Source organism: Quercus lobata, chromosome 1 (genome assembly GCF_001633185.2).
Source record: "Quercus lobata isolate SW786 chromosome 1, ValleyOak3.0 Primary Assembly, whole genome shotgun sequence".
Lineage (NCBI taxonomy): Eukaryota > Viridiplantae > Streptophyta > Magnoliopsida > Fagales > Fagaceae > Quercus > Quercus lobata.
Genome location: NC_044904.1, coordinates 40,270,691 through 40,336,655, shown reverse-complemented (window position 1 = coordinate 40,336,655; position 65,965 = coordinate 40,270,691). Strand labels below are relative to the sequence as shown.

Below are 65,965 nucleotides of genomic sequence, written 5' to 3'. Positions count from 1 at the left end.
ATTTGCCAAAGCGATGATTGGAGAAGTGTATTGTGAGATGTGCGGTAAATATTTTAGCATTTTTTATTAAAACTTTCTCTCTCTTCTATGATAATTGGGAACTGGGAACTATGCAAACTTTCTCTCTCTTTTGTTACTATTGTTTATCCAAAAAAAAAAAAGTAAGAATAAAATAAAAATTAGAATGAATAAAGTAATATTTAAATAAAACAGTAAAAGAATAAAATATATGATACAGATAAAATAGATTTTTGACGTGTCAAAATAGTTTTTTTTTATTTTTTTTATTTTTTTTTACACATGATACTTATAAAATGCTCTTTGCTGCTTTCACCTTTCAGTCCACAGAATTTCTGAGCAACTACGGCTAGAGAAAGAACCTTTTAAAACACTGCTACATTTCAGAGGTGCCAGTCAGTTTTTAGTAATTATATAGTATTGGAAAAGTATAACAGCGAGTCTCAAATCTCATTAAATTCATGGTAAAATTTATTATTTCGTGATCAGAGGAGGATACATGGAGAGTATCGTGCGTCTTAATATTCTCTCTCAGAGGCAGCCAAATACTAGTATTAACTAACATCCTTCTTGCAGATACAAATAATAGTAATACTGCTACATTGTTGCTACAAAAAATTAGTTCCCTTACCTATACGATAATATATAAACAATTCCACATATTAAATGCCATTGATTTAGTGGGAACTTTTTTTATATATAAGACAACTGCTAAATGAGTGGCATAGCGTAAAAATACTTTATGCATGAGAAATGTCAATATATGTGGAAGCAGCTCTTTCTGTGGCTGCTATCATAGTAGGAGATTGGCAAATTGAAGAAGGCATTGCAGGTATCATTAATTCGCACTTAGGCAGATACACAATTAATTGCAGATAGGGAAGTTTTAGTTGGGAGGAATTGCAGTTGGCTTGTAACTTTAAGCATCTTTTGACACTTCTCCAAATACCATGAGCCATGAGGTATGGCAGCTAAAGTTTGTGTTGTTGCATTGCATCATGCAACAGTGCTATGAAGTATTCCATCACTTGATTTATTATCCTTTTTCAATGAATCCACCAATTTATACTTCTTCTTTTTTTTATAAAAGTTTATTCTTTGTCTGTTGCCCAAACATGTGGTTCATATATCATGTACTTGTCCAGCGTCCTGCCATTATTCACATTTTATTTATTTGCAGAGAAGTGTATAATTCGCAATACACAACCGGATTTGAGACTTCATAAACATTGTCATTTCCTTCCTAACATCAAATAATTTAATAAAAATACAGACATTTTTCACTCTCCTTTATTGAAGTTTGGAATAATGACACTCCTCAAATTTGAAGAAAAAAAATCAATCCCAATGACTTTTGTTTGACCAAATTAACTAGTTATTATAAATTAGGTTATGTTAAAGGGAAATGCTAACGAGTGCCTAAGGGCACTAGTTAAGGGGAAATTATTATGTACTCCCGGAGTGTCATAAATGCGTACTCTTTCCTCTCACATGAATGGCGGGTCCCACTAATTAAATTCATGGTGGGACCCACTATTCATATGAGAGGGGGGAGTACGCATTTATGGTACTCCGGGAGTACCTAATAATTTTTCCTAGTTAAGAATCCAATTAAAGAAAGTTTTTATGGGAAAAAAAAAACAATTAATGTTTTGATAGTTTTTTTCATTTCCCATAAAAATAATGTTAAAACTTTCTTAAAATGAATTGTTAATGAGTGCCCTTAGAAAGCCATCAAAAAAATTAATTGTTTTTTTTCTCCTATTATAAAAAATTTCATAAAATATATCATAAATTAATGTCTTTAGAATATTTGTTAACTTTTCCCTTATAAATTTTGTGAACTAACCTGACTTTTTTAGTTAAGGTCCATCACAGTTTTTAGGAAGTGCCTACATCTTTTTCTTTTTTCTTTTTTTAATGTTTCCTATATCACAGCCCAAACATCTTTCAATAACTTTTTTTATTAACTTAATTACAAACTTTTTAAATAACTCTTTGAAATTGTTAACTAAAAGCTGAAGACTAAAATTTGGAAAAACAATAACTGTGCGTGCCTTCAACACTTGAAACCTACAATTAATTGATAACTGAAGAAGGATCATAAAAATAAATATATATATATATATATATATATATAAATATATATTTATATAAAGAAGGCAAAATTACAATATTGATTCCTCAAGTTTACCTTATGTGCATAATTGGTCCCTTAAGTTTCAAGTGAACACAATTGATTTCTTAAGTTCTAAAAATGAGTAGTATTAGTCATTTTACTAATTATCATTAGTGGTGTTACTTAAGTAGCTAACGGAACAATAATTTGACTCTTTTTAAAATAATGTGGCATTTTTAATTAAATAATTACAATAATTAATTTCCACGTTAAATCAAATCTAAAGCAAACTAACTTGGTTTAAATCAAATCTAAAACCACATATCCAAAAAATAACACATACGATTGTGATTTCGGATTCACTGTGAGGATACCAAAAAAAAAAAAAAAAATCCACTAATTTTTTAAATAATTTTTTATATTTCCTATCAAAACTTTTTTTATATAATCATATAATAAATGTTTTAATGACCATGGTCAAGTCAAGCAATCCACGTACACAAACAGAGGAAATTGAAAATGGCGACACACACTCTTCAAGTATCCAGTTCCATGTCTTTACATCTACAGTTACGCACTCTCTCCAAAACACTATCCCTTTCCTCTAGTCACCCTCACCAACTCAGATCCCTCTCTTCCAAATGCAAAATGTCAATTCGCTGAACCGTCCATATTGACTTGGCATTTATTTTTAATCAATCCAAAAGACTTCTATTCCAATCTCTCTCTCTCTCTCTCGCCGTCAGTTTGTGAATCCAAAATCACGAACGAATGTGATTTTAGATTTGATTTAAACCAATCAGTTTGCTTTAGATTTGATCAGAAATTGATTATTGTAATTTTTTAATTAAAAATGTCACATTATTAAAAGAAATTTCAAGTCATTGTTCCATTAGCCACCTAAGTAACACCATTAATAGTTTATTAAAAAAAAAAGGTAACACCACTAATGATAGTTAGTAAAATGACTAATACTATTCATTTTTAAAGTTTCAGGAATCAATTGTACTCACTTGAAACTTGAGAGAACAATTATACATGTAGGATAAATTTGAAAGACCAATATTGTAGTTTCACATGAAAAAAAAAAAAAAAAATATAAAGGTCAAATATGGAAGAAGTATGCCTCCTTTGTCCCCACTTACACAAAAATCATTGCAAGTCTTTGGGTGTAGATGAAACTTAGTTTTTTATTTTATTTTATTATTATTTATTTCTCCTAAATTCTATCAGTTTTGTTTTCACTAATCATAATTAAAGTTTTGCAAATAGAATAGTTTTTAAGTTTTAAATATTTTCATTACTGATACAAACAGAAGAAGAGGAGTGTTATTTCCTCCAAACTTTAAGGGAGGAGTGTGTTTTTTTCCCTTCGGATTTAGGATTGAGTGTCATTTCTTTAAATTTCAAGGGAGATGAACGTTGTGCGGCCCGGCTCAAATATGATGGACTATTCCAGATTCAGGCCCGTCCGAGGAGCGTCCTATCTGAAGAAAAACCACGTGTGAAGCGCTGCTCAATCCCAATGACGTCACGGAAACCTGTCCGAGGAGTAACTCATCCTCGGACATCACGAAGCCCAAACAGAAAACTCTCTCCACTTACTCCCGTTCATCCTCCCCACATATAAAATGAATAAAAATCCTAAAATATCTGACAAAGGCTACCACCACATTAATTGCGCCCCAACCACCCTCTTGGCCGCATTAATGAGGAAAAGACCCCTGAACAGTACCGCCTTGGCCTCTGCAATTCACAAAGGGAGGGATGGGGGCGGCTGATGGGACAGATGCTCAAGTAGATGCTTGGATGATCAACAAGTGTAAGGTGGAGATGATAGGAGAAGAACTATATAATGTAAAAAAGTCCCTCAGAGAAAAGGGGGGGAAAAAATTGTAGTGAGAGCAAAAAGGAATAGAATCAGGGAGGAGGGTTCATTTCTGGTGCTTCCATTCTCAGTGTCAATATTATCCATGCATTAGACCGAATAGGTTCACTGAGGCCAAGTTCTTAGACCCATTCTCTACAAATACATATTGTGGGTTGTGCTTTGGGCCAAGGCCTAACCAATAGAGTTTGGGCTAGGAAAATTGTGCAACCACAAACGTAATTACCCCTTTTTTATTTATAGAATATTATAAAGAGTTCGGCTAAAAGGTGCATATGGGGGAGTGGACCTAAATCTACCCCAAGGACCTTAGCTCGAAGAGGAAAACCCGAGAAACCCTATCTGTAGAATGGGCCCATCCTAGGGACTGATGAGGGATGAAATGGCCTCCTATTGAGAAGAGACCATTTAAGCCCAATTTCGAGGTAATCTATGAAGCCCATCTCCTCGAGGAAATGTGGCCCAACCGAGGAGCGCCCACTTGCATTGTCGAAGAGGCCTTTCTTCACCTGCTCCCCCTAGGAACAAGTTGATAAAAACGCAGAGTCCAATGTAATAGTCACCTCCACATTTAAGACTTTCCTCACCTAATGTCAACCACATTAAATGCTAAATGACTGGCCTGAATAGTGAAGACACCCCCAAAGTTTGCCTTCATGATTATGAAATGGCAGGAGAATGTGCTGGTGGGATAAGAATCTCCCTAAATCTAGCTAAGAGCAAGACAGTTGGAAGAGGAGAAGGATGGCTATAAAAGGTGGGGGAGAGAAATAGGAAGGGTGATCCAGAAAAATTAAGGGAAGAACTAGAGAGAGAAAGTGAGAGGCGCCTTCATAAGAATTCATCCTTAAGACCCTTGTACTCACCTCAGGATTACTTTTTTTCCCACCAATAAAGCTTTGATTAAGATATTTTTGTCTTCGATGATCTTTTTAATTTTCCCATTATGGATTTTTGTCTCCTATACTTTATAAATTAGTTGTGTTGATCAAGAACCCCTAAACTGCTCATTTGTTTTGTGTTTTGACCCCCACAGTGCCTTTAGGCATTTGTTAATGGGTCATTTTAGAAAAGTTTTAATATCAGTTTTATGGAAAATATAAAAAGCTTTTTTTTTTAAAAAAAAATCAATTACTTTTTTCTTTTCTCTTAAAAGGTTTCTAAATTTTTTTTGAAACCAACTCCTTTAGGGCATCTGTTAATTTTTCTTTATAATTATAAAATATAAATGCTATGTCCACAATATTTTTACAGCAAATCTTAAGTGACAGATTGTTATTACCTAATATCGATAGGCAGAAAAAGTAATTTCAATAGTGGATTTAAAATTAGAACCAATAATAATATACCATTTAGGATTTATTATAAAAATGTTGTAAATGTAAACACTTCTCATTATAAAATACTTTAAAAGTACAATAATAATGTACTCCCTCACATGTGGGTTCCACTGTTAATTTATTTAATAAAATCTACACTTATGTGAAAAGATGAAGTATATTATTGTATTTTAAAATATTGTTTAATTACTCTTCAATTACTACTTGTGGAGTTAAGGTACATTTTATTTTCCTCTTTTTATGAAAGAGTCAAGTGTATTTGATTGCCTCTTTTGTTATGAGGTATTGTCTCAACTTTCCTATAAAAAAAATAGTTATAATTTTTTTTTTTAATGAAGTTACAATAACAAAAAATTAGTTTAGAAAAAGTAATGAGCTATGCATAAAAAGTTGAATAATGCTAGAGAAACAAATTATTTTACAAAAAATTTACAAATTGCTGATGTGGTTAGTGGTGCTAGATGAAAACCAGTAAGAAGTTAATCACATCAACAGTTTGTAAAAATGTTGTAAAATAGTTTGTATCTATAACATTATTCTAAAAAGTTAGACAAAAATTAGAAAACAATAATTTTTTTTTTTTAAGAAGAAATAACTTAGGTTGAAATTGTAGTTATATTTAAACATGCCCATAAATATATGCCGGAATTACACATGAGTTGGATAATGATGATCAAATGCAGTCTCTTACCATGTCTAACTTATTATAGAAATATAATTTCTATGGAATTCTATTTTTTCAAAAGAAATAATAATAAAAAAGGCAATCCAAAGATGTCAACTTTTTTAGGAATTGTGGCGGATTAACGAGATGGTTACAAAATTACAACTGCCCATTTCCATGTGATTTTGCGGCTATAGTCATAGAATTGGTTGCTCCCCTTATTATCTTGTTATTGCATAGATTAATTTTTAAGCATTCTTCTTTTTTATTTTTTTAATTTATTTATACAAGATATAATTTCTACTCTGGTCTAATCTAAGTGTATATGCGTGTGAAACTTCCTCCTAGAGACTTGAAACATAATGAATGGTGTTTATTTTTCTCACATTTATTATGGAGTTACTGTGTTTTTGCTTTTTAGAGTACCTAATAAAATTTGAATTAATTTAAATGGTCTTATTGCTGATTGCAACTTGCACGTGTCTTACAAATCCAACAAATAGAGGTTAAAACATTTATTTATTTAGAAAATTAAGCATATATTATATAGGGATGCGAATAAGTGTATTTTAATGTGATGAGATGCACTGAAGATTCAAGAAGAAAACTTCGCCATGATGTGCTCAAGACCTCCTTCTATGTTACGACGTTTAGTTTTTTTTGGGCAGGCTAATAATAGGGATAGATTTATATATTTAGAAACAATCCAAAATTAGCCACACAATTAATAAAAGTTAATGGTCACTGTTCGGTATTTGTTAGGATTGGACTAATATAAGTGTGATTTAATAAAAAAACTGGATAAAAAAAAAAAAAATTAGCCACACAATTAAAGAGTACTTTTAATATTTTTTTCCCTCTATGAAGTTGGTCTCATAACTTAAAAAAAAAAAAAAAAAAAAGAAGGAGGACGTTTCCAAGTTCCAACATATAGGGTACTTTCAAATCTCTCTTTCCCCAGCTACTGAAATATTAAAATTAAAAAAAAAGAAAAAAAAAAGAAAAAGAAATACGGGATGTAAATGTATTTCTTTATTTTTAATTATAAATTATTAAAAAAAATTCTAGTTTTTCTAATGTCTTAGAATTCCATTAGGAAAATAAGTCCAAACCCATTTGTCCACCCAAACCCACCCACTCTAATTGAACTTTAACCCACCCAATTATTAGTTTGGTTAAATAGGCATCAACCCAATTAAACCCAGTGATTATAGGGTTTTAACTAAAAACCCATTAGGGCCAATTTAACCCAAAAACAATATATCTAAATATAACCCAGCCCTTCCCATTAAAAAAAGAAAAGCCCTAAAACATTTTAGTGTTTCAGGGTTTTCATTTTCCTTCATTTTCTCATCAAACAAACAGATCAAACACACAGAGAGAGAGACAGAGAGAGAGAGAGAGAGACACACACACACACACAATGAAAAAATAATAAAGTAAAGAGAAAATTTTTATTTATTTATTTACTTTTTTAATATTCTAGCATCTGAAAGAAAGTTTGAGAGAAAAAAAAAAAGAAAATTTTCCCAGAAAAGTTAAAAAAAAAAAAAATCTCTTAACTGTTTTTGCTATGGTTGTTGAAAGCTAACGAGAATTTTGTAGCTAAGCTAGGGTTTTGCAATGTGTTTGAAATTCAATCATTGAATTGCGAAATTGACGGTAGTTGTGGTGGTGGTTGTGGACGAGGTTAGGGTTTTGGATTGATCGATGAAGCTATGGCGATGAGGTGGTTTGAAGAAAAGGAATGGAGGTTAGATCATTGGAGGCAGCACGTATCAGTGATAAGATAGCGAGTGTTTCTCCTCCCGTGCCTGTGATCGCGAGGACGTGATTGCAGGTCTGGTTCATTTGCGTTTGCTCGAGCATTGTGCTTTGGACTTGTCTGGTTCAGTTCGTCGCGATTTGTGAGTTGTGGCATCCGCATTTGCTCGCTAGAATCACTAGCCGGATTTCGAGCTCCACTGAGCTTAATGTCGACGAAGAATTTCTATTTGTTTCAAGGACAATTGCTTTTGAAATTCCAGGAAAGTTTTGAGCATGAAATGACATTTCTTTGTATTTGTTGCACTGTTTGATTGCCAAGAAAGTGAGAGAAAATAGAAAAGAAAAGAAAATATTTTTTTATTTGGATTTTTAATATAATTGCTGATGTGAATGTGTTTATGTGGAATTTTTTAATCCTAAGAATGGAGACTGGAAAAGGGAATTCAAGAAAGTATGGAGGTTTTTACTTTAATGACATTTTGATAATTTTGATAATTGGGTAATTGTGTGAGTTGGGGTTTATCCATAATAATTGGGTTGGGTTAGATTTGATTTAGAAGCCATTAGTTAAATGGATTTTAATGGATAAATGAATTTTATATACTTAACCCAATTATGCCCACCCCAGACTCACCAAAACCCACCCTTGACACCCCTTAATTTTGTGGAATCCTACTCCTACCACCTGAGATATATGACAATTAACAAGCCTGGTAGTACTGTAGTAGTAGGTGTCTTGGATATTATCATCACAATTGTTTCTTCTGTCATGCTTTGAACTTACACATGGGAGATAGATAGATAGATATCTGAAACAGGCAGAGAGAATGGACCTCTCGACTCTCTAGGGCCTATTTATTTGCCCCACATCCAAGGGGCAACCAACTCTAAACTACTGCTTCCTCCGGGGTCCACCAAGCTTATACCTTTGATGATGCATTTCTGATTTCACTATAATAAGATTTTTTTTTCTCCCCCAGGAATGTCTTAAATCAGATGATTCAGCTTTTTGCACATTGTTTTTTTGTTTTTTTTGTTTTAAGTAAACTAAAGTATACAAATACTAAAAGAAAACGAAATTAAAAAAAAAAAAAAACCTTTATATACAAGCAAAATAAGATAAAAAGGGTTCATTAAAAAAAAAAAAAAAAGATAAAAAGGAAAATGAGAGAAACTAGTGACAAACGGTAATATACTACCACTTTCTTCTCCTGTTGAAGATGGTACATATTAGTAAATAAGTTTTGAATTATATATTATAGTGAGTTCCAATTAGTTCAATTGGTAAAAAATTTTATTGTTGAATAAGAGATTTAGGGTTCAATTTTTGCTTGCACAAAAATCCAATTGGTGTCTTGATTTGATAACAAATAACGAAATTATCAGAAGCAAACATCATAAAAAATTGATGTCATAGTGGGTCCAGATAAGTACCTCTAAGGACTCAATTTGTAACGATTCCAAATTGGTATTGGGTTCGATTGTTAAGGCCCAAACAATAAATTTGTAGAGCGTGGATGTCAAAAAACTAGGTTAACTCCAAAAGAAAAATGATTAAATTTCACGTTTATGGATGGATTAGCACTGATATAACGATCAATTTCTCCTTGAAACAAGTTCAGTTCTTTATTTCATAAGGTTTTCTCCTAAGTCCTCTTTGTTTAGAAGTTCCAATCTTTTCTTTTAATGCATTCTTCCATGTTATATACTGCCCTCTTGGTGTCATATTCACCACACACGTGTAGGTTGGGTTCGGGGGATCCCTTCCTGTCCCATTCAACACCTTCTGGAACCTCCAACCAGCAGCTGTAAGGCTACCTCATCACTGTTCAGATATCACCTCCACATTAATGTGGCCAGAGAGTTGGTTGAGAGACAATTAATGCGGAGACAGCTATTATTAAAGATATTTGTTTACTTTTTCTTTCTTACCCTTGGTTCCATGTTCCACATTTAGTGGTAACGTAGCTCTGAAGTGCGTTTGTAACAACATGGAGTTCAGATCGTCCTCGGACTCATATTGCCAAGAAGGATTTTGTCCTCAGACGAATACTAAACTCACCTCATGTAATATCTACTTTTCCTTTCATTTGGTTACCCTTATAACCTGATATGGGCCTCCTCGGATAGTTTTACATCCTCGGATGGGCCACAGGCCCAATTAATACGATTTTAATAATTTATTGATTAACCGGCCCTCATAGTACCAATAAAATTTTATCAACTCAATTATTATGTTCTCAAAAAAAAAAAGGGAAAAAAAATCAATTATTGTGTATATAATATTGCATGTGATTAAAAATAAAACTCAATATATTTTGATCCCAAAAGAGTACATAAAGATTACAAGAGTAGCTTCCCATAACAGCAAGTCTATCCGTATGGTTGGTTTATTCTTCTTCTTCTTCTTCTTATTATTATTATTATTTAAGTACGATAAAATTTTAATTTATGTCGTCCATTTCATGATTATTATTATTTTTTATCATAAGATCATGATAAAAATTAATTTATGATGTAAGCGGAATTTAGATTCTAAATATTTTAATCTGCAACAAAAGACTTATTACTATTAGTATGGAATATCTGCTTAATAGAAACTTGCTACTGTCTAGCAAGGAATAGGATGGGACAATGAGAAACCACATAAACTATCTACTTGAATGGAATCAATTTCAAGAATTAAGTTTCTAGTTACAAAAAAGAAAAAAGAATTAAGCTTCTAAATCCCAAGTTCCAGGCCCGCAGTTGCCTTCCGTTAGAGCGCATTATTTGGCATTTACATTGGTTGATGTATGGAGAAGCCCATCAACCAATTACCCAGATGACGCAAACAATCTTTTCAGAAGCCTGAATTGGCTTTGGACTTTGGAGTCACCAGATATATTTAGTTTGTCACTGTTTGGAGTCCATAAGATCCAACCAGGGAGGCGGAAATGATCTTCCATTAATCGATAAGCACAATAATAGACTTATGTGGGATGAACAATTTGTGGAATTCGGGAATCCAACAATTCAAAAATAAGTTTATTTGGTAACCAAATATTCCAAATAGAAAAGATTAATATTGAAGAACGCTGAAGACTCTGGGCAATTGTAGTGTTCATGTTCAAGTGACATCCTTTCGAAAATATCTTCAATTAGTCGCTAACCTGCTAATCCGTGCTATGCACGAAAAAGTTAAGGAAATTTATTTTAATATATTATATGTTTTTTTTTCTTTATTAAGCACTAATAAATAAATTTTGTATATTTGAACAAATAAATCAAGGTTTATAGTAATAATTTCTACATTAAAATTGCAATAATATAACATCAAAAAATTACATACAAATAAATACAAAAATAATTTGTTTATGCTTATATGCTTCCACTTCTCATGGTTGGAAATCTTCGTTACTTTATGCAATTGTATCTTTGTATGATGTAATTTCATTTTTAACCTCTAAGGCAAAGTTAAATCATGGTCCCAAAGAGCAACATAAAGTTGTTTTCAAGCCCCTGACAGTGTTCTTTCTTTTCCATGGTACCCTAGATCTCCCAAAAGTGTAGCTTATATGCCTTGAAAAAGAAAATAACTTATTAACTTCCTTGACAATAACAAAGACCACCACATGAAAATGTCCATTTAACAGAATAAAAATCATATTATTTAGGCCTTGTTTGGATTTTTTTTTTCATTACTCATCACTTCTCACTCAATTTTCGTCACTCATCACTTAAAATACCCCAACTCCCTACACGAAGTCTGTTTGGCACCATCACTTAACTTGTCATCACTCAAAATTTTCAACTATTTGTGGGCTCCATACCTGTAACTTGGTGTAGCTTTTTTTTTTTTTTTTTTTTTTTTTTCCTTCAACCCCCAATACCCAAACTCGCCGAATCCAGTGAAAGAAGAAGAAACAAAACCCAGAAACTTGAACCCAGTGAAATAAGAAGAAGAAGAAAAAAAAAAAAAAAACTTAACGAAGAAGACCAAGATGCAGTGTGAGAGGGAAAAGAAAAAAAAGAAGAAGAAGAAGCCACCTAGTGTGAAAAAAAAAAAAAAAGATGAAGACACCGAACCCAGTGAAGAAAAAAAAGAAAAAGAAAAGAAAAGAGAGGGTCAAAAGTTGCGGCTGACTCTAACCGTGGGATCCACTATGTAGTTTTAATTATGGAAATGCCATTGAAAACAAAGTTATGGAAACTAAAAACACCTAAAATGTATTTTCAGTTTCCATAACTCATCACTCAAAAATCAAAGAATTAAGTGATGGAAACAAAAACTGGAAATGAAATCCAAACAAGCCTCTCAGTCATAGGTTCCAGCATTTTTGAGTTATGGGTGATGGAAACAGAGTTATGAGTTATGGAAACATGAAATCCAAACACCCACTTAGTTTCACTAATCCAAAATTGAATTTAGTAACTCACATTAACACCAAAGACTTTAAATTACATACAGTCCATCATTTCTATCATGAAAATCAAAAGATATGAGCATGTGGTTTGAAAATCATAATCTAAAGCATTGCCATGTCAAATAAGAAAAAGAATATATCAAGCATTGAACACATGCTTAACATGAAATGTAAAAACTTGGTCCTTTTTTAACTTGATAAGTGCAGCTCTTTTATCTAACTTCAATATTAAAATTTGCAAAATAGGAATTAAAATTATTATTTTTAAAATTATATCCCTAAATTTATTATTTAATGGGCAGAGAGAAAGCAAAGAGTTAAAAAAATGCTTTCACATCTATCTTAGACATGAATCTTTTCTACCATCCATACAAAGTCAATCACTAAGCTATCATGCATGAAAATGTTTGTGGAGTGGTCTCACACCATTGGCATAAATGATATGCATTTCAAAGTGTTTTGATTATTCAACCTTCCATCAAACCCCATTTGTTCTACAGATCATCATGCACAATTCAAATTCTCATTCTCACTACTTTAAAGTAGCATCACATCAACAATAACAATATTAAAAAGTTAAGTGATATGATTATGAATCTTTAGTACTCTTCTCAGATACTACCAATATGCATGAGTATTCATTCATCTGATAAATAGTTTAATATGCATACGAGTAATCAAGTCAGTATGTGGAAACTTAATATGACATTTTCAAGGTACGTGCAAACATGTAAATATGATATTTCAAGTTTAATTTGCATTCAGCAGTGTGTGATTGCAGAATCCTTAAAAGTGATGTGCACAACTTTTTTTTTGTTTTTTTCTTTTCCAGCTAAATGTGCATTACCATTCTATAATTGTTGCAAAGTATATTAGAAGATACTGTAAAACTAGAGGGAAAAAAAAAACCAAAAAGAAATCGAAAGAAGTTGGAAACATACACCTAAAAAGAACAGTCAATTCGATAAAGCACTCATTATATATTTATAAATTCATGATCAACAGTTTATTAATTGTACATATCAAGAGGCCAACTCTACCTCAAACTGAGAAGTCTGTCTTTGTGAATTTTAGATTAGAGATAGATTTTTTATTCTTAGATAACATATCTACTTGTTATAATTACATAGCTAAAAGGAAAATCTGCTACAAAAATTGCACAAAATAATATAAATGAATCAATAAAAAAAAAATGTGATTGTGCTGCTAAGTTTATTTTTATTAATTTTCTAACTTGTACCTGCCAATTAGATTTTAGATTGTTGTCATGATACCCATTGACAAAGCATTAAACTGTGCCAAGAAAAGCCCTTTCACAAACCTTTTCTTTTAAAGTCATAGATAATAGGTCATATCAAATGGATTTGTGGCAAACTATAATGGAATAAGCTTCAAAACCCCAAGATTTATAAGCTACTTAGGTAAAAAAGTAAATTCCCAAAGCCATTATCTATTTATTCTAAAGATAACAACACACAAATACATCTAAATGCTAACAATTCTATATAAACAAAATTATAACTTAAAGAAATCAATAAAGACCTATAAAGAATATATAAACCAACTTAACTTTGAGAATTATCAATTACCAAAATATCAGTCATCTTAATCACAATATCACATAGAAACGATTATATAAATAAATTCACAGGCTTCAACTTATAGCATAATAACATATTTCTAGTAAATTTTATTTATAATCATAATTTTCCAACCAACCCAAACAATATCCACTTAAGGCTTTTTTCTTCTTTTGGTAGCAAATCTAAGTCATGGATGTTTATTGGGATAGAACAATATACTACCATTATAAAAAGGCTTAGACAAAGATACTTACCCAAGAGAATGAACTTTTGGTAGAATCATTGCTTAGAGAATTTCTACTTTTAAGAAACCCCTTCATCAAAAAGAAGAGTTCTGACATAAATGAACTAATGTCCCATTAGTTCATTTATAAATATTCTCATATAATTAAACAATTTAATTATTTTTGACATGCCGATAAATTGGATTTTAGGGCATAAACCCCAACAAAAATAGAATTAGTCATGTCAAGACAACATTTCCTAAGGAACCAATCCCTTCTCAAATTATAAGATATCTTTCCTCCTTCTACCTTATAAGATGGTACTCTTTCTCATTGGTTCATCCCTTATAAGGTAGAAGGAGGAAAGATATCTTCCCAATGTGGGACAAGCAAAAATTGCGTAGGAGTACATGAGTTTCCTTGAAGCAAAAAATGCTCCCACAGTTGCATTTTTGAAAATACTTCGGAAAATGTTTTATAGTGTTTTGATGTGTTCTTGAAAATGCTATGGAAAATTTTCTACTACTTTATCACATTATTTCCCAAGCATAGGAGACCGAGACGTTAGTGGGTGAGGGAGAAAATGGTTTATGGAAAGTGAAAACATAACCCAATTTCTACCATAAATGCCTTTATTTGACCAACATTTTTGTCGCTCCAAACACCCGTAAATGTGGAAAATATTTTTCGGAAATCAATTTCCCTTGAACCAAACACAGCTGTAATAAGTTCTTGTTCGGATTCTCTCTCTCTCTCTCTCTATCTCTCTCTCTCTCTCTAAACCAGATTTGCAGAAACCCTAGCCTTTGGGTTTGGGTATTTTTTGAATTTTGATTTGGGTTTTAAGAAAAAAAATCATATTCTCACTCTCTCTTTAAACCAGATTTGTAGAAACCAGAGCCTTTGAGTTTTGGGTATCTTTTGCATTTTTGATTTGGGTCTTAAGAAAGAAAAAAAGAGGGAAAAACTGAAAGAACTGGAAGGGAAAAGAGCCGCAGGAACTAGAACTCGTGTTCCACATAGAAATCGAGTTTAATAGACTTGATTTGCTATAATGAACTCAAGTTTTTCAGACTTAAGATGTTAGTTCCTAAATAGTTTAGAAACATTGCTAACTAACGAAATTATTTGAGAAAGGATGTTATTTTGAAAAAAAAAGCCCTTAATATTTCTTCAAACCATAGGATAGTTTATTGTATTTTATCCTTTAAAATTTTATCTACATATAATAGTTTCTCAAAAAAAAAATCTACATATAATAATAGAATGCAATTCAAGGAAAAAGAGAAAATATTAGATACAGTAGTGTAGAACGAGAGCAAGCCTGGAAGTTACACTTTCACCTTATACTTGGGATCCGAATCCCAAAACCCACTGGCACTGCGCAGAAATACTAGAAAAATTAAAGTTTTGATTGAATTCCCGTTCTAATAAGAGTCCCTTACACGTTCCTCTCAACGACTCCAACTCAACCCCTTCAAAGACGATAACTCCAAATTTCTCTGATTCTTCTCTCTTCTCTTTTCTTAATTTTTAGCTTTGGGTTTGGTCAAAATTCAAAATTCAAATGTGAACAAACTAAACTAAACAAAACCATAACTATAAATACATAGATCTAACCATGTTTAATTCCTTAGATTGTATCGAAACGTAGGAACTGTAAAAAGAAATAAAAGGCAGCTGGTTTCTAGAGTTTCAACATGACTAGAACTAGGGATTCTTGTGATGGTCCGACCACCAGCGATGTCATCTGCAACGCTTGTGCTGGTGCCTCTGCTGGTTAGCTTTTCATTTCAATCTCAATCTCAATCTCTTTCTATTAGCTTTAACTCATTTAGGGTTTCAAATTTGGTTCCAATTTTAACATTTTGATTACATTTGGCTGTGTTGTGTTGTGTTGTGTAATAATGAGTGATTGGTGATTTGGGTTTTTGCATTGTAGGTGCTATTGCTGCCACCTTTGTGTGCCCATTGGATGTGATCAAGACAAGGCTACAGGTCCATGGCCTTCCTCCTGTTCATAAAGGTTTGATAATGCTACAATCTCTGCCTCTTTTCACAAAGGGAATTGCTTTTGCTTCCTTTATGTATGATTTATAGTGTGTTAAGTAACACATTTGTGATGTTCTGAGAAACTAGAAATTTGGTTTTGCGAATTTTAATGTTTTTATATTGCTATATTCGAGATGACTCAATGTGATGTCAAGCATCAATTTTGTGCTAGTAACTAATAGACGAAGGGCCTGTTTCGATTGAGGGGAGTAGAGTAGAGTTGGCTAAAAATAGGCTAACTTTGGGTCATTTCTACTCTACTCTACTTCCTCTCCCTCCCCCTCTATTCAAACGGAACTTACGTTAGCTTTAAGCATTAGTGAGAACTTGAAATTATGCAGAGTACTGTACTAACTTCAAATTATAAGTGTAACTCTTATGGACTTGCTACCCTTTGTATATGGTATACTTAGACCGTGTTAATACACGTTTGTGATTTTCTGAAAAACTAGAAATTTGATTCTGCAAGTTTTTATGTTTCTATGTTGCTATGTTAGAGATGATTCAACGCAATGTTGTGTATTTTAGTCCCACCATCAATTTTATGGTACTAACAAGTTGTATAAGCTACATGAACTTGAAGCAATAATGAGAACTTGAAATTATATGGAACACTGTACTAGGTTGAAATTATAAGAGCTACTCTTTTTGATTGATGTTTTGAGTTTTGGACAAGGTTCAAACTAAAATTTGAGCTTGATGAAGATTTACTAATTGGCTATCACTCTGGATAGAGATTTGGAGAATTTGTTTACTCTTAGTTGTAGGGTGAATTCTGTGAGTTGCTATGCTTATTAATTGCTGTTGTTATTTGTGTTTTTCTCTTTGGCGGACACTCAGGTAGCATCATTATTACAAGCCTAAAGGACATATTAAGAACTGAAGGTTTCAAGGGAATGTATCGTGGCCTTTCACCAACAATTGTAGCACTACTTCCAAATTGGGCAGTGAGTACTACTTTCCTTGACTTGTTTCTGAAAATAAATGCTCAGATTCTTTTTTCTTTCTATGAGATACAAGAATGACTTGCCAATTCTCCCCTGTGAAAAATGCTCTTGGGTGCATATGTAGTTATCATTAAAGATAAAAATGAGAGGAATTCTAAAATGTAAGACTCAAGATGTGGTTTCCTAGAATCTATTTTACCCCAAACTTGCCTCTTGCTTTCTCTATCTACTATAAAATGTATCATTTACTAAGTGGCATTTAACAAGTCTCAATCTATTTATCATTCAAAAAGCCCCCACCTTCACCATATGGCTTGTAAGAAGCTTTTATTAAACCCTTCCCCCACCCCCTTCCTTCAACCAATCCCCTTCAATTGTGTTGCTGGCTGTAAAGAGTGGACTTTTCTGCTCTACAAATTTCTTAAGCTGCTAGTAAATGTGGCCCTTTGAATGCAAAATTCTCTACCCAATCTTTTATTGCACTTATCAGGTTAAGAAGGGAATACCATGAAATTAGCGCCACTGCCATATCAGAGGTTGAAAAGGGAATACCGAATACCATGTAATTGGCAATCATGTTTAAAAGACTTTTGAGTGAACAATTTACTTGCCATGTGTCATCCTTGGCAAGTTGAAATCAAACATAGTGAACATTTTTATTTTCCCCTCTTAAATTGATCAGAATGAGATTTCTTATATACTTTTCCATGTAGCTAACACTTGAAGTTTCTTCTTGTGTATTTCTCATAATTTCCGAAGTGACAAAGTGCTCGTTTCATATGTAGGTCTACTTCACAGTTTATGAGCAACTAAAAGGGCTACTTCATTCACATGGTTTGTGTTTTATGGTGTTACATACTTGAAATATATGTGTGTTCTCTTGATTTCTTATGAGGCAAATGGTTCAATCAAGTGGGTTATAAATATTTCCTGAGTAAAGAAAAATATTGAATCTTGCTGGGTTGGTTGGTTTGGTTTCTTTTACAATTCATTGTTGCCACTTTGTAGGGGATAGCGACAATCAACTTACATTTGGTGAAAATATGCTAGCTGCTGCAGGTGCTGGCGCTGCCACTTCCATTGCAACAAATCCATTGTGGGTTGTTAAGACCAGACTCCAAGTAAGTTGGGTGTGCTTATGTTCGTAATGCCTTGTCTCATTTCAATAAAATTATTCATACTTAAAAAAGAAAAAAGATGTTTGTAATGCCTTTAAATATATGAAAATATGGTAGCTGTGTTTGAGTCAATTATTTTTCCTGGTTTCATGCTCAATTCATGAGCAATTCTCTTCAACCTTTTTTTTCCTCTTTAAACAGTCAAACGACATTCGAAGTTACATTTTGTAGCTGTGTTTAGTACCAGGTATTGGTTTTTCTAGTTGCAACAATATCTGCCTCTTTTCAATTTTAAAATTGGGAAAACAAAACATTTTCTCACACATCAGAAAGAGAAGCATTTGCCTACCTGAAGAACTGATAAGTTTGATTATTATGTGAATGTCAGAAGAAAGTTTTGCCTAGTAAGAAAAAAGAATAAACTATTGACTGTCAGAATCCATTATTAGTCAGAATGAGGAAGCTACAATGTAAGGATAAAGTGAGATATTTTTTAAATCAATTAAATTATGCTTTGCTGTGACATAGCATTCAGACATGTGCAGGAATGTCTACAGCATTTTACAACGTGGGAGTGATTTTGTCATTGCAAGTAATATAACCACTGTTGATTGCATTTCACTACTTTTCGAAATTTGTTTCCCTCCTTGTAAACTGTGATTTATTGCTTGAAAATTCACAAATTTTTGTAGAAATTATTAATCCATGACCTTCACAAAAATGTCTAGTGGAGAAAATACCATGCACAATGAAGGAAAATTAGTTACCAATACAGCAACCAAACGGCGAAGCTAAAACTGTCTTCTTTAAGTTCTATACCCGTATTTTAGCAGGAAGGTTTATTTAGAATTGACAAAATGGAGATTCTGTGGAAGACTGCTAGAAATGTTAATTCAATAGCAGCCCCAGGTGGTTGATGCTTAATCACTTTTAAGCTGGCAAGTTATTTCTCTAAGATAATAAGAGATACATCTCTCTAATGCATTTCTTTGAGATGCCAAGGGATGGATATTTTAATGTAGCTGGATTCGTTGCTTTGACTTCTCTCAGGAAACAAGAACTGGAATATCTATTAATTATTGTGGGTGTGTGAGATATTAATTATTGGACTAGGTACATTTAAGCCAATTATCAACTTATAACAGTTAATGCTTTATTTTCACCCTCCTTTCTCAAAGTTTTTCCTCAGTTTTTCACTCAAGATATGCTTGCAATATTTGATCCTTCTGTCACCCTAGTATAGCCATACCTCATTTTTCTGTAGACCATCAGACAACATGATTTGGTCTCTCTCTCTCTCTCTTCCATAAAGATCACATTATCTTCAATCCTTGTAATTTGCAACCTGTCATATGAGATGAAGGGCTGTATAAGCCTGACATGGTAAGATGGTAAACAGATTTTATATATGTTGATTTGTTGATAACATGATATCAATGGACAATTTGATTTTAGGAAGAGTGGTTGACTTTGAAAAGGGTATTAAAGAAAAAAAAAATTAAGGAAAGGTGCCAAATTAAGGAAAGGGTGCTATTAGAAGAATATCATCAAGACATCAACAAATTGACATATATAAACTATGATATATATATATTCACTTGTTTTTAATTATAGTGGATGGCAGTATTGTTTTTATTGGTCAGTAAGATTTCCACCTATGACCTGTCCTGTCCCTCCATTTTTATGGCCTAATCCAAGACTTAGGGATCTCAAAATGGTTAGTAGTGTTGTGGTTTATTGGCTTAAGTAGTCTTAAAATATAAGGCATTAGCTGATGATTCTGTGCTTGAAAGCTGCTCAGAATATGCATTGTCTTTCGTAAAATGATATTGTAATGTAATAACATGATATGGCTGGTAATACCCAAGTTTCCCGACATATCACATTTTGTTTATGTTTCATTGAGGTGTTTCGGATAATCATTTCTTTTTCATCTTCATTCAGACACAGGGAATGAGGCGGGATGTAATTCCTTACAAAGGTATGCTTTCTGCTTTGACAAGGATAGCACATGAGGAAGGCATTCGAGGATTGTATAGGTAAGTTCTTCCTTAGTTTGATGTGTATTATGTGAGTTTGCAAATGACCAGTATCTGGGATCCAATCTTAAATACATTTATGACTAATTGTGGTAATTAATGTAGCTAGCTACTCTTTTACTTAAATTGGTTATAAGTTATATTATAAAAAGATTTGTTAGAATGATTGAGACCCATTCTGCTCAAAGCGATTACTGAAGTGTGCTTTCCATGTCTTTTAATTCAACAAAGAAAATCTCCATGCTGTATTCTTTTTGTCATGATATTTTTTTTGTTTGAAACAGTGGCATTGTTCCTTCATTGGCCGGGATAAGTCATGTTGCCATTCAATTTCCTGCATATGAAAAGATCAAGTCTTATATGGCGAGAAGGGGTACTGCTGATTTGTTTAGTTTTTTATTGGGTTAAATATGCTAGAATTTTCTGTGTTTTCTTACATTTAATTGGTGTTGATCTTAAAAATTTAAATTGTCAGGTAACACAACAGTTGATACGTTGAGTCCAGGAAACGTTGCTGTTGCATCGTCAGTAGCAAAAGTAGTTGCCTCCGTGATGACTTACCCACATGAGGTATGTTTGGCTGCACTCTTATTTTGCCAAACTGAAGTATGGCCTAATGCCTGAGAAACTCTCCCTTTCCAGCTTTCTCATGCTTTGTTTTTGTTGTCCTGATTGAAATTTAAATAACCAGGTAGTGCGTTCCCGGCTGCAAGAGCAAGGGCAGGCCAGAAATACTGAAGTCCAATATGCAGGGGTTATTGATTGTGTTAAGAAGGTGTTCCGAAAGGAAGGCCTTACTGGCTTTTACCGTGGTTGTGCAACTAATCTGTTGAGAACAACTCCATCCGCTGTTATTACATTTACCAGTTACGAGATGATACGTAGATTCTTGGAGCGGGTTGTACCTCCAGATAATAAGCATTGACAGCTCCACCAAGGGTCTCCACGGGGCAACGGATGCACTGGAGGAGATTATGACACTAACTTGCGGCAATCATAAAACCCATTTGACTAGCAGCAGACAGTGATTGACTAATTTTTTGTCCTCTGTACCGTTAGAGAATTTTTGTTTCCAAAGAATAGAAATGCTCAGTTAGCTTAAATTTGTCCAGCTGAAACGAAAAAAAAAAAAGAAAAAAGAAAAAAAAAAGTCCAGCCCCCAAAAAAATAACTTAAATGTGAAGGTGAATAAAAGCAATTGCATTTTTTTGAAAACAATTTAATTTGAGTTCAATATTGTAATTAGTACTTCCCATATCTCCGTTCAATTCGGAATGTGGACTTGGCATTTTATTGAGTTTGTCAAGAAAAAAAAAATGTAATAATTCTGGTTTATAGAAGCAAAAGTTGTAAGTTCGATTGGATGAGCAAGAATCTTCTAAAGTGACTTTAAGTATGAGCCCTACAAATTATTTCTTCTCAGAGCCAATCATTTCTATGCTTTTCTTCAATGTTGTGGTCCAGAATTGAACTCAATACGTCCGCACTGCCATGTATATTGATAAAATTGATAGTTGGAAGATCCCAGTTGGATTAAAGCTAGCAAGTCTATTTGCAGAGATTCTCTTTGATTTACTTTGCTTTGATTCTTATCTGAAATACGTAGGCTTTAAAGGAGTCATGCAAAACAGAGCTTAGCTCAACTTGTCGTCCAAATAGTACATTCCTAAATGTAATTTAATGTGTATAAACTCTAATGGTAAAAATGAAGAAATTTCTCTAGTCTTAAAATTGAAAACGACTGAAGGAGTCTCATTTTAATTTAATTTAATTTATTTAAAATTTTTGATAATTTGATTGTTGATGTGCTATTCTTGGACGTAGTTCAAACTGTGGAGAAACAATAAAGCTCATGCTCTCATCATCTCATGAGACCAAGGCGAGGCCCAATTTTCTCAATCAAATTCTTTCTTGCATAGGCAAAAGGAATTTTACTAATACAAAGGATGAAAATTAGGATAAAAACAGCGCGCTCTTGTTAACTTTAATAAGCTATGTTATTTTAACCAAAAAAAAAAAAAAAAAAAAAAAAGCTATGTTAAGAAATTCACATATTACAAGCTGCATAAAGTAACACCGCTAGCTCGGTACTTTTTCTATTTAAATTTATTTTTTAAGAAAACAACCCACTTCTTTAATCATGGGTGATGGCTTCCCAAAAATAAATAATATATAACAATTTTACTTTTTAGTGTGAAAGTGAAAATATTTAATGTTTAAATCTCAAGTATTTCAACGATTAAATTATAAAAAAGAAGAAGGAAAACACGAAAAAAAAAAAAAAAAAAAAGGGGCAAGGATAAGAATAGTTCTTCTCCCACAAAATTTCTTACACTATTATTATACCGCACGAATAATATATAAAGGGGGGAATTTTCAAAATGTGAAGCCAAGACCACCTTTGACTGAGCGTGGCTTTATCTTTTGCCTTTTCACGGAGTGGATGGTTCTCTTCTAGCCTTAACAAATATTCTCTTGCGTCCATGAGCCACAGTCCTAGTCCTGGTCCAACGCACTTTTACTTTCACTTTCCACTGAATTCTTTATCTTGAAAAGCAGTCCAAGAGGACCACCATCACAAAAAGCAAAAGAAGAAGAAGAAGAAGCAACAGCTTTTCCCTGGTCCTGGATATGAAATGTGACACAACAATCATCGGAATTTATTTTGAAGATTCGGTTTGGCTTTGGCTTGTGCGCTGAACTTTGACGCAAACATGATACATGTCTAAAAATGACCGTTTTATCAATCTTGTATCACGTCCATTATTTTGTTTGATAGATTTTCTTACAATTAAAGTCCCAGAAATGTACCATAAAATAGACTAACATCATGGTGACCTTAACAACCATCTACCAAAGAAAAAAATTTAAAGAAATACACAAAAAAATAAGTAACAGCATCACATATATATAGATTCATAACTTCAACTTCATAGTAACCTTAACGCAATATATAGCAGCACATTTTTTTGAGAAGTAGCATACAAGGCTTCCATTTCTACGAAATTTGGAAATACAGAGAACACTTAATTACCGTTAACACAAGAAATAGAATCTAACCTCTATGACAACGGCAGCAGCAGCGACAACAACAGACGAACAAAAATATATTAATTGTTCCAATGATAAGCTCTATCATGAACACTTCAAAATTATGAACTAACCCACCTAACTATTAAAACATTATTGTTTTCATATTTTTAGTGGGTAAACTTGAAAAGTTATGTCGAAAATTTGGCCTCATTAACTAGTGACTACTCAGGAATAGTAGTCAGCACAGGACGCCAAGCCCTCCTTAACAACGACCTGTAACGGAAACCATTCCAGACCGGTTTCGGCGAACCCGGTCCGGCTCTCCAATTATCAAAACCGCATCCAATTCCTCCGCTCCCAACCAAACCAAGCCTCTCTTCCATTTCTCCACCATGAGTCTCTTCGAGTTCGAGAGGCGGTGAAGACACGAACAGGTCCTTGAGAGTGTGACTCTGCACCGCCATTGAATCCTTTTCTTTCTCCTTCTTCTTGTCCTTCTTTTGCGGTGAAAATATCGAAGGAATTAGTGGCGGAAACGGCGGGTTTGAGCGGCTTCGGCTGAGGAGCATTCGCAGAGTGGTCTTGCGCCGAGGGAGTTGGACCACTGGGCTCGTCCTTGGGCTCCGAGTGGGGCTCGGAGCTACGCCGCATTGCGTAGCTAGTAGCTTGAATTTCTGAAGTGTCGCCATCTCCACTTCAGGTTCTTCAGTTTTCTTTCTCTCTTTGTGATTATGACTCTGTCTCGGTCTTTTATGTGTTGAGAGTTACTTGGATTTCAGTGAATTTGAAATTTGAAAATGGGTTAATGATTTTTAGGGAGGGAGTGATTGAGGGTTTTGATTGAGTCTATAAGGAAGAAAAGTATCTGTCGGGAACTGGTTAATCTTTTTTCTGTTTGATTGGATTTTGTTTCTTTTCTTCTTTTGGCAATTTCAAGGCGTGGAATGAATTGGGGCTTCAATGATTGAACGGAAAAACAAAGGGAAAAATATATTTACTTTTTATATTTTGGTAATAATCAATTTAATTTATATTATTTTTAATTTGTAGTTAATTTAGTTTATATCTGTCTATTGTTAACTCATTAATAGAAAATGTCTATATGTCTAACAGATTGCATTTTTGACATGTCTAATATTAAAAAAATTAAATTAAATTTGATGTTGGTGTGTTTATATTTTGTTGACCACATCAGTGCTTAGATGGCAAAAAGGCCATGTCAGCATTTAAAAAATATAAATAAAAATTCAAATAAAATTTCAAAACTTTATAATAACAATTTAAATAACAAAATTATCAATTTCTTATTTTCTTAGCAGTTGTTTCTAAAAAGAAAAAAAAAAATTTCTTGACATTCAAACACAAAAACAAATACAAAAAAAAAAAATATCAATACAATACCAAAAAAATCAAAAAAATCCACATTCGTGCTAATGTCTCTCTACCCTGCTAATGTCTCTAGGTGAATCCCTTTGCTGTGAATCACAAATCTAAGCCTTCTCGCCAACACTACTCAAGACGCAACTAAAACATCAAACTTCAACCACAAATCCAAGATGCTCCAAGTGACCGTCATTCACCCCTTACAGACTAACTACGACTCAACCGCCTGAAGTTTGGCAACCAACAACTACTCAAATTTCAACCAGCCACAACCCAAGAAATATCTGGTCAACCCGTTTTCAAACCAACCCTTCAAATCAAATCTCAAGACCTTGTACTTGTCGATCTCACCAATAGGATAGTGCTATTGAAATGAGCCACCAACAACTGTAATAACAAAATCAAAGATACCTAGATCGCGATCTAGACCAACGAGAGGTGATCCAAGTGTTGGAATCAACATCTCCAGCTTCGACTTGGAGCAACCACTCTCCTTGTGTAGCAAGACGATGACTCTTGCGGCGGTGCCGCCGTGCATCTTACTGTTAGTGTGGCGAGCTATGCGGATGCCAACCTAGGTGGACTTGAGATGGAGGAACCAAGAGAGAGGAATGAGATAAACTAGAAAGAGAGAGACTGGAGAAGATTTGAGTTCTGGTTATCTATTGAATAGGGGTGGCAAATGGGCGAGTTGGGTCATAAATGGGTTGGGTGCGTAATTACCCATTTATTCATTTATGACCCGTTTATATATAAATTAATTATTCATTATCCGCCTAACCCATTTAATTAGTAACCCGCCTATTTAACGCAATATGACCTAAATAAATAAATAACTTTAGAAACTTTCCCTAGAAACCCATCTTAGAATAAATCCTTTAGAAACTCAAATCCAACATTCTCCACACTTCTATCAAATGCAAAACAATTCGTTCACTTAAAAAACCTTTTTTTTTAATCTTTTAACTAACTTTTATATAGTCAACAAAGCAATATATCAACACCCAAAATCTTTAACGTAGAACACAGAAGAAATCTGTTTGGTTGACTAGAAAAACATAGATATAGAAATTAAAAAAAAGAAGTAAAATTTTGAAAATTATCATCTCAGAATGGATTTGCTAGAAACATGGAATTCAGTTCAACTAAAGCCAATTCAGTAGCACAGCAACAAAGAATTGAGTAAAGGGGATCGCATTATAAGGAATTGGAGTTCACCAGAGGAGCGCCAGTTACAAGGTCCGCTCCTTCGATCTTTGCCACGTGGCTCAATGACTCGAGCGCCTTGAAACCGCCATGGTCAACTCTCCCGTTGAGCTCTCCCAGCTCGCTTCTTCCAATACCATTCACTACAACCCCTTTGATATCGCGTCCTGGGTTGACTCACTCATCTCTGAGTTCAACCACACCCCGTCTCTACCGTTCGATCTTCCAGACATCATCGTGGGCCCAAGGATCAATCCAACGGTAATAAACGAAGCGGATGCCACATGGACGGACCACGATGCTCCTTTGGTGAACTCCGATTCCATCCCCGTTCTCTCTCTAGAATTTCCTTTTGTTTGGTTATTGAGAAAATCTAAGGGAAACTGTTTGGGCTTAGAAATCTTGAGGTTAAATTATTTGGGAAAGTTTTTGGCTACTGAGAAAATCTGAGTGAGAGTGAGACTGAGAGCTTGGGCTTAGAAATCTAGAGGTTATACTGTTTATTTAAGTTTTAGATTTTAGAAGGGTATTAGTGGGTATTAGTGGGTTTATTTAATTTTATATTTTAGATGGGTTTAGTGGGTATTAGTGGATTTATCCATTTAGACCCAACAAATTAAATAACCAAATGGGTCTTTATCCATTAAACCCAAATACTCAAATGGGTTGGGTTAAGACTTATCCAAAAAAGGTGGGTAATGGGCGGGTTCATGGATATGGATAAAAATTTCCATCCCTACTGTTGATAAATGTTGAGAGAGAGAAGTGAAATTCCATAAGAAAATTAAAAGGAATAAAAAACGAAAAGGAAAGAAGTTAGTAAATAAAAAGAAAAAAAAAATTTAAATGCTGACATAGCTTTTTTGGCATCTAAGTGTTGCTACAGTCAATAAAATATAAACACGTATGTATCAAATTTACTTTTTTAATATTAGACATGCTAACAATGCAATCCATTAGCCATATAGGAATTTTCTATTAGTGAGTTAACAGTAGGGACCAAAATGACTGCAAGTTGAAATTTAGGAGAGACCAAATTGACTATTACCAAAATGTAGAGACTAGATTGACCATGATTCAAAAAAGTAAGGACCAAAATGGTGGTTTTGCAAAAAAAAAAAAGAAAGCAAAATTACTATTTTAGTTCATATATTTGGATAGTAATAATTTTATCCTCGTTATTTAGGGGTAATTACACTCCACTTTACCCAAAATTTGATGGGGAAAAAAATTCTAAATTTCTGATAAAAAATTATCCTTATGTTTATATTAGTAACAAAATATTTTAAATTTCTATAAGAATTTCTTTATGAAAGTTTAACCATGGTTAGTAAAAACATAACCGAAATCCATTGAAAAACACTTGCAACAGCAAATCTCTCTATTATCCATTGAAAAAGGAAAAAAAAAAAAAAATTTCATACACTTGCAACAATTTTTTTTTTTTTTGAAAAGAAGAAAGCTATAATAATATTAAAGAAAGGGTGCCAAATCAACAACAATTATAGAATTAAGATGTGAAGGAACACCCTCCATCCACGCTTTTAAATCTAGCATGTATAGCAAAATTGTGAGCAACAGAAGTTCCCTGTCTCTTACCATGAGATACAGTAAAACCAATAAAGGATTCTGCTATAACCTTTACATCCTCAATCAAATGACCAAAAGAAGAAAATGAAGTTTTCTCACTCCTCAAAGAATTTATAACTCTGTCAGAGTTGCCTTCAAGGATAATGGAAGAAAAACCTACTTCTTGAGCAAAAATTAAGGCTCTTACAACAACCAGAGCTTCAATTTTATCAACTGAGGAATGTAAATAAATATTTTTAGACATGGAGACCATAACCTATCCAAGGTCATTGTGGATTACAACCCTAATACTTGCTTTCTTTTCCTCCTTAAACATGGCACCATCAAAGCAATGTTTTTAGACCCGGACCGAATCGATCGGTCTGACTGGGTTAATCGAGAACTAGCCTAAAGGCCGGTTTTTTAGGCACCAACAATTGGACATTACACTAAAATCTTTGAACCGCTCAAACCGTGGTTGAACCGTCCAGTTTCTAGAACCGAACATGGTTCGAATAAGGTTCAAATCATGCTCAATATTTGAAAAAAATATGTTAAAGTTTTAAATGGTAGGAATAAAACCTCAGCACAAGCACTAAACATATCAAGATATTGACCACTATTGCAAGTGTAGGGGGGCAAAAAATGAAAAAGGCTTGGCCCAGCGAGAACGAAGTTGGGTTGGGAAATAGCCTAATACAACTAATTTGGAGAGATGGATGGTCAAGGTCAACCTTTTACACCTTGATAGCCTTTGTTTCGTAATTTAAAGAAAGATGGTTGACAAAATAACAATTTAAGTTAAGAGTTGAGTCAAGAAAGAAAGAAATTCTTATTTTAGTTCTTCCTTGGGCTTGCTAAGGAGCAATAGTTCTAGAGTTTTACACTTCTCGGACTTACAATGCTCATTCTTCCTTTCTATTTCCCTACTTCTCTCTCTTTGAACTTTTTTCGATCCCCCATCCTAGAGGAGCTTCCTTCCTTTATATAGTTGCTTGGATTGCATCCCAGCCCTCCATTTGGATGGCCGTTGATCCTTACTTGTCCCATCACTGCCTTGTTGGTGGTAGTATAGTAGGATGTAGCCTATGAGGGCATTATTTAGGGGTCATTTTGCCATTAATGCGGCAGGCTGAGTTGATATAGTGCATTAAATGTGATGGTGATGGGTGCTTTATTTGGAAACTTCCTCCTCCACTTGCTTGCACATCTCTACTTCCTCCGTTAGCCTTCAACCTTATGGCCTTGGTGGTTTGTCCCTCGTCTTCTGAGGAGCATTTGCCCTTTGGGCTCCTTAGGCGAGCCACTCTCTTTAATTTCTCTGACTAGGTTATCTTGATTGGGCTGGGCCTGATTTGATGAATAGTTAGGCCCCATTACCCCTTGGGCGGATTCTAGCCAATGATCCTCTCTCTTCGGGCTTCTCCTTCCCATTATAGCCCCCTCAAACTTCACTCCCCTTGCCATTCGAGGGAGTGGAAAGTAGTGATGGGGGAGTTGGCACGCTTTGGGTGCATTTCCATGTAGAAAAGTCTTTTCAACTACCTTAAACACGCTCCTGACTCTTTGGTATCCTTAGTGCTACAGACGGCTACTTGTCCCCCTACGTTCTATAGCAAGATGAAGATCTTACAGCTAACGTTTTTCAGAGTTAATGGGCGGGAAAATTACCGCTATCTTTTCACCCTTATATAAAGGGAGGTGGAGGTCATTCTTCCCACTTTCAGGAAAATTTACTTCATCTTTAGAAAAGCTACCCGAGAAGCCTAACTTCCCACACTTGTAAATTCTTCAAGCTTTTGCTTAGCGTAGAATTCTTTCTTCTTTTCTTTCACTCTTTAGGATGGGTAGATTTGCTAGCTTGGTAGAAACTCTCGAAAAGAAAGAGGCTTTCAAGGCTAAGTATAATATTCCCGCTAGGGTGACCACAGAATATTGTGAATTAGGGGATTGGTACACCAAAAGAAAGACTGAGGACATAGTTATCACCATGATAGCTTTTATAGAGGGTGGGATGAGGTTCCTTATGGATAGGGTTATGAGAGACTTTCTTAACTTCTTTAGGCTTTGCCCTACCTAGTGCTCCCTAAACCTTTTTCGGTTAGTAAACAACGTAGCTCGGTTGATCAAGAATATGGGTGTTGACTTGACCCATCATGATATCAACTAGGTATATAGTTGCTAGGATAGCGAGGACACAGGGTATTTACCTTAGAACTAGCGTCCCCGCGATTAGGTTGATTTCCTGTCTTCCTAAAACTAACAAGAGTTTGGATGGGGGGGACTTCTTGATCATTTCAGGGGACTGGCATGATGGACATCATTTTCTCGTCAGAGACAGAACACCAGGTTCAGTAAATAGGGGCCTAGGATTGAGATATCCTTTTATTTTACCAACTATGTTTTTTTTAATAATTTTTTTTTTTTTTTTTTTTGCAAACAAGGATTTCACCGCAAAGAATTTCAACTTAGTGAATGTCCCCAACCTCAATAGGATCCTTAAATCTGAGATATTCCTCTATATGGACGGTCAACTCTATGCTGCCCACATCATTCTCAGATACACTCCAATCTCCACTCACTTCTAGTCCTTGAAGCACGTGATCAAGGCCAAGGATCCTCAGGTTGCCAAGATTGACGTGGCGGTTGAAGGATTCATCAAAGGTCCTCCCCTTGCAGGAACTCTTCCAGTCGAACTCACTGCTTATTAGGTTGACCAAATCATTCAGGCCAAGGAGGAACCCATACCTTCTGAAAAAGAGCAAGAAGAGGTTGTGAAGGAAACTCTCATTGTAGACCTTGAAGAGGGTTTTGAAATCTTTGATAGGCCAAACCCAACTGAAAGCCCTGAGACCAGTTCAAGACCTCGGCCTGTTATGTAAGTTAACGCTAACCAACAAGCCACCAATATACTTGAAGGAATGGTGGTTCAAAAGAGGACTCTAAACCTTTTGGTTCTCTCAGAGGTCCATGCTGGGGTGGCCCTATTCGAGGTTCCCGTTGCTTCGAGGCCTTCGACTCCCATCCTTCCTTGGAATTCTCCTGCTGAACAAGCCAAGAAAAAGCAAAAGAGGGATAAAAAGCAAGACAAAGAGATTGTGGAAGAAGGGGAAATTCATGATCAGCCTCCCTCTAAGCCTACTAAGGGGGCCAAATTTGCTCAACTTCAACAAATGAAGAGCGTCTCTAAGAGTACGGCCTTAGAGGTAGCCGCCAAACGCCGATTAAGGGTTCCAAACTGGAATCCGGAGTTGGTGTTAGATGGTGCCCCTCTTCCTTCGGATGCCTCAATAAAGGACTTCGCCAAGGGGAGGGTCGATTATGTGGCTGATGTGGTGGAATAAGCGCTCCTTCTTCCTTGGGACATGAATGAGTTGAGGAACCTTAAGAAGCATGAGGTGTTCCTGTCTCTCAAGAGGGACTTAGCACTAGTAAGATTTTTAGCCTCAGCTCTCTTTTTATCCTTACTATTATGCCATGTGTGTGTTTTCCACACAATATTAAGCCTTGGGTTAATCATTTCCTACTATTTTCTTATTGTTAGGCTATTTAGGCATCCCATGTCACTGAGGAATAGGTGGATTGTGCCATGGCTTAAGTCAAGGAGAAGGAATCAGGGAGGTTCACGGCTAACAAGGCCTAAACTCATGTCGAGAAGAAGGTAAATAAGACCCTCAACCAACTAACCGAGAGCGAGAAGGCTAAGAAAAGTGCAGAGGCTACCATGGCTGGGTTCGAGAGGCAAGCTCAAGAGCAACATGTTCATCTCTAGAAAGAGAAGGAGCAAATGGCCATTGCTAGATAGAACATTGAGGCACTGAAGAAAGAGATGGAGGGCACGAAGGAGAAGATATAGAAGACGGAGCAAGTGGCCTACAAGCTTGGGCAAACGGAGATAGAGGTGGAACTTAAGTCTTAGCTTAAGGAGGTTTGCCAAGGGTTCTGTTAATAAGTCTAAGCTAAAGCTTTGAATGTAGCCAGAGTGGACCCTTCTTTGGAGCTAAGGAACCTAGTAAGGACCATCTTTCCTCCAGCTCCTCAGCCTTCAATTGAAGGTGGGCATAAAAAGTATGTGGTTGAGAAGGAGAGTGAGGCTGAGAAGTAGGGGCTAAAAAATAGAATTAGGCCATTTTTGTAATAGGATTTATGATTCTACTTCCAGCCTTTCTTGCAAGATCCCTTGATTTGTAGTTCCCCATATTTTGATTAATAATAAAGGTTTTTTCTTACATGATGTGCATATGTGGTTCTTTATTTTATTTTATTTTATTATTATTATTTTTTTAAGAATAGTAGCTAAGGAACAACTTGCCAATACTCTTTGTGAATATCATAAAGTGCTGAAAAACCATTTTAACTCTTGGTCACCATGAGGAGTACAAGTAAACCGAGAATTTGCCTGACTTTACGGGAACTAATTTAACCGAGATAGGTGATCTAAGGAGTCGACCCTAGCTAAGGTTTTGACTGATCCTTAACTTATCTAAGAGTTAATTTACCCAAAGGTAGGTTACCCGAGGGGTCGAACCTGGCCTAGATTCTGTTTAACCCTTAGCTTATTTTATAAATTAATTTACCTAAGGCAGGTGACCCGAGGAGTTGAACTTGACCGAGATTCTGTTTAACTCTTAGCTTATTTTAGGAATTAATTTACCCAAGGCAGGTGACCTGAGGAGATGAACCTGGCCGAGGTTTTGTTTAAACCTTAGCTTCAGTTAAGAAATAGATGAAGGGGTTGACCTTTGCCTTTCTGGATTTTGCTTTAGATTTTGATGAGCTTAGCAATAGTAATAACATATTAGGGCAAAGGAAATTTAAACCAGACACAGAGCATGAATAACATTAGTGCTTCTCATTAAAACTAATATCTATGTAAATTATTTACATTCTATGGTTGAGGGAGTGGGTTTTCATCCAAGTCATCCAGGTGATAGGCCCCAGTCCCTGCCAACGATGTGACCCGATAGGGTCCTTCCCAGTTGGGACCTAGCTTCCCCCATGCTGGATTCTTCATGTTTCCTATGACCTTTCTTAGGACTAGGTCCTTCAGTACAAATACTCTTGTCTTGATGCCTTTATCATACCTTTGTTTGAGCCTTTGATAGTAATGAGCTAACTTGACGGTGGCCACTTCCCTCATTTCTTCAATTATATCCAGGCTGGTGGAGAGAATTTGATCATTTATGTTACTATCAAATTGATTAGTCCTCATCGTCGGGAACCTTATTTCCAAAGGAATAATTGCCTCAAAACCTTATGTCATAAAAAAAGGGGGTTTCACTCATTGATCTTCTCGGCGTAGTATGATATGCCCATAGAACATGAGGCAGCTCGTCCATCCACTTGCCCTTAGCCTCATCTAGTCTCTTCTTCAATCCGTCCACTATAACCTTGTTAATGGCCTCGGCTTGTTTGTTGCTTTGTGGATAGGCTGGTGTAGAAAACCTGTTCCTGATCCCTAAGTCACAGTAGTATCTTCGAAAGGCTTTACTATCGAATTTGAGTCCATTTTTCATGATAAGGGTGTGTGGCACACTGAACCTGGTGACAATGTTTCGCCAGATAAACCTTGGTCTCAGATGTTACTTGTTCTGCCTCCACCCATTCTGTGAAATAGTCAGTTCCAACGAGGAGCAACCTTCGATTTCCGGTTGCCTTTGGAAATGGTCCCACTATGTCTGATAATAGCTTAATTTTTCATATTTATATCGCTATTATAAAGCATTATCATATTTATTTTGAGTTAATTCAAGCATTATATATATATATATATATTTTGGGAATAATGCTGAATAATAATTTTTTTGCTTAATTGAATTTTAATGTGTGAATTTGTATTTTGTAGGAGAATGGAATTAAATGAGCGGATTTGTGCAAAGAAGAATGCTAATGGATTTTAGTTTTACAAGGGCCATCATAAAGTTAAAGAAGGCCAACCTGATTAATTTTGAGTCCAATTGGAGTAAGGAATCAAAGGAAATTTTCACCAAATCCAAGTCCAATTCGAACTAGGATTCTAGCTTGCACACCAGTTCTTATTTTAGGCATAACTTTCAACTTAGTTGTCCAATCGAGATGATTCAAGTTGGGCAGGAAAGTTAACTAAAAATGATACAACGTTTTAGTTTACCAAAAGTTTGAATTCTGAAGTTAAATGAGACAAAAACATAGATTAATTGAAGCCTAAAAACCTAGGATTTTCTCCAAATGGGAATTCAATTTGTAATAGGATTCCTTGACCTATTTAAAGGCTCTTTAGGGAAAAATTCAGAGGATAACTGTCATAGAACATAATTTAGGTTTTCTTAAAATTTTTATTATTATAGTTTTTAGAGTTTTATTTGTGTTATGGCTTGCTAGAAGCCTTACTAAGGCAAGGGGTGAAACCCAACCATTTATTGGTATGTTCTTAACAATTATTTTATGGTATTAATAATTATGTTATTATGTTTTTGATTGATTTACTCATCTAGAAAAGTGTTTAATTCTGTATAATTCTTTGATTTATCGTAGACTCTAGGCACGTTAAATGCTAATTATTCCTTGTGAACTAATTCATTAGTTTTGTTTTGCCTAAAATCAATCCATTTCATGAAACTACTTTAGAAAATTAATTCTTGAGTTCTTATTGTTAAATCGTCCGACTAAGATCATCCTTCGTATGAATTTTAGTAGAAATATTGTTAAGACTACCAGTAGATGTGTTGTGTGTGGATCCCTAAACCTTAGCACCTTAAAATATTGTTATTTTCTCTCAATTTAAATTACCTTTACTAAACCATCAACATCTCTTCAATTAAACTTTATTATTTTAGTTTTGTTCTCTTGTAGTTTACTAATCAATTCCCTTTTCCCTGTGGATTCGACCTTGGACTTTTCGAGTTATTACTCTGCGACAATCTTGCACTTGGGAGCATTATTTAAGTCGCAGCAAGTTTTGGGGCCGTTGCTAGGGATTAGGCAATCAAAGAAGCGTTCCACTTCATTTGGAGAGGTTTTCGGCATTAAATTTCTTCACATATTTGGTAATATCTCTCCAACTCTTTTCTTTTTAAGTCGTTTAGTTTTCTTTTAGAGTTTTTCTTTTCTTTTTTACTTCGTTTTATTGTTACAGTTATTTGTTTTATTTTATTTTATTTTCTTTTTCTTTTTCTTTCTTGCTTTACTAGTGCATGCGTGTTTGGTGTCATGATAGTGATAATCGCTTGGTTAAAATTGAGTCTAATAATTTGTTTGGCAATTTATTTGATTCTTTCACACATTCTCACACACTTGATATCATGGAGGACTTAGAGAGTAATAATGGTGATGAGAATAATCTAAATAATGAAGACTTCCATGATCACCAACCCATTAGAACTCTCAAGGATTATTTGCAACCTACTAGGAGTAGTGCACCATCATCATTTTTCCAACTAATGCAAATAATTTTAATTTCAAGCCCGATATGATTTCATTGCTTCCTAAATTTCAAGTCTTAGATTTTGAAAATTCTTACCTACACTTTAGGAAAAGGGTTTGAGAAAGAATTGCTAAAATAAGGCTCAAATGTCTAGTCCCCACTATGCAAAGGGTCATGGGCTAGAAAGAGAGTTAAGGACCCCTCCTGGTTGATGAATGTTAGGGGCATACCTCTGGAATTTTTCACATTTCTAATCTCAAGGATTTCTCGATGATGATTTGTTTTGGGGAGATCATGACTATTCCAATTTCTGAGCTCCTTTGATTAGCGTTCCCATCCACGTACAACTCCCAATATGGTAAAGGGGATGCTGTGATAGTCATTACTTCTCTGTCTAACCTACCATGCTCCTCACTATCTCCCTTCTCTACTCCTTTAGTAAATTCGGCCACCAGGTTGGCCAGAACTTGGCCTTTTATGGTTGTTTGAGGAAGATATTTGATGTCAAACACTCCCAGTCCCCTACTTTGCCACTCTCCCCATGAAGTTTGACTTCTGGAACAAAGCTTGCAAAGGCAATTAGGTGAGGATGATAAAAGTGTGGGCCTGGAAGTAATGGGGGAGCTTTTTCGTGGCGTGTATGATGGTTAAGATGGCCTTCTCTAAAGGGAGATAACGGGTTTTTGCTTCCTGGAGGGGCTTGCTCACATAGTAGAAGGGTTTTTGCATGGCTAAGATGGCCTTCTCTAAATAATGTATCCACAGGTGGGTAAGTTGTAATTTTTCCTATAAAATATATAGTTTTTTGATATATAATATAATCATAAATTATTTTATTGTGACCAATATACTTAACATTATTATATGTGAAACATCAAAATCATTTTCTTGTTTAAGTAACATTTTTTATATTTGAAGGATTAAGTGTAATTATACATTTATTTTTTTGTGTTGTATTTTTTTATATATAAGTTGTGAAAATGTACTTGAAAATTATTTAATTTCTCTATATCTTTTTCTTTTTAATCAAGATTACTCATTTTTACAAATTTGTTATATTATTTTGTACAATGTGATTCTGTATAAATAAGGCGAAACTACACTATTGGTCCCTGAAGTTTACCCTGTGAGCGCAATTGATCCCTCAAGTTTCAAGTGAGTGTTATTAGTCCCCCAAGTTTAAAAAGTGAGCGCAATTGGTCATTTTATTAATGGCGTTAGTCTCAATGCCTATGTGGCTAACAAAACAATGATGTAGCAAATTTTAGGTGACATGGCATCAATTTTAATATTAAAAAAAATTAAAAAATGTTGCTCTCATTAAATTCTCATGACCTGTAAGAAAATTACTCAACCATTTTGTGAACCATTAACAAAGAGTATTCCCAAATCAAACTCAAGAATGCAACCCTAAATGGCTAAATCTGAAAATAGGAGAGAGATACAAAATCCCAAATGCTTATCTATAAAACCCATTATTTGATGGGTCCAAGTCCATCCATATCGGAATCAAGCCAAAAAAATCTCTCTTCAATTCTTCGTGGTCAACTACTACAATTACTACCAATACCATTTTGCTGAATCTGAGTGCACATTTTGAAAAAAATCTATTATAGTTGTAGGACATAGGGTTATGGGTTAATGAAAAAATGGATATAATAACACAATTGCAAGCGAGTACAATTGTAGCATTTAACTTCAACACCTTTTGTACTTTATAATCCTTCAGCTTTGAATAGTTCCATCTTTGAACAACATTTCAATCTGACATTCTGAAAGAATAGTGGGCTAGCTATTGAGAGAAGAAACTCTGGAACCTTTGCGTGTGGACCCAAAAATTTCTGTAGGAGGATGGCACTAATTGGGGATTTCGTGTCTCTCTCTCTCTCTCTCTTGTTTTTCATATTAAGGGTAGCATTCTTTTGTTTGATTTGAAAATACGTGTTTGTTAATTGGTTGCAAGATGGTTGAATGATTTTTTGACTGAGTTGTGGGATTTTTAATGAAAGACATTGATGCCACATCACCTAAATTTCGTCATGTCATTTTTCTGTTAGCCACATAGGTATTAAGACTAACACCATTAATAGAAAGACCAATTGTGCTCACTTTTTAAACTTGAGAGACTAATAACACGCACTTGAAACTTGAAGGACCAATTGCGCTTACAAGGTAAACTTTAGGGACCAACAATGTAGTTTTACCTATAAATAAAGTCTACTAAAGTTTCTGCTCCAAAAAAAAAAAAAAAAAAATTATGGAATTAGGTATGACATCATATAGCCTGACCTCGATCGGACCCTAGTCTGACGTCAAAAACCTTGAATCTTTCTTTGTTACGGTTCTATGAGTAGTCAAAGTCTGAAAACCATGCATCAAAGTTGACTTTGAACATCGGGTGAGAAGAAGGAATCCACATAGCTCTAAATGAAACACAAGGATTGAGAGTTGGCAAATCATCAAGGAGAGTATGAAGAAAATCTACATGAGCCGAAACTGTATTGGGTAGAACTTGAGTGATGGGAAAAGACTTATCCGACGCGTGAAGAAGATTTATTCTATTCCAGATTGTAAACACCAGAATAGCAAGAAGGTCTAAATTCTTCCCTCTATCAATGATAAACTTGAATAAGTCCACAAAACTGTTGAAAATAGAGGTTCTTTGGAAATCCCACGTAGAATTTGAATCATAGATAGGTGAGAGACAAGGACATTGCCAAAGTGCATGCACTGTATCTTCAAGAAATTGATGATAGTAATCACAAACATCTTCAGTAAGTACCTTTCTTCTAACCAGATTTGTCTTCATAGGGATATAATTTTTGCAAGCTCTCTAAACAAAATTTCACACCTTATTTGGCATTCACAAACTTCAAATTTTCTTCCATTCAGCTTGGCCGAGAGATAGCACTTCTGCTTGGCTGAGAGGTTGCACATCAGCAACTGAATTCAAGTGCTCATCAACTAAGAATTGATATCTTGATTTTACTGAATACAAACCCGATTCACATAAAGGCCAAAAGACTTTATCTGCGACCCGATTCTTAGAAAGGGGATTGACAAAATAGAGCTAACCTTGTGGGGAAGGAACATATAATTAAGATGAGATAAATCCCATTGTTTGGTCATCGAATCAATGAGATCAGCAACATGAGCTTCATTAAGAGCTACAGGCAAAGATAATTGGAGCCTATCATTTTGAAGAGATGGCAGCTGTCGATACCGTGTTTTGTCTAACCCTGATTCATGTGTCAAAACAAATGCCAAAATCCAAAAAATTGAAAAAATGTGAAAATTACAAATTTCAAAGCTAAAAAGGGTAAAAATAAATACAACATGATTGAATTCTGGATCAAAGGGTTGCAATATTTAAAAACCCTTTTAATAGTAATTGAGACCAAAACTCTAATCGAGAATGGTCATAAGGTTGACTTTTTGATCCAATCGTCGGATCAAGTTGAATTTTGGACCATCTCGTAGGGCATATCTTTCCTTTGAAACAATAGTTTACTGACCAAAATTGGAGTTAAAACGGATGAGATATCACCAAATACCAAAAACCTTAATAAAATCTTCACTTTTTTTTTTCTTCAAGAAAAACAGGTAGTTTTAGTGAAAAACTATCTCTCTTTAGCTATGGTTTTAATTGGAGGCATAAAAGGATATTTATATGCTCAGAAACTAGGGCTTTTGTGGTTATTTAGAGGGTTTTGGAAATTCTTAAGGGCTTTAGGACTGGACTCCATCAAAGAATGAAGCTTTGGACCCTTAAAAAAATGAAGTTCTGAAGGCTTGGAATGCAGCATGCATGTGCATGCTTGAAGTATGCACACGCATGCTCCCAAACATGCGGCGCATACTCACAAAGAACCCTAATTTTGACTGTATTGATGCCCCAACTTCGAACAACCATAACATACTCAATTTAAATCCAAATTATGAAAATCTAATGTTCAAATTGAAGCCTAGGATGTCAAATTTCTAATGAAATAAATCTTAAACAAAAATTATTTATGGTTAAAAAGTTATGATCAAAATGGTGAGCAATTGTCATTTTTTAGTATTGTTTTCAAAGTGATTTGGAGCACTTTTGAGTTATGCATACTTCCAAACTATCAAAAGAAGTTCAATTACCCTTTGTTGACATATCAAGCTCACCGGGGACTAAAGGTTATTAACCGGGTATAAAATGAGGTGTCTACAACAAGTCCTCTCACATCTTTCTCTTTCCAAACTCAAATCAAGTACGTTTTTCTCTTGAAAAAAATCTCTTTTTCTTTGGGTTTTAAGTTTGTGTTTGTGTTTGGGTTTATTTTTACTATATGATTGTTTTTGTAGTTCTTTATGTTTCTTTTCTTATATATTGTGTTTATCTGTGTGGCCCGTTTGGTTGTGTTGGTCGTTTGTGATCTTTTATGTTTGTATTTAGGCATGTTTTTCATATGTTCTTGTATTGATAGCATGTTTGTTTTTGTGTGAATATTTTCATCCATTTGAATTACTTCTAGAGATTAAACCTCGTTGTGAGACTTAAGTTTTAATTGTTGATCACTTTTTTTGGCATAATGGTTGTGTTTAACCATCGTTGGGTACTTATCGTCGTATTGTGTACCTGTACCTTATGTGCCTTTGGTGTGTGGTGTTTGTCTCTAGGTTTTCCCTTTTGTTTTTCTTTGTATTTGTTTCTAACTATTGTAGTTTGCATATTTGATAAAACCTTAAAATGTATACTTGTTATATATTTATGTGGGTGTTATCTCCTTATTACTATGCTTAATTTGTATAATTAAGCCTTGATTTGCATTAGTCCCTATTATTTATCTTTATATAATTTCTTAAATGAGATGTCATTCATTGTGTGTAATTTTCTACTTTCAGGAAATCATGTGAAAAAGATGAGTTTACAAGAGTCTGTGAAAGAATGAAGGTCAAACTAGAACTAAAGAGGAGTTAAAGGACCATGCTTAAATGTCTAAGGAGGTGCAGTTGGAGTGCTTGGGTCGTCTACCATGTTTGGAAGCTTCGAATAAGGAAAGAAATCAAAGAGGTAGAATCTGAAAAGGAAAATCAGATTTGAACACTGATCAGTATTTTGGGTGTATCTCTCTTTTAAAAACTCCAATTGACACAAGGCCAGATGATTGGAACCGTAACTTAAATATCTACAACTTTCCAGTTTTGAGTTTTTCGAAATTCACAATTTTTGAAAGCCGAAATTAACTCATAAGTTACTACTGTAAATTTGGACGAAAATTAAAATAGTAAACGTTTTATTTTCTTTTGACACTTGGACATTAGGGTTTTGAAGGGAGGCTATGTAGAATGAATTTGGCAGAGAAAACCTTGTATTTTCCTTTCTCTAATGGTAGCCTAAACTCTTTGATAGGGCTAGGGGTTATGTTTCTTCTATATGGTATGAATATTCAATATGATTCTTTCTAGGATTTTATCAACAACATATGTGATTGTTCAATTAGATTTCTTTTGATGTATTAGTTCTTCCATGCTTTCAATAAGTTAAATCATGTTTTTCTTATTGTTTAGATGAATTTCTAATAGTTTCAAATAGAAATCAGGTTTTAAAGTGATTGAGTTTTTCTGAAAACTTTTCTAACCGCATTATTAATCTAGGTTATCATGCGTTCTTGAATTGTCTCAGTTCAATTGAATCATAAGTTTTTAATTGTTTAAGAACAATCAATTATAAAATATATATTTTCTTAGATCACAAAGAATTTCATATTGATATAGGGAAACATCCCGATGTCCTAGTATTTACATTATTGATTTAAATAAGTTTTTATTATTATTCTTGTTAACAATCACCAAGAAAAAACATTTTTCTTCTTTACCCAAATTGTTGTTTAATTATATTGTCTTTAAATCTATCCTACTCCTTGTGGTTCGACCTCGGTACTCCAAGGATTATATTGCTATGATCTCTTGCACTTGGGAGTGAGCAAGCAGTATCATGTTTTGGTGTTGTGGTGTTTGCTTTGCAGTGGCTCCCAAACCTACTCCCCCCTCAATGAAGTGATAGAGGAAAACACAAAGCAATCAAGTCCTCTTCCATTCGAAGCAACAGGACTAGGAGTCAGAGGGAAATTAGTCCATCCCTTGATCGCATTAACTTCGGTGATGATTTTGGACCCATTTTGATGATTCAAGAAGTGCAATATCCTAACATTTTTACTGAAAGAAGAGTTGATTAGAGAACATTTCATGATACTCCCTCATACCTCATGTTTTCTCAAAGAGATTGGGACTCTATTATTCTTGATCACAAATGTCCTGTTGAAGAGCTTGTCATTGAGTTCTATTGCAACTTGCATCGTCAAGACAATTGCTTGCAGACATTTCGTCAAGGAACTTATTACATCATCACTCCTTACCCCATTGCCTCCATGTTTGACCTTCCTTAGATTTCCCATGCCGACAATAGTCCTTATTTCTCTTAAAATGTTGCTGATCTTCCGTCTGTGTGTTTAACACTTGGTGGTCATATGATTTCGGGTTCCACCTCCATCTCCGCTTCTCAATTCTCTCCAGTTCATCATATTATGTCTATGGAGATGGTTGCAAATCTATATCCGTCTGATGACCCCTCTGAATTCAACCTTGGTCAAGCGCTCTTTCTTAATGATTTGATTCGAGGCATCCCTATAAACTTGGGTTGACATATTTTCAACATTTTGTGGAGCATGGTTGAAGAAAGTGGCAGATCACACTTTCTCCCGTTCCCGTCGCTTGTCACTCGTTTCTGTCAATACAAGTTGGTGGCTCTTCTAGACACATAATTCCATACCTCTTCTCATGCCAATTGATCTGTCCACCTCCCAAGTTTAAAATAGATCTTGGCATCATGAGACCAATTCTTTGGAAATTAAAATGGGGAAGAAAAATGCTTTAGGAAGAAATAATTCAGGAAAATTTTTATTTTGGGGAAAGCTAAGAAATTTTTTATTTTATTTTTAGGAGTGGAAAAAGGAGAAAGATCTATACAAGAAAATAGTCCTAAGCTCATGACACAAAATAGAGGGATTTTTTTTTTCTTTTCTTTCAGGGGGAGGGGGGAAGGGATAAGATTTCTCTCCAAACTAGTTTGGAGATAAATCTTTCAAACTTCTCTTACATCTTTTAAATAAATGTGAATTTTGAAAATCTAACTGTTTAATTGCATATTCTTTATGTTATTAACATACATGTGAAATTTTATTCAAATCGGTTATTATTTGCTATTTGATCAATAAACTTATTTTTTATGCATACTTTTAGACTACAAAACCTTGAAATTTAAACATTTGATTGATGACATAACTATTGATCTTTGATTTTTTTTTTTTTTTTTAAATTTTGTAAACACAGAGGATGTAGTAAGAACATGCAATCAAATGGTTAGATTTTTCAGAATTCACATCTAATAAAAAGATATAAAAGGAGTTTGAAGAGTTTCTCTTCACACTTCACACAAGTTTTGAGATAAACTTTGTTTAGGGGAAAGGGCATAAGAAAAAGGAAGTCTAAAGGGAAATATCCTAAAAGATCCTTTTATTGAAACACCTTGAAGGAATGATCTAAGGAAGATAATTTTTTATTTTTATTTTATTTTTTGATTTGGAGAAATTCTAAAAGAAATTGCCTTTTTCTTTTTCTATTGGAAAACATGCTAAAGAAATGACTCATAGAGGAGAGAAAATATTTTTTGTTTTTTGTTTTTTTTTTGGAAAAAGGTAGTAAGGGACCCTATGCCCTACAACAAAAATTTCTTGAAGAAAAACACCCTGAGGGGATAACCTAAAGAAATAAAAATTTTCCTTTTTTTTTTGGAAATAATTTCATCTTTTATAGTTTTTTTTTAAATTTTTTATAAATGATTTTTGAATGCCCTCCCCTTGGACCCATGATGATTAGCCTATTGTTTACTTTAAGGCTTGCCATGAAAAACCTTTTTTGAAAAAGAATCAAGTCTTAGGAGATAAATAGTTCACCACAAGTTTTCCTGACCTAGGGTTTCCATAAACCCTAGCAGCTAGTGAAAGTCGGTGCCCACCTTTGTGGTTGGGATTGAGGTTTTCTTGCTCTCTGATCAAGGAACGTCATTGGTGATACGTAAGTTAATCATGGAGTCTCTGTCCAAGAAGTTCTCGCTATTGGAGCACGAGGGAAACCAGTACTTGGTCTAGGAGGTTGAGATTGAAGGAGGAAACTTCTTGGCAACCCGTTTCTTCGCCAGTCGAGTGCTAAATATGGAGTCCATTACACGTACGTTCAAACTATTGTGGCGTACACGAAAGGGGTTTGAAGTACAATACATAGGGAATCATAGGATTTTTTTTCGAGTTCAAGGATTCGTCGGATTTGGAACGAGTTTTGAAGGAAGAGCCTTGGTCTTTTATAAAAATCTGGTGGCCTTTAAAAGAGTGTCGAAGAACACTGATGTGAGAAACCTGGTTTTTGATAGGATTAGTTTTGGGTGCAAGTGCATAATCTGCCTATTGGTAGTTTCTCCTTGGTTGTAGCAAAGGAAGTTGCATTGGTGGCAGGCATGGTTGATGAGAGTGAGACTGAAGTGGGGGATGGAGAGGGGAGCAATATCTTAAAAGGCAGGAAGATTGTAAGGAGAGATGGCTCGGTGAGTTGGGTTAATTTTAAGTATGAAAAACTCCCAAATATTTGCTACTAGTGTGGTAGACTCACTCACAATGACAAGGATTGCCCATCAAGTTTGAAGAAGAGAGGGAATAAGAATGAAGTTAAGAAAAAATTCAGCTTGTGGCTAAGGGCAAGCACTCTGAATCCTTCACGGGGAATAGTTATCCGGGTTGCTGGTTTTGAGGAGGAGGCCAAAGAGAATGATATCTCCACAGCCTCGGATAATGATGAATCAGAGGTGGACAAGGAAAAAGCTTCTCTATTGGCTTTAGACTCAATGACAGACACTACCATGGGGTAGGACGTGATTGGGATAGAGCGAGGTGAGACTAAGGAAGTTTCTATTATGGGTGATATGGTGTAGAGCGATGAGGTGAGCATTGAACCAGTGGGTCTTGATCTGAAGCTATCACATGCACTAGAGGCCGCACCTAATCAATCGGAAGTAGGTTTCGCCAATGGAGGTAATTCAGTCTTATCCTCACAGGAACAATTAGAACTCATTGATAGGAACTTAACAAAGTTTGATCAGATTGAGGGTGGAGTTTCAGTGGATGTGCCATACTTGAGTATTGATTTGAGTCGGGTTTTAGTGGGTTCAAAGATAGCTGGTTTGGTGCAATTCCTGAAGAGTTCTTTGTTCCCAGTGGCTCAAATTCTCTGTTTACAATGGGAAGCATGTCTGAACCTACCCAAGCCATTGGTTCAAAAGTTGCTTATAGGCAGAAGGCCTTAAGGAAAACCAAGGAGGAGCAAGGGTCGTTGTTAATGAAACGTGTGACTCGAGAATCTGATGAAGAGATGGAGGATGTGGAAGGTAGTAGGAAAAGGAGAGCAATGAGTGAGGTTAATTCATCGGTGGAGGCTGGCGACTAGCCCCGCCAACAACAATGAAACTCTTAGCATGGAACTGTAGAGGGCTTGGGAATCGACTTATAGTTCAGAAGCTTGTTGATATTGTACGAGCATAAGATCCAATGTTTGTGTTTTTGTCTGAGACATGGTTAGATAGGGGACAGATGGTTACGATAAAGGAGAAGTTAGTTTTTGATGATTTATTCATTGTCTTGAATGATGGTCGGGGTGGTGGATTAGCTTTGCTTTGGAAAGGAGGTATAAAGGTTTGGGTGGACAATTTCTCAAAATACCACATTGACTCAATTATGGATGGGGATTCAGTGAATGCTTGGCGTTTAACTGGGTTTTATGAAGAGCCGGATACTAATCATAGGACTGAAGGATGGAATATGCTTTGTATGCTTAACTCGAAACCAAAACTACCTTGGTGTTGTTTTGGAGACTTCAATGAACTTCTGGAGCTGAAAGATAAAAAGGGTGGTGCTCTAAGAGCACATAATCAGATGCAATTGTTCAGAGATGTTTTAGATCAGTGTGGCTTTGTGGACCTAGGGTATTCAGGGCCGGATTTTACTTGGCATGCTAGACGAAGAAATGAATTGATTTGGGAGAAGTTAGGTCGGGGATTGGCAAATTATGAATGGTTGTTAAGATATCCCACTGCTAGAATTCAACACCTGCATTGCTTCAACTCAAATCATCGCCTGATTATCTTAGATCCAGATTCAAATGGAGAAAGTCAGAGATGGAGAAGAAGATCTTTTAGGTTTGAGGCTATGTAGTTAACAGATCCGGGTTGTAAAGATATTGTCACAAGAGCATAGGATTGTAATGCTGAGGGTGCACCTATGATTATTGCCATAAAAAATTTGAAGAAGTGTAAAAAGATGTTAAAAGCTTGGAATCGAGACCATTTTGGAAGCGTGCAGAAAAATATAAAGAAGCTAAAGGATTAATTGTGAAGGGCAGAGGAAGATTTGGTTAGATCTGGGAGCTATACGGAGGTGTCTTAGATCAAATCTGAGTTGTCAGTTTTGTATGATAAGGAAGAGAAGATGTGGCATTGTGAGAGACCGCGCCCTCGGCCCGTTTTATGGGATGTTGGGCCAAACCCATGTGAACGGGTGGAGTCGTGTTGTTGCCTCTCAAAATGGAGATTCGACTAGTTATATTTTTCCCTTTAGATTAAGGGTTTTACAATGGAGTCGTCACTTATTTAATTATTGGAAAAATAAGAAAACCATAATTGAAAAATTCCTCATTTTATTAATTTGAAATTGAATTTACATTAATCATAGGAAAATTACATGGCTTTGGTCCTAGATACAATCTAAGATAAAGTACATAACTTTATTTCCTAGTTACAATCTAAAAATAGAAAATTACATGAATAAGCATTTGATTTACTAACCCTTGACCTAAGCTCAGAGGCTATGTTACAAGGTGGGAAGGTGTTAGGCACCCACCTTGCCCGGTGAAACCGGTCTTCCAGATTATGGTGGCTAACATTCATATCATATCATCCAATATGTCAATCAATTTACATGTTTAATTTAAAGTGTGTGCATGTGATAAACCCTAATTCTATTTATTAAGCATTTCATTTGGATTGAAAAATAAATTCTAGTGAATGTGTGTGGATGGTGATATTCTAGATTCAAGGATTTGAAAGAATTATTAAACAAACATGTTTTTCATATTTTTGATGTGGATTTAAGATTAAAACTAGTGTTATGCATGAACATGTGATGAACAACCAAGAACATATGAATAATACATAAGAACATTCAAACATATTCAAGAGAATTAAAATAGTTAATATCATGCTTTAATCCTAAATTCTCATCATGACAACACAAAAAATAAGTTAGGGAAATTGATTATATCTTCATGCAAGATCCATATGGTGGAGGAGGGGACTTTTGATAGAAGTCCTAAGGGTAGAGGAAAAGATAAGCTAGGAGAGGGAGAGTGAGTCTCACTCAATATCTTGAGTCTCAGGAAGACCAAGATATGACAAGACTACTCAATTTCACTAGAACTCAAGAGAAGAGAAGAGAGAGGGGTTTTTTTGTGTGTGTCTTAGAATGAAGGAGAGGGGAGTTTATATAGTAGTGGTGGATAAAATATGAATGGAAGGCCATTTAATGAGGGTTGACAAAGAATCATGAATCTAGACCTCATTTTAGCATTGGGGGAAATCTGGTGCATTAAATGGAAAGATTGGTGGGATTGAGGAGCAAGCCAAAATTCGGTTTTCCCGTAGCTGCTGTAACAGCTTGTAGAGCCAACTTCAAATAATCATATCTGACTCAATTCTGATCAGAATTGTCTTGTTCTTGTGTTCAAATTGAAACTTCGGATGTCTAGTTTTTGAGAAAATTAACCTCATTCACATATTCAAAATATTCTGAGAGATATCAATGAAATGGTGAGTAGAGGTCATTTGTTAGAAAATGGTTTCAGCATAATTAACATTAATAGGTCCCAAATTAGCTCCCAATTAACATTAAATGGCTCCAATCACTCCCATTTCAGACTTAATTGGTTTCAAATTTACTTAAATTAAAAGATAATTACACAAATTACTCATTGAATAATTAAGGTTTAACTATCTAGTTAATTAGGTGTGTGCAACCCTATCATATAATGTAGTCATAACCAATCAAATTATGATACATCATTGATCTCAAATTGATTATACTTATAACCAATTGAAATCAATTTTTCATAATCACATATAGTCGGACTCAATTTGTGATAGTGCATCTCAGCCATTAAAACTTGATTTAATGATAACTCTCAATCTGGTGGTCCGATTCGGGCTTATGACCAGTCGATTTGATCGTTACAATATCAAGATTATTTTGGTGAAATGAGATTAAGGATCTAATGACTAGAATTAAGATGCATATTTCCAAGGTGAAATTACCCTTTTACCCTCCGTGTGAGGTTAAGTGCGGGTTGCAAAATAGGGTGTCAACAGGCATCAGCACTCTCAGATTCAATGGTTGCAAAGTAGGGATAGGAACACGAAATTTTTTCATTGGCCAGCCATTCAAAGGAAGAGGAAAAACTTTATCAAGGGTTTGAAGGATGATAATGGAGTTTGGCATGAAGATGAGGATACCTTCTTAGGATTGCTGAATGAATACTACTCTAAGTTATTCTCCTCCTTACATCCTCATGATTTTGAGCATATTTTGAATGGGGTTGATGCGGTAGTGACCGAGGAGATGAGGATAGATCTGGCTTGACCATATACTTTAGAGGAAGTGGATGTTGCTATCTAGGAAATGGCCCATTTAAGGCTCTGGGGCCATATGGTTGCCACCTTTGTTTTATCAAACATATTGGTATGATGTGGGAATGAATGTCTATCAAGTGGTGTAGACACCTCATTTTATACCTGGTTAATAAACTTTAGTCCACAGTCCCAATGATGAGCTTGACATGTCTACAAAAGGTAATTGAAGTTATTTTGATAGTTTAGAAGTAATCACAACTTAAAAGTGCTCAAATTGTTTTGAAAACAATACTGAAAAATGACCTTTGCACTTTTTCTTTTTTTACCATAAACTTTTATGCACTTAGAAATTTTGAGTGAAGTTTATTTCATTGGAAAGTAGACATCCTGAGCTTCAATTTGAACACAAATTTTACCTAATATGGACTTAAATTGAGTGAGTTATGACCATTTGAAGTTGGATTATCAAATCTGTCAGAATTAGGGTTTCTAGGGATGCATGCATATGCAAGAAGCATGCATGCGTATGCATGCACAAACCTGAATACGCATGGCCCGTTATAGAACCTTATAACTTCAGTTTTTAGGGCCCAAAGCCTCCCTCTTTGATGCAGCCTTGTAGACACCGCATTTTGTACCCTTTACGACTCGAGCCTCATTCCCCAATAATACTGAAATTCTAAGGCCCAAGAATGGTTTGGGGCCCAATCAGATTACAAATTGACGTGTAAAAATGGAAAATACAAATTTTTATAAGCAAATAAACCTATTTTTGGAAAATAAAGGCAAAAAAAAAAAACCCTTGGCTTGTGTACGCAAGCATGAACCTGCGTATGTAGCCTTAAAGCCTGCGTACGTAGGTACGAGCTTGTGCACACAAGTAGGGTTTTAGAAACCTATGAAATGTAAATTTTTAGCATTAAAGACTAAAGTTTGGAACGAATTTCACATCTTCTAGGAGCCGTTCCAAACCCCCATTTTCACAATATAAATAGCCTTATATGGTATATTTTCAAAATGGGACAGAGAAAATCCTAAGGGAAAACCTAAGGTTCACTAGAAATAGTGAATCAAAGAGGGAGTTTTTCATAAAACATCCTCAAGTTAATTTTATTTGATTGGGGCCTTTTCTGGCCTTGATTTTTGAGTTTTGAAGTTTACTAATTACTTTTTATTGATTGTGAATAGATTTGATTGAGGAGAATAGTCAAAATCAAGTTTGAAAAGCTTATTGTTTGAGGTTTTAAGTTCTAACTTTTTCTTTTCATTTATGCCTTTTCTTTTATGTTTTAATGTGTTTTGTTGCTTTATTTATGCTTATATATATTTGTTTAGTTTAGGCTTAGTTTGTCTTTTGTCTTAGAAGCATGTTAGGTTGTTAGATTTACAATTTTAAAGCTTTGCTTTGTTTTTCTGCGTTTCTGTTTCTAGGTTAGGGTTTAGGGTGTGGCTGTGTGTGTATGCTTCTTGCATGCATACGCAAGCTCGAAGAATGCATATGCATACAACTTATCAACATACATAGGCCTATGTATGTGCATGCATACTCGTGCCCAGAAACCCTAATTCTGAGTTTTTTTTTTCTTTTGTTTATTCCTTTTATTTTACATAATATGTCTCTGTTTCGTTCCCTTTTTTATGCTTTCAAGTCTCTGTTCCTTTGTTTAATTACTTGTTTGCCTTTAACATGCTAAGATTAGGGTTTTCTTTGTATTTCTTGCTTTGATGCCATAAACATGCATTCAAATGCCCATTCATTGATGCCATAAGTATTGAGATGCAACAAGGTAAGTAAGGTAAGTCATGCATTCACATGAACATGCATTTATTTATTAGATGGGTTTTTATCTTCTTTTGATAAACATATATATGCAAAATTGAATGCCATGCTTTGATTGATGATATGATTTGTTGCTGCCTTATTTGAGATGATTTGTTTACCATGCTAGATGAATGTTAGGGTTTATGATGTGATGATAAGCATGATTAGATGTATTAGAGGGTTTGTGATGTGATGACAAGCATGATAGATGTATGGTTAGGAATGTTTGATGCCATTTTGATTGTTAGATGAATGCTAGTGTTTGTGTGTGAGTTTAAAATAACAATATTGAGTATACCTTTAATGAGATTAAGACATAAGACTCAATGTTTGGTAGCCTAACACCTTCCCAAGACTATACCTAAACTCCAAACCCATATCTCTAGTAGTAAGATCAAAATAGGTCATTCATTGGGAGGACACTATATATATGGTTCCTAAACCATTGCAAAAAATAGGTGGGGACTCCCCTGGTTGTGTCCGTAGTCTTGGCCCCTAGACCCTTTGGAACGTTCAAAACCCTCTAAATGAGCTTGAAAACCCTACTTTAAACATATAAATACAACCTTATGCCTCCAAGCTTAAACCCTAGCAAGAGAGAGTTCATTTTTCACCTAAAATCTTCTAAAACTCTTTTCTAACTTTGAACTTTTTGCACACACATCATTAAGCACGTTTTTGGCTTTCCAAAACCTCTCTCTATTACTCATTAGCGCAGAAACTATTTTCTAATTTTTTTCAAACAATCTTTTCAAGAACATCTTTTTATTTTGAGTCATAATTACCTATGAACTATTGAATATTTTGATTCTCTTGATTATCATTCAATCTTGTTGTGTAGGCACCGATGAGCCGGTTAAAATATCAATCAAGTTGTGTTCCATAAGCAAGGTGAGTCTCTCTTCATGACTCTTCCTTAATTTAGGGTTTTATAACTTGTGTTCTTTTTATCTTAATTTGATTTATATGTTATGAATGCTTAGAAATATGTTTGGCTTTGTTTAATTTTGTTTTGTTATGTCTTATCATGTTTTGATTGGAGAGTTGAATGATTGGATATATTGATGAACATGTTTTGATGTGTAAGTGTTGTTCTTGTTTGTTGTTAAATCCAATGCATGTTTATGAATAGATTTTTTTTTTAATCTTCATTTTTTGATCTTTGATATCTTTGTTGTTAATTTAGGTTGTTTGGTTATATATTAGACGCATGCTTGGTTTTGTTTGATTGTTGTTTGTTGCTTGTTTTAAAACTACATAAGTATGCGCACGCATCCTCGTGCCTAGAAACGCAAATTTTGGGTTCTTGATTTTTTATTTGTTTTAATCATATGTTTAGGTCTTGTTGAATCTAGTTTTCACATGTTTAGCATTGGGGTTAGTAGAATAACACGTTTCATATACTTTGATTGTTGAATTGATGATTAGGGTTTGTAACCTTGATGAACCACATAAACATGCATATGAACCTGAGCATGCATTGATGCATAGGTGGTTGAGGTGTTATGGTGCAGTAAGGTAAGTCATGCATTTGAATATGAACATGCATATTTGAATATGATGATTGGTTTCCTTGATTAATGAATACCATGATGCTAGGTTTGAATGATTGAATATGCTTGATTAAATGTCTTGTTGATGCTACTGCCTTGTGATGTGCTTATTGCCCTTGGATATATATTGCTAGATGAATGGTAGGGTTTTATGCTATGGATGAGCGTGGGATAGATGCCATGTTGATTGCTAGATGTATGTTAGTATGTGTGTGAGTTTAGAATAACATATTACAGGATCCTTTGATAGGATTAGGATTTGGAGCACAATGAGTGGAGGCTGACCCACTGGTCGAGTGGGGTTGGGTGCCTAACTCTTTCACATCCCCATACCTAAACTTTGGACACATGCTCTAGTAGTAGATCAGTCCTTCCATGAAGAACACTATATTTATGGTTCTTAGACCTAATCTAGGTGGCGACTCCATTTCCTTCTTCGCCCTGGTCCACTCAACCGAGGCGTACTCCCCTTTCCTAAGGAGGAAATCGTTGCGCCCACAGGCGATTTTGTCAAGCTTAAACTCAGGTGTTATCTTGAAATCTATAAATCATACTTTCATCACTTTGATTCCAAAGGTTCATAATCTAGAAAAAGTTACTGATTTTTGGCTTATTAGTTTATGCAATGTGATTTATAAGATTGTAAGTAAGAAGATAGCCAATCGCCTTAAGCCTATGCTTAATTCTATTATCTCAGAAACTCAAAGTGCTTTTACTGCTAACAGATTGATTACTGACAACATCTTGATAGCTTTTGAATCTTTGCATCATATGAAGACTAATTGCATAGGAAAAAATAGGTTTTATGGCTTTAAAGTTGGATATGAGTAAGGCCTATGACCAAGTGGAATCGATTTTTCTTGAAAAAGTACTCTTAAAGATGGGTTTCCAAGCTTCTTGGGTGGCTTTGATTATGAAGTGCATATGCACAGTTTCTTATTCCATTCTTGTAAATGAGGAGTTGAAGGGTCTGATTTCCCCCTTTAGGGGGTTAAGGCAGGGTGACCCCCCTCTCCCTTTATTTATTTTTGCTTTGTGCAAAAGGGTTGAACGCCATCTCTAGGAGGGTAGCCATGGAGGGAGACATTAAGGGGTTTTTCCTTGTAGGAATGGGCCTGAACTTACTCACCTATTTTTTTGTAGATGATTGTCTTATTTTTTGCAAATCTACTTTGGAGGAATGCCATAAAATTCAAACGTTGTTGAATTATTATGAGATGGCATCGGGTCAAATTATAAACAAGAAGAAAACTACTCTATTTTTTAGCAAGAATATTGATGCACAGACGGAGGTTGTTATCAAAGAGGCTCTTAATGTACCAGCTATACAATACTATGAAAAATATTTGGGACTTCCTTCTTTTATTGGGAAAGAGAAGAAAGCATGCTTTACCAATGTGAAGGAGCAGACATGGGCAAGAATTCAAGGTTGGAAGGAAAAGCTTTTGTCATAAGCTGGGAAGAAGCACATGATCAAGGCAGTCATCCAATCCATTCCTACTTACTCGATGAGTGTTTTTAAAATGCCAGTTAGCTTGTGTAAGGAAATTGAAACAATGATCCGTAAGTTTTGGTGGGGTTAAGGTGATTCAAAAAAGATCCATTTGGTGAAATGGAGCTCTTTGTGCTCATCGAAATCGGTTGGTGGGATGGGCTTTAGAGACATCCAAAAATTCAACAATGCATTATTGGCCAAACAGGTGTGGAGATTAATTCACCAAAATGATACATTGCTTTAAAAGGTTTTTAGTGCAAAGTATTTTCCTCATGGGAGTATTTTGGAAGCCCCTATTCCTCAAAAATGCTCTTATGCATGGCAGAGTATTTTGCAGGTTATAGAGAAATGTGCTATTTGGCAAGTAGGAAGTGGGCATGAGATTGAAGTGTGGAAGCACAGATGGCTCCCGGACCCAACCTATAAAAAAATTTATATCTCCACAAGGTGAGCCCACCATAACTCGGGTTTGTGAGTTGTTTTACCCGAACACAAGGATATGGGATCTTGGCAAACTAGAAGAATCGTTCTATCCTTGGGAAGCTGAGTTGGTGAGTCGGATTTAGGTTGGTAAGGGCCGTGATGAGGAACTTTTGGTTTGGCCTTTGACAGTGGATGGTACTTACAGTGTTAGGAGTGCGTATCGCTTTCTAGCATTGACAAAGGCAAGCAATTCTCCAAGTTCTTCCACGGGTACAGAGCAACAGAGCTTGTGGAAGGAAAATACGGGCTCCTCCTAATAAGATTAGACGCTTCATTTAGCGTGCAGCAAAAGACTTGTTTCCGACGAAGCAAAACCTGCGAGCTCGACACATACCTATTGATGAAACCTGCAACCAGTGTGATGAGCATCAGGAGACGTTACTGCACAGTCTTTGGTTGTGTGATCAAGCTTAGTTTGTGTGGATATCTGATCCGGGCTATGCACATTTATTCTAGAAACAGTATAGGACTTTTGTCGACTTGATTGAGGAGGTGATGCATAGGTGCTCTCAGTTTTGGGTTGCCTTGTTCTTCACCATAGCGTGGAGCTTGTGGCAACGTCAGAATCAGCTTAAAGACAAGTAGCCTTCTTGGAGTCTACACGAGTTGGGAAGTTGAGCGAAGGAATATGTAATGGAGCACCTCGACACGAATCAATAGCCATCTCGGCCTATTCCTAGGCGTGCTCAGGCTCATTGGTCTCCGCCGTCTGAGTAGATTTACAAGGGTAATTTTGATGCGACTTTCTTTGATGCTTCGGGTTATGCTGGTATTGGAATGGTGTTCCGTGATCATATGGGTCAAATAATTGCTGCTCTAAGTCAAAAAATTCCACTTATTCAATCTGTGGAGTTGGCAGAGGCCATGGCAGCTCATCGTGCAGTTTTATTCGCCAAGGAGCTAAGCTTGTTCAATGTAGAGATAGAGGGGGATTGTTAAAGGGTCATCACTGCCCTGACTGAGTTGAGGAGATGCTGCACATTATTTGGTCATGTGACTGATAAATTTTAGAGTTTAGGTACTACTCTTCAGTTTTGCAAGTTCAGACAAACAGTCGGGAAGGAAATAGGTTAACTCATGCCTTAGTTAAGAGAGTAGTTTTATCTACAGATACGGATGTATAGGTAGAATCTCTACCTAATGATTTGGATGTTGTATTACAATCGGATTTAGATCAATAAAATTTACTTCTTTCTCCAAAAAAAAAAAAAAAAAAAAAAAAATTTCACCACAATCACTTTACGAAGCCCATAACCCACTTATACCTTTATTATTATTATTATTTTTTGGTAGGTCCACTTATACCTTAGATCCTAAGTTTTGAAATATTTGGACGCCTTCTAATTTGCAAAATGGGTCATGTCTTTGTTGGCCTCAAGTTTGTTTGGAAAAAACATTATAATATTTTTTTTTAGAAAATAGAAACAGAAGCATGAAAAGTACTCAACAGATGGGCTTCAAGAGGTGACTCATAAATCAATGTATAGATTTGATACCATCCTCAAAGTGCAGAAATCTCCCAAGGTTAAGGTCCAGTGTCATCCTAGTGTGAAGCTCTCGATTCTTAAAGCATAGGGTCACACTAATTGAGGAATTCCCGTAGAATGTGCCACAATCTTTTGTGGACCTTGACGGGCTTCATAAAGAAAAGGTGGCTCTACCATTTCAGTCAAAAAAAGAAAAGAAAAGGTGGCTCTCAAATCCTAGAAAATGACTACAGGATTTGCACATTTTAATACTGTAAAGGGATGAAACCACCAAGAAATGTGCACAGGCATTCAGGCCCAAAAGGCAAACTTCCACTTATCCACAGTTCAGAAACAGTCGAAGTTTAACTCACTATACCCAATGGAGTCGCAGTTGTGAATACTGTGGGCCTCACCCCCTCCTCATTGTGTTGTCATGTTGACTACTATTGCGGGTGGGGTACGTAATACAATGCAAATGCAATTTAGAATCATAGTCAGCATGAGCCTGATAGTATGCGTCTCTAAAGTAGAGATAAGAAATAAATTGCCACATAGTTATAAGTCCAGGAACCGATTATTGACTCCATGATGTAAGTCTGCACAACCAAGCAAAGTCCGGACTTAGGGTACGATCATGTAAAGAGATTAGGCACCGCTGCACCCCGGACCCCCCAACCATGGTCGTTAGGACTGAAATACTACATAGGATTGGTGAGAAGTTTTGTGGATCAAATTGAGAATCGAACAATTCTACTTTCCATAAATATATATATATATATATATATATATTTACATGGGTAAGTTTAATAATGATTATTCAACCCCATATAATCATCACCAATGTTCCATTCCCCCCCGGCCCATTTTTCAACCAAAACTAGGATCGTATGATCATAATTTAATCCGCAAGCCTTCCACCATTCTGCACAGGAGGAATCAATTTTCCAAAAATAAAAAAAAATTGTATAAGATCCCCATACTTTCTAGATTAAGGGTCCGTTTGGATACAGCTGAAAACTGAAAATTGAAAAACACTGTAGCAAAATAATTTTTAAATGTGTGAATAATACCGTGAGACCAATTTTTAATGAAAAAGTTTTTTTTTTTTTTTTTTTTTTTGAGAATGAAATCTGAATGATTTTATTACGGTAAATGAACTACATCTGAATGTAAAAACGAAACAACATGTGATGGGACATCTTCCATCCAAACTTGAAAATCTGGTATGCTTATAGCATGTTTCGCCAGATTATGAGCTATACTATTACCGTTTCTCTTAATGTGAGAATACGACAAACTAACAAAATTACTTGCAGCCAACTTGACATCCTCTACCAATAGACCCAGTGGAGATAAATTATGGTCGTTTGCCTTCAAAGCTTTTATTAGACCAAGCGAGTCCCCTTCAAGTATGGCATTTTGGAAACCCAGATCGAAAGCCAACTGTAACGCTTTAAGTGCTGCCAACGCTTCTATCTCCTCTGCCTTGTAAGTTTGGTTTAATTTTTCTGCACAAGAGGCCATAACAGCTCCATTATGGTTCCGTATTACAGCTCCAACACCCGACGAGTTTGCATTACTGAACACGGCGCCATCAAAATTAATTTTGACAAAACTAACTTGCGGGGGACTCCACCTTGTTCCTTTGATGCCGTTGCTCCCAAGCTGCACTTCTGCAGTCCGTGTGGTCATCTGGTATTGCACCAACATGGCTCTAGCTTGTTCTGCCACTTGATGAAGCGGACTGGACTGAAGGTTCACACGAACTTTATTCCACTGATTCCAAATCCTCCAAGCCGTAAATGCAAACAGCTCCAGGGGCATTCCTTTCTCCACCATCCATGACAGCAACTCCTTCACACCTGAGAAACCAACTTCATACCTGAAACTCCACGGTACCTGATCAGCCCACACCACATCCAACTCCGGACATGACCACAAAGCGTACTCTGCATCTTCCACATCCAATTTACATCTTTCACAAATCGGTTCAGCAACTATTTTCCTCTTCATCAGTGCTTGTTTGGTCGGCAATACATTGCAACAAGCTCGCCAAATAAAATTTCTAATCTTCGGTGGGACTTGCATCTTCCATATTGCTTTCCAAACCTTCTCATCACAGATTGGTGGGGCTTGTGCATGAGCAAGTGACTCTGATTCCTCTTTAAGGAATCTATAACCTGACTTGCACGTGTAGTGACCAGAGGTGGAATAAGGCCAATAAAGAGTGTCTTCTGTTGCACTTCTACTCAGGGGCATTTTCTTAATCATCTCTGCATCCTCTACCCCAAATAGGCCATCTACCAACTGCTCATTCCAGCTTCTTGAGACCGGATCAATAAGTGAATCCACAGTGTGATTCTCGAAACTTTCTAGTGGACAATTCAGCAGCCATGGAGGGTGTTTTCTTGGCAGCCAGCATTGCTGCCAGATGTTAATTTTTTCTCCACTTCCAATCCTCCATATTGCTCCCCTTTGAATAATATCTCTCCCTCTAAGGATACTCTTCCATGCATAAGATCCCATCCTTGAATCAGCAGCCTCCATAAGTGAAGAATTTGGGAAAAAAGGGGCTTTAAAAACTTTATACAAGAGTGAGGATGTGTTATTCAATAGTCGCCATGCTTGCTTTGCTAGGAGAGCATCGTTAAACATAGCAAGATCTCTAAAACCCATACCTCCAATAGTCTTGGATTTTTTCATCTCCTCCCATTTAACCCAATGGATTTTCCGACGGTCACCCCTTTGCCCCCACCAAAACTTCTTAATTAGGGTCTCAATCTCATTGCACAAACCTATCGGCAATTTGAAGCATCCCATAGTGTAAGTTGGGATAGCTTGAATAACCGCCTTTAAGAGCACTTCCCTTCCGGCTTGAGAGAGTAATTTGGCTTCCCATCCTTGAAGTTTCCGCCATACCTTCTCCTTTATGTAGTTGAAACTTCCTTTTATCCTTTTGCTCACAAGAGAGGGCAGCCCAAGATACTTCTCATATTGCATAATTTCTGGGACACCAAGGGCCACCTTAATTCCATGCTTCACATCCTCCGGAATAGAGTTGCTAAAGAACAAGGAGGTTTTACTTCTATTTATTTTTTGTCCCGATGCTTCCTCATACACTCTTAGTATGTCCATCACCTTATTACACTCCTCCAAAGTTGCCCTGCAAAAAATAAGACTATCATCTGCAAAAAGCAGATGCGTTAGCTTTAGGCCTCTCCTACAAAGGGAGTAACCATGAATGTCTCCTTGTAAGTCTGCTTTTTTAATTAAACCATTCAACCCTTCCGTACAAAGGAGAAATAGGAAAGGGGAAAGTGGATCTCCCTGCCTAATTCCCCTTGTGGGGAAACTCGTCCCACATGGTTCACCATTTACTAAAACAGAATAAGAAACTGTTTTCACACAACCTATTACAAGATTTATCCACCTCTCCCTAAAACCCATCTTCCTCATTATCCCTTCTAAGTAATACCACTTCACCCGATCATACGCCTTACTCATATCCAATTTTAAAGCCGTATATCCATAGGAACCCCCCTTATATCTCTGCATACTATGTAAGGTCTCAAAAGCCACCAAAATGTTGTCTGAAATTAATCTATCCTTAGTAAAGGCAGACTGGTGTTCAGTGATAATGGATGGGAGTAATTTTTTAAGGCGATTTGCAAGGACCTTGGAATATATTTTGTAAAGCACATTACAAAGGCTGATGGGGCGAAATTGGTGAGCATATTCAAGAGAGTTTATTTTTGGGACAAGTGTAATAAAAGTATGATTTAGGGGAGTTGGTATGGTACCTGAGTTTAACCAAGACAATATGGAGGAAGTGACATCATGATTTACCGTACTCCAAAAATGTTGATAAAAGAGCGGCGGCATACCATCTGGACCAGGTGCTTTGAGGGGTGCCATTTGTTGCAAGGCAGTGGCAACTTCACCTGCTTCAAACTCACGGCATAGACTTGCGTTCATCTCCTCATCTATCACTGTGGGCACACACTCTAGCATGCTTGTGGAAACAACACCCTCGGTTGAGGCAAAGAGAGTTTTGTAATAGTTGACCATAACTTCACCCATCTCCTTTTGACTAATTCTCCATACCCCCTCCTTATCCCTAATTCCTTCCATTGAATTTTTTCTGAATCTCTTTAAGGCACAACTATGGAAATATCTAGTATTTTTGTCACCCTCGTTTGCCCATAGAACTCTCGACCGTTGGGCCCACATTGTTGCTTCCCTTTCTTGCATCACCTCTATCTCTTTCTTAATCTGTCTTACTCGAATATTGTTTCCACTAACCATGGTTGCCCTCTCCTCTCTATCTAAAGCTTTTTTTAATCGATTCAGCTCCATTCTTACATTGCCAAAAACATTTTTATCCTATTTACCTAGCTCTTTCCCGCACCTCTCCACCTTACACAAAATATCACCCTCAGTCCCAATGCCACTCCTACTATCCCAAGTTGAACAGACCACCTCCTCACAGCTCGGGTTTGATAACCACATTTGTTCAAATCGAAAAAGTTTTTTCCGAATAGGTGGAATCAAACCAGAGAGTGAAATAAGGATTGGAACATGATCTGAAGATGTACAATTCAAATGGTACACTTTTGAGACCCCAAACCTCAAGAACCCGCTATTAGTGACCAGGCATCTATCAAGCCTCTCCCAAATTGAAATTCCATTTTCAAAGTGCTTGCTCCAAGTATATTTTGAACCTTCAAATCCCATATCCATAAAACCACATTCATCTATCACCTCCCTAAATTGCTGCATCTGATTATGAGGCCTCCTTGAACCCCCTAATTTCTCATCTTTTCTGATAATTTCATTAAAATCCCCATAACAAAGCCACGGCTTCTCTGGCTGCGTGTTTAAAGCCCTAAGCTTATCCCAAGCTTCATGTCTTCTAGTTGTATCGAGTTCCCCATAAAAACCCGTTAATCTCCATTCATTCTCCTTATTTTTATCGATCACTACATCAATATAGTATTTATCTGAACCTTTCACCATTAAGTTTATCGAAGCTTTCCAATACAGAACTAATCCACCACCCCTTCCCACTCTAGGAACAACCCATCTATGATCAAAACCAATACTTCTCTGAATAACCTCTAGCCTTGCATCATCTGTAAGTGTCTCGGCTAAAAACACTACAGCGGGATCTTTTGCCCGTATGATTTCGACGAGCTCTCTCCCTGTACGTAGGTTCCCAAGCCCACGACAGTTCCATGCTAAACAACTCATTGCTTCTGGCGGGGCTGACCCTCAGCTCCCGCCACTGTATAAGGTGTATTGTCTTCACTACAATCCATTTGAACTCTTTTTGCTAACAAACCAAAGTCATCCGCTTCTGAATCTGCTTCTCTCTTTTTTCCATGAAGTTTAAGGATTTTTTCCGTTTGTTCCTGTTGCTGGTTTCTTTCTCTGCGTGTCCATGTATGGCTTGCACGGGTTCCTTGTTTTTTTTGTGCCCTATCTTTAGTTGTAGCACGTGACTTGTTTAGTTGAGTTTTACCACTTAACTTGTCACGTGCTTTAGGGTTTTTGGATGCTTTCAAATCTAATCCCACAATTTTAGCCACCCTAAATAATTGTGCCAAGCAAATCCCGTCATTATTAGCTTCCATATGTGTTTCAGTTTCACTAGGAAACTTTATTTCCTCAGTGATTGTCCCGTTAGGAGTCCCTTTGTCAACCGTATCTTCCCTATTAATTTCCTTACCTTCATTACAATTTAATGAGGAATTATGGGCTACATTAATATCCTCTTCATTGCTGGCCGTTACATCCTTTAACAGCTCCGATGTTCTTCCTCTGCCAGAAACAGAATTCCGGCCTGAATCTCCAGCCTTCGATACCCCTGAACTCCCTTTCTTCTTTGCGGCATAGAACCCAGGAACTACAATTGAGCTTTTCCTTGCAGCGACAAACGGCGGAGCTCTCAAATGTGGTCCAAACTCACGTTGCTCTGGTGTAAGTGTGCCCTCACTATCAATCCATAATTCACAATCTCTGTCGTCGTGTGTAAGTCGCCCGCACTAGTAGCATAGGTTTGGCAGCCTCTCGTACTTGAAGGCGACCCACACCTGCTTCCCTCCTCCTCCAACAGATATCAACCTTCCACGGCACAAAGGCATAGAAAGATCAATTAAAGCTTGAATACGAATGAAGTGACCACCATCAAAAACCTTTGGGTCCGTCAGCGCAAAAACCTCTCCCAACACACTACCAATTTTCTTCGCCGCTTCAATTGTCATATATTTAATCGGGAGTCCATGAATCTGAACCCATAGCTTTGTCTTCTCAAACTTTATATCATGCATCGGAGACTCATTCTCATATCGACTCATTACCACCAAGTGTTTGTCAAAACTCCATGGTTCTCCATCTAAAATCCTGTCAACATCTTCCTTTTTCTGAAAAGTGAAAAGAATCTTGTGGTCTCCGAAACTCTGCATTTTGAAACCGTCTCTGGCTCTCCACAGCGGAGTAAAAGTCTTCGCAATAACATCCATGCTAATTGCTCGCTTAGTTAGAAACTTTGCAGCAATGGAGAATGTCTCACAACTGTCTCCATCAAGTAAACAGCAACCTGGTCCCTCTTTCTCTAAAAGAGTAAGCTGATTCCATGATTGAGCCAAATCATCCATCCTCACACCTACTAAGACTGTTTCCCAAAACCCCCGAAAAAACCCAACAAACCTAGAAATAACCGTGTTATTCCAGGAACCTAAAGCACCTTCATTGAAGGGACACACTAATTCTACTGTGTAAGGAAGTTAGATATGAATCCCACTTCTAGGCACATAGAAACCTATAAAAAAGTTGTTGAAAAGTGAAATTTGTGGGTCTGTAAATAGTAAAATTTGTGCTGAAAAGTAGAAAAAGTCAAACTTTACCGCTACTGTTTATAAGCAGTACACGAACAGTAACTGTGTTGGTCTCTCAAACGCGTGAAAAAAAAAGAAAAAAAGAAAAAAAAGAACAGAAAATGCAAAACGTGCGTTTGGGAAACGCAAACGCGCTTCCCAAACGCACACTCTGCATATCAGGCAGCCTTAAGGCTGAAGGAGCAACCACGGGTTGAGCACTCCACAGCTAGCACAGACCGGCCACTATGGAAAAAACTCTGGACTTTGAATGTGCCCCTTAAGGTTCGAACGTTTCTTCGGCAAGCATGCTCCCACATTCTACCCACTAGGGAGAGTTTGCACTGAAGAAAATTGCAGGTTGAAGCTCGATGTGAACTCTGCAGCCGGCAACCCGAATCTGCAGGACACGTGCTGTGGGAGTGTCCTTCTGCAAGAAAAGTGTGAGTTTTATGTCGGGGGAGAATCCAAAAATGTCCAAATGATTCCAAAGATTTTTTCTTCTTGTTTCGGATGCTAGTGGACAGGCTTTCTACACCTGAGTTAGAGCGTTGGGCGGTGACATCCTGGGCAATTTGGAATGCTAGAAATAAATTCTACTTTGAGAGAGTCCAATCCCACCTCAAATCCATTTTAGATGGGGCTATTGGTTTCTTGCAAGAGTACCAGAAACTTGTGGAAGCTCAAAGGAATTATTGCTTAAGTCCCTCTGCTTGCTGTTGGGCTATTGGTGTTTCTTTCCTTATCTCTTTAGTGTTGCAGCGTGTTGCTGGTTTTATGCTCGTTTCCCCTGGTTTTGTGCTCAGGGTTTTTACTTCTTGTATATTTTGGTTTCCTATATACAATTTCTATCTTTTACCTCCAAAAAAAAAAAAAAAAACCTTGTGGATGTTTTCCTTGTTCCATCACTTAAATGTTAACTAATTGCAGCAGTTGAAGGAAATTTGATGATTTTTTGTTACGTAGATATTGCCTTCAGCTACACTTACAAAATTTGAAAATTTGATTCTCATCCAGTGGACATTAGCACCAACACAAAAACAATTCTGAAAGCAATGCAAGAAAAAACTTAAGAGGAAGGAAGGTTGTTAATTCCGAAATTTCTAAGATGACTCCATTTAATATGTACATTCCTTCAAACTTTAACCTATAAAAAATATGCCTCCTCTGAACAACCAAACAACTAGATGAGAAGAAAATGAAATTTCAATCCACTCGTGCATCTCAGAGCATGTGCTAAACATAATCTTATCATCTACTAAAAAATTAGCACCATGGAGAAGAAGTGTAAACACTGAAATTTGGTGTAGTAGACCTACTATTCCAATTATCAGTTACAGCCTCTGGCGAAGGTGGCAGCTGCTTATTCCTCAACAATCCAAACTCATCAGAATCTGGTGAAGCAGGTTTCTGCACATTCAAGATCCTAGCATCATCATATGCCATCTCTTGATCCTCTGGTGCATCCTCACCAATTTGAATATTCTTTAGAGCCTCCAATACCTCATCCATGGAAGGCCTCAGCTCCTTGTCCGGTTGTAAACATTGAAAGGCCAACTTTGCCACCAAAATGATCATCGTTTTAACTCCATTATCTGACTCAAATCCAAGATATGGGTCAATCAGTTCGTGGAATGCACACTTTTCTATCTTATTTAAGGCTAAGTTAGCCAAATTGATTTCACGCCTATGCCTAAACATATCGACAGCAGGCAGAGATGATATGAGCTCAATGAGCACAACACCAAAGCTGTAGACATCACTCTTACTAGTAAGCTGGTAGCATTGGTGATATTCTGGGTCAACATAGCCCGGAGTTCCTTGAGGAGCTGTTGAGACATGGCTGACATCATTGGGAAACAGCCGAGAAAGCCCAAAATCTGCAACTTTGACGCAGAAATTATCATCCAGGAGGATGTTGTTAGTCTTTATGTCGCGATGTATTATGTCAGAAGCATGGAGGTATGCCAATGCACTAGCAGTTTCTATAGCAATGCTCATACGAGTTGGCCATGTGAGTGAACCTGGTGTTGCTTGATTGCCATGAATATGATCAGCAATGGTGCCATTGGGAATGTATTCATACACAAGAAGAAGTTCACGGCAGTGGCGTGAAGTACACCCATAAAGGGAGACAAGATTTTTGTGGCGCAATCGTGTTAGGATATCAATTTCATTCATGAACTGTTGTACTCGTCTGTAGTTGTGGTCATATAGGCGCTTCACTGCAACTTCCCTCCCATCATGGAGTTTGCCTAGTTGAGAAAAATAACCCATTTAACAGATGCATGTCAAAGTCTTCGCTTTTCATTTTATAGTACCTTTTTCATTACCCTCTTGCTTAGAAAGTTTATATTGTAATTTAGGTGCTCTTGAAATGGAAGCAATGTGTTTATCATCTTACCATGGTAAACGGTTCCAAATCCTCCATTCCCAAGTTCTTTTTCAATATCAAAATAATTGGTGGCTTCTTCAAGTTCACTGTAGGAGTAAACGGGGACTCCAAAGTAGACGCTCCCCCCTTCCACTTCTGGTCTAGAGGATGGATCAGAATATGTATTCCTTGCAAAAAAGTTTGAAGAAGCGTATTTTTTCTTGTAAAGATGCCAGAAAATAAAGGACACCAAAATCATGAAGATGACTGCGCATCCAACAACTGTAGCAGAGAAAAGGAAGGAATTATGTTTTGACTGAAAAGGCAGTAATGGATGGAATTCATGAGAGCTAAAAGTTATTCAATTGAAATTCACTGAGGAGCTTTTGCGACGCAGAAATAATTGACTAATATCTTTGTAAGTCATGTGATGCATCCTTAAAATCCATCGTTATATTTGATGATACAAGGCCATCCTCTAGGATTAGAGCAGTGGAGAAATTGATTCATAATAAAAAAAAAACTGATAGGAGAAATGAGAAAACTTATTCTTTCATGAAATAATAAAATTAGTGCTCTAAATGTTCGATAACTAGCCCTGCCCATTATTGGGGAAAAGAACTACGGCTTGCAACCAGCAACTTAACAGCAATGAAAAGCATAATATATCAATTTAAGATGGAATAATTTGATTCCAGTAGGCTGTCCAAGCACGCTTGTGAATATTAATTTCAAACAAGTAATATGATTGAAAAGGCATAAGTACCTAATCCTATCAGCAAATTGATCTTCTTTTTATTTTCTGCAACAGAAGATACAAAAAAAATTGGGGTTAGTTTCAACAGTGAAGATTGAAGTGCCACAACTAAATTGGCAACCTTTGAGTTCTTAACAGGCCAATTGAAAGAACTTTCAAAACCAGCTCAATCGTACCTGATTTGTGTTTTTCTTGATGGAGACAAGAAAATTTTTCATTCTTGTCAAGGATACATTGACCTAGGCTACCATGACAACTGTAACAAGCATCAGATACACGCATTTCAAGATTGAACTCAGCAGTTATATTCGGGTCATCTTTATCTTTTACTGGGAGCAGAACAGTTGAACATTGAGAAATAAACTTCGTTGGAAGACTATTGTAGTTATTATGGTCTCCACAGCTCATATGTGTAAAATTCCTAGGGGAAGTAATATTAAGAGTGCGATTGCATATAAATAGACTTTGATTGGGTGTGGTGAGTTTAAAAGAGATAAATGGAGAGTTGGGTAAAGTAAAATTGGTTAAGTATTCACATTTGTTGGTATTCAAGTACTCCCAAAGTGAAATGTCCTTGACATGAATGGATTGTGTGGTGTTGGTGTAAGAGATGTTTATAACTTCATATGGTGTTTCACTCAAATTTCGTGGCAGTTGGATCGTCGGAGGTGTTCCGTCACAATTTACTGGCAATAAACCGCACCGTGCGGGATGGGAGGAATTGGTGAATGGAAAGCCAATGGTACCAAATTTTCCACATTGAAAGAGAGGCAAACAATCTGGCCGTTTTCTCTTTTCTTCTCCTTTAGCTGAGTGAAGCAGTACGAGGTGTGAGAGAAAAAAGAAAACAAACAGAGGGACAGAAGCCATCCCAAAATTCCCAATCCACCAGAAAAAGCAAAATCACAAGCAAGAATCTATAACTCTAAAAGTAAAACGACGTGGTTGTAGTATAGCTTCTTTTCATGCTTCTTCACTATATAATATTTGGTTTATCTTTTAGTTGACTTAGAAATTACTTGTGAAAACAGGCTTGAAATGAAATGAGAAGAAGGTGGGCTGGGGTACCCATCTGAAACATTGGGAAATTCCTTCGTACCGAGACTTTCCCACTGAGGGAGTTTGCTTTCCTACTATCATCCCCGTTGACCGGTGCTAGAAAGACTTTGACTCCTTCAAAAGAATCAAAACCTCTCAAAACTCAATAATTTGTTCTGGAATCTTTGTGTTGCAGAAGGTGGGCTGGGGTACCCATCTGAAACATTGGGAAATTCCTTCGTACCGAGACTTTCCCACTGAGGGAGTTTGCTTTCCTACTATCATCCCCGTTGACCGGTGCTAGAAAGACTTTGACTCCTTCAAAAGAATCAAAACCTCTCAAAACTCAATAATTTGTTCTGGAATCTTTGTGTTGCAGTGTCAATTCGATCTCGTGTATAAATTTCAAAGGGTGAAGAAGATTAGAACATATTGACTATGTTAACGTTACACGTCTTTGAAAAATCTGAACGTGATGGGTACACTACTGGGACATAGTAATGTGTTAGGCTAGAAAATGAGGTTTTTACTTTTCAGCAGTCGTCTTAGTGAGTGAAGTAGGAGAAGGGTAAACGGAACCTTTT

The 65,965-nt window shown here is 36.0% G+C and overlaps 4 protein-coding genes across 7 annotated transcripts; 1 reads left to right on the top strand and 3 right to left on the bottom strand.

Moving 5' to 3' along the window:
* Positions 1–15,290: 15,290 nt before the first annotated feature.
* On the top strand, positions 15,291–21,552 carry LOC115990195 (nicotinamide adenine dinucleotide transporter 2, mitochondrial-like). 3 transcript variants are annotated; one of them, XM_031114056.1, is made up of 9 exons: positions 15,291–15,788; positions 15,952–16,035; positions 16,902–17,008; positions 17,794–17,842; positions 18,068–18,129; positions 20,071–20,165; positions 20,450–20,538; positions 20,641–20,735; positions 20,857–21,552. In XM_031114056.1, exons 1-9 carry the CDS (start codon positions 15,710–15,712, stop codon positions 21,088–21,090), a joined length of 894 nt encoding a protein of 297 aa, XP_030969916.1. In that variant the 5' UTR covers positions 15,291–15,709; the 3' UTR covers positions 21,091–21,552. The 3 variants fall into 3 exon arrangements, with proteins under 3 accessions (XP_030969916.1, XP_030969910.1, XP_030969906.1); XM_031114050.1 differs by having other exon boundaries at positions 18,059–18,129; XM_031114046.1 differs by having other exon boundaries at positions 18,017–18,129.
* A 1,518-nt stretch (positions 21,553–23,070) lies between these two features.
* LOC115954910 lies at positions 23,071–24,135 on the bottom strand. Its single transcript, XM_031072941.1, has one exon. It carries the CDS (start codon positions 23,885–23,887, stop codon positions 23,420–23,422), a length of 468 nt encoding a protein of 155 aa, XP_030928801.1. The 5' UTR covers positions 23,888–24,135; the 3' UTR covers positions 23,071–23,419.
* A 34,585-nt stretch (positions 24,136–58,720) lies between these two features.
* Positions 58,721–59,587, bottom strand: LOC115953856. Its single transcript, XM_031071681.1, has one exon. The coding sequence runs from the start codon at positions 59,585–59,587 to the stop codon at positions 58,721–58,723; it is 867 nt and encodes a 288-aa protein (XP_030927541.1).
* Positions 59,588–62,312: 2,725 nt separating this feature from the next.
* Positions 62,313–65,338, bottom strand: LOC115990171 (LEAF RUST 10 DISEASE-RESISTANCE LOCUS RECEPTOR-LIKE PROTEIN KINASE-like 1.1). Of its 2 annotated transcripts, XM_031114032.1 has the most exons (5): positions 64,520–65,338; positions 64,353–64,388; positions 63,617–63,868; positions 62,982–63,467; positions 62,313–62,807 (listed from the first exon to the last, which is right to left on the bottom strand). In XM_031114032.1, exons 1-5 carry the CDS (start codon positions 65,211–65,213, stop codon positions 62,479–62,481), a joined length of 1,797 nt encoding a protein of 598 aa, XP_030969892.1. In that variant the 5' UTR covers positions 65,214–65,338; the 3' UTR covers positions 62,313–62,478. The 2 variants fall into 2 exon arrangements, with proteins under 2 accessions (XP_030969892.1, XP_030969887.1); XM_031114027.1 differs by having other exon boundaries at positions 62,313–63,467.
* Positions 65,339–65,965: the final 627 nt, after the last annotated feature.

Coding starts and splice junctions, on each gene's coding strand:
- LOC115990195 (XM_031114046.1), top strand. CDS start 15,710: ATGACTAGAACTAGGGATTCTTGTGATGGTCCGACCACCAGCGATGTC. Junction 15,789..15,951: donor TTGTGCTGGTGCCTCTGCTG/GTTAGCTTTTCA, acceptor TTTGCATTGTAG/GTGCTATTGCTGCCACCTTT. Junction 20,736..20,856: donor TGATGACTTACCCACATGAG/GTATGTTTGGCT, acceptor TTAAATAACCAG/GTAGTGCGTTCCCGGCTGCA.
- LOC115954910 (XM_031072941.1), bottom strand. CDS start 23,887: ATGGCGACACTTCAGAAATTCAAGCTACTAGCTACGCAATGCGGCGTA.
- LOC115953856 (XM_031071681.1), bottom strand. CDS start 59,587: ATGAGTTGTTTAGCATGGAACTGTCGTGGGCTTGGGAACCTACGTACA.
- LOC115990171 (XM_031114027.1), bottom strand. CDS start 65,213: ATGGCTTCTGTCCCTCTGTTTGTTTTCTTTTTTCTCTCACACCTCGTA. Junction 64,389..64,519: donor TCAAGAAAAACACAAATCAG/GTACGATTGAGC, acceptor CTTCTGTTGCAG/AAAATAAAAAGAAGATCAAT. Junction 63,468..63,616: donor ATTTGGAACCGTTTACCATG/GTAAGATGATAA, acceptor TTTCTCAACTAG/GCAAACTCCATGATGGGAGG.